The sequence below is a fragment of the Salarias fasciatus genome, chromosome 6, assembly GCF_902148845.1.
Source record: "Salarias fasciatus chromosome 6, fSalaFa1.1, whole genome shotgun sequence".
Classification (NCBI taxonomy): Eukaryota; Metazoa; Chordata; class Actinopteri; order Blenniiformes; family Blenniidae; genus Salarias; species Salarias fasciatus.
The window spans coordinates 27,158,585-27,226,102 of NC_043750.1; the positions used below are offsets into that span (position 1 = coordinate 27,158,585).

Below are 67,518 nucleotides of genomic sequence, written 5' to 3' on the forward strand. Positions count from 1 at the left end.
CAAAAAAGCTACTCAGAGAAATAATGCTTGCATTACTTTTAATTGTCTTGCTCAGTATTTAATGTGCATTAGTGTAGCTTTGGCACCGTATCTTAACCATCAGCATGGTTTGCATCAGTCTGACCAATTCATTCCATTCTACTGAAGTAAGATCAGTTCAGTTCAAAATAAATTCATAAAGTAAATAAATAACATGTTCTAATATCCACATTGCAGTTTTTTGTGTTCGTGGTTCTGTTTTATCCACCTTTCTTAATCAAATCTGCTTTGTGAAACAGACCCCAGAAATGCCATTCATCTTTAGCTGCTGGAAGTTCTTTTAGTTCTTCCACTTTAACTGTTATTGTATTTGTTGCATTTTTACTGCCCAATGAGGTTCAGCTAATTATTTGTTGTAATTTTTTTTTCTTGAAACAGACAAATAAACTTTATTAGTTATTGAAACAATGTTTTTATATCATTCACTCTTTTTACAGTGCATGTTTCCAACAACCGTAATGTAGATTCTGCATGTTTACAGTGACTGACTGATCCTGGCTGTGGCCGGATGGGCAACTGAAATACCAGCAGACTACTGTTAATCACATTGTGAAGAGACGTTCGAAAAGATATACAGCAAGACACACTTTTCCTACACAGAGCACAATGTGATTTATAATCATAGACAGAAACTAAAGCAAACATAGTCAAAGTCCAATATTCAAAATAATGAATTGTCCCACAATCCGCAGACAAACCTCGATTTAATCGTGTCACCAAAACTCTAAATCTTGTTAAAGTGCAAATTATCAATCAAGTGTGTTGAGATATGGAAATGTACAAGAGTGCTCTCCTACACGGTCGCATTTTGACAGATATGTTTTAAGGCATCAGAAATAAAGATCATTAGGTTTGATCAGTTGTTAAATAAGAAATTCAGACATGTTTACATACATTTACACATGGTTTCCTCAAGGCTGTTGAGACAGAATATATTGCTTAAAGCTAGGGTAGACGATGTTGTCCAAAAGCACTTCTTGTCATACTGAGTGAAATGCTCCTTGCCCCCTGAGAGAAGTAAATACATTATGTGGACGGAAAAAGGTGCGGAAAAAATCTGACCACTGTAGCGGCCACAGGAGTGTAAAAAATTCAACCAATCATAAGGCGTGGACCGCTCTTAAGGAACCAATCAAATCCCTTCGCCGTTCTACCAGCCCCCTGCGCGTACATTTCAATGGCGTGCACTGGCCCTGGTTCAGAGCGCGCTCGCGTTGCCCAGGCGCTCTTGGCGCTCGCGTGAAAAATAGAGCGAAGCGGAGCGGGCGCGCTGCGCTCCTATGCGCGTTGTGTGCAGGCAGTCAGAAAAGTTAATAACATTCTAGGCGATCACAAACTCTGTGTGAGTGGTGCTTCCACGCGTGCGCGCAGCACTTCAGCGTCCAGTGCGTTCGCTCCCAACGGGAGCTCCTCCAATGGGGTGGGAGCTGGGCGGAGCCTTGGGGACATGCAAGATTCGTGCTGCATGCTAGTTTTCCAAGATCGTCGACCCTAGCTTTAAGTGTCCAAGAATGTTTTTTTTTTTTTTTTTAATGGTAATGAAAGACTTGTAATGGTAATTATTTAAATCAATCAATTACAAGCTAATTAGACAAAGCTTTTAGACACTTTAAAGTAAAAACCAACCAAAACCAATCGTTACACTTTTGTTGAAAAGAATGGCTATGCGGTCAGTCTTTTAAGACACGTTTTTCATCATATTGCCTGCAAAACATATTTTTAAATGATTTACAAAGGAAAGCCACCAGAATAATGAACAAAAGACTGCATAATATGATGAGCATGAGCCATCCAACGGAGGCCGTTAAAGCTGGAGTAGTGGATGCAGTGGTTGCAGTTGGGGCAGGTGTAGTCATTGCCATCGCCTGTCCCACACATCGCCCCACATTCCCCACCCCGTCCACAGCTGCCACCTCCACACTCTGTGAGCAGCACGAAGAGCTGTATGTGACCACTGTGATGTTCTCGCCCCCAGGTCCCACCTCCATGCTAGTATTCAGAATACCATTCCCTTGGCGGAGGGACACGGTCACAATCCCGGTGCCGTTGATGCCATCAGTGAGTTTAGCGATGAACTCCCACTGGGTGGTGGCGCAGAGAGAGGAAGAGGCTGGGCAGATGCCAGTTATATTCACTATCTGACACACAGGACTGGATATGTCTGTCACCTGAAAAGTAAAGAAAATCATTTTACATATAACAAATGCAGCACATTTTGAACAAACATACTGTTTCTATTTTCAATGTGCCAAATTTTTCAAACAGGCCAGAAAACAATATGAGGAATCCAGGTCTTTTTACAGTTCATAGGATACTGCATAGGATATTTCCATAATATAAAGTCAAAACAAATGTAGAATGCAAAATACTGACCTGCAGATGTGACCATTACTTTTTGAAAGTGTCTCAATTGGAATAAGTTCTTATTGAATGACTGTAAAAGTTATATTATATGCTACTGATTAACAATGTGCAACATCCATCCATTCATCCATCCATCACTAACCATTGTTTCACAATGAAGCCTCCCTTTATTGTTACCTTCGGCATAACTCAAAAAGTTTTGGACGGATTTGGCTAAAAATTTCAGGAAACATCTGAAATGGGACTAGGATTCTGGGAGTGATTGGTGGGGGTTGGGGGGTGGGAGAGCGGGGGTGACTGAATTGAAGAAATAGATGCTTTCCAGAACGCTCGTGAAAATATGGCAGTAGCAGCTCAATGTTAAGCATGACAATTTAGTTGTCAAGCCACTAATAAAACACTTTTTTATATGCTGCACAGTGATTTAAATATTTGCATGCCATGCACTTTTTTTCTTCCTTATAGATCTGCTGTTGTTCTTGCTGTTGATGTAAAGCCCTTTTAACCTTTGTACTCCACAAAAGAGATTGCCTTCCCTTTCTTTATAATTAAGAAATATCAAAATGATTTATTAGAAATATGCCTATGACTTCCACTAAGTCTTTGAGAATCTGTTTTCAGCTTGATGGGAGGCTGAAGGGAATCCTGTGTTCTGAATGTCGGAAACTCGGAGCTCGAAAATAAAGTTATTGGGTTTTTTGAAGAAACTCCAAATCTCTCCCCTGGTGTTTTCCTCCCGATCTCTTCAAGCCTTAGCTGACCGTATCCTGGGTTCGGGGTGACCACTCTGTCCCTCACAGGACACTATGGAGCCGTTTTGCCAAACTAAACTGAATATTGTTACATGCATTTGGTGAGGGTGAGAGTCTGATGAAACATGACAAGTTCGGTGTTGATTGGCCCAGTTTTGTAGATCTTATAATGAGGGCTGTCATAAATAATGCGCTAATGGCTTTAATTGATTTATGTAATCAATCTCATTAAAATTTTTAACGCAGTTTAACGCATGTGCATCATGACAGGCCTCACCTCTCCCAGCGGGTGGTGGTAGAGCACCCGCATGGAATGCAAGCTGCCAGCAAACAAAGATGAGGAAGAAGCCTCACCTCTGAGACAGCAGACAGGAGGCAAAGGAGGCCTGGCGTCAACTCATTCATCAAAACAGAAGAAGAAAGCAATATGGAGGGAGATAAGCCGGCTGGCCCCATGGATTCTACTTGTTTGATTAAAAAAATGTTGAAGCAGTTTTCTGTTTTCCACACAAAAAGGAACACTGGCTAAGAATGCCCTGTTTGATTCCATAAGAAAAAAGTGTGGTATCTCTTAGTTTTACTCTTCTTGTGGTCCTACATTTGTTACAGACCTGAAAATGTAACTCATGCTGAAAGCCAACTTTAGAGGGACTGCAGAGGGAGCACTGCACACACACACAGACATTATGGTGTGCATGTTTTAGTTTTTTGAATATTTATTTTGTTTGGAGCCTTAAATAAAAAACATCACTCACGTGTTAAATATATATATATAATCATGTCCTGTCGTTTTTTTGTTAATGCAATACTGGAAAAAAAGGGCATATTTTAGACATAGTTGGAAATTGTGATTATTTGTGATTAATCATGATTAATTAATTTGTAACCTGTGATTAATCTGATTAAAAAATTTAATCATTTGACAGCCCTACTTATAATACTTTGCTCTGTGGCGAAGCTGGGATATATTCCACATAGGTTTTCATATATCAAAGGGGCCCGCTTGTTTGGCATGTTGCATTGTACACAAGAAAAGAGGACAGAAAAAGAGAAAAAAAGTGTGGTTAATAATAATAATAATAATAATAATAATAATAATAATAATAAACTAATCAATGTAGCCCATTACATGTGGACCATTATTGTTTACAACCACTTTTTATCGGTTTAATCCTATTCAAGACAACAAGACCCTTTGTGTGTTCAGAAACACTAACTGCATGTTGATGCAAGCCGGGTAGTAGTGGGGCCCCATTAGGTAGGTTCCAGACGTGTCATTGTAATGTATCCGGGGGTTTCAAGTTGTGCCTCTGATATCCGCCGTCTGTTGGTGCCCCCTACTAGCAACTAACCGGTGAGTACTTGGAAAGGGCCCCATGCAGGGGATTTTCGACAAGCTGTCGTTCCAGCGTCAAGTGTAGCGCCTTTAATTTTTTTTTCATTGAAACTGACTGATGTCAGCCGTTCCTCGGGGCCCCCTTCAGCTGGGGGCCCTAGACAGTAGCGGTGCCTCTGGCTGGAGAGAAGGCACTGCTGCGGTCGTTCTGCCTCAGATTTAAACAAACAAACAAACAAAAGTCCTCGGCAGTGTGGTGGTGGTACAGGATTTGACTCCAAGAGGGCCCGTGGGTTTTCATAACAGATCCTATATCATAAATATCAGACTTCCTGTTCATCCAACAAGGTGTCAAATTATACGAATCTGTACATCTGGGCAGGTTGATTTTTCATGAATTTTTGAAAATGTCTATGTGGCACTGTGGAGCCATTTTGCCCCGCCCATGTCTGAATCCAATGAAATATGTAAATGTTAACCAGGCCGGATTTTGTGCCAAATTTGGTGAATTTTAAAACATGATCAGCCCCCCAAAAGGCAATGTAGACATTGAAGTTTGCCACAGCCTCAGAGACACGCCCTGGAACATACACCAGCCATGTTCTCAGGCTGTCATCACAAAAGTCCTAATGTTTTTTTCTTGCCAACTCTGAGGCTGCTTGGATCAACGATCTTGGATTCATGACCTAAATTTTAAACAAGACATTTAATTTTGCCAATAGGTGGTGCTATCATAATCTAAACATATTTTAAAATGGATGCATTCAGAGCTGGACCTTCATGAATCCTAGTGGGTTTGGTGATGATTGGACAATGTACAGTGAAGTTACAGCTGTTTTGGTTTCGCTTCCCGTTTTTTGCAAAACCCCAAACTCTGTTGCCATGCTGAAACCACACCATTCCATGAAAACTCACAACTTTCGTTACTCTGAAAAGTCAATTCAACTCAAAACAGCGGTTTTCGTGTCCATCCAACCAAAAAAAGTTCCATTGGCATACCTAATCATCTCGACATGCTCTATTGGCCCACCACAATTCATGATTCTCGGTCAAACCGCTGATTTTTCACGATATTTTTAGCATGTCTCGGTGGCGCCGTGGAGCCTTTTTGCCCTGCTCATGTCGACATTAATAAAATTGGAATTTTTTTGCCAGGGTTGATTTTTCCACAAAATTTGGTGAGTTTTCATGGATCCAAAAGCCCTCAAAAATGCAGTTTTTAATTCACAGGAAAAAAATAATCCTTACAGATACGATAGGATTCTTCAGGGTGAGATGCTGAAAATTAACATGTTCCCATGAAAAATAGTTGATAGAAATGTCATGGATAGAGCCTATCCATGACATTTATATGGAAACACTTTTCATATTTTAAACTTTACAATTTTGAACAAACCTGTTTCACTTTCAAACATACTGTGTGCATATTTTTCTTACCGGCGTTACCACTGAAAACCTGAGCACAGCAAAGTTCATTTCGGTGGCAGCTGCATTTTCAACCTCGATGGTGACGGTCACGTCTGTTCCTGATTTGGCACTGGCCGGCACGGTTAGGGTCACCATGCCATTGGCCTCACCTCCACTGCCTAATGCAATGGTGACACTGTTCGGTGCTGTGGTGGCATAGCTGCGGTCATTGCTGACTTGCAATGGGAATTTCCCACTTATACTGGAGGACACAGTGAAAGGGATGGCGAGAGAGGAACCTGGCTCGATACTGCTGCTGTTAGCTTGAGCCTGCAAAAGTGGAGATGGATGGGAAAGAGGACAGGAGATGAAGTTCAGCAGATGTTTTTATCTATTGAAACAAAATGAGTGGAACACTGCGCAGCAGTCAGTGAACATGAATTAAAAAAAAATACCCACAGTAACAGAAATACTGGAAGTCTTAAGCTGAGTGGAGGCTTGTCTCAGGAATCTGTCAGATGTGGTCTTGGAAGTGGAGCTGCTGTCCTCACCTCGGAGGCGAACCACAAATTCTTTCGCAGGGACTTCTCTGAATCTTACCAGGTAGTCGTTGCCCCCTAACGACTGAGCAAAACAAAAAGAAGAAGAAAAAGAAGAATGCTGACTCATGTTTTCTTGTGATGAATGACATTGTTTTTGTGTTAATAGCAAATGGCACCAGTCGATAAGTGCATTATTGCCAAAACTGTGTGATCATTTCACCCCAGTGTATCCACTTCCTTCCCACGAGTATGACAGGGTAGCTTTCATGATTTCAAAGAAACTTGACTACCTTGAGATACTTATTTACTTATGAATAAATACATGAATAAAGAACTATACGAACAAATACATTTGTTTTTTGCAGCATTTCATAGCTCAACGTTCAAGTTTTCTTGAACACTGGAACATGAAATACAGGACATATAATAATAATAATTGAGCGGAGTGATTGCAACAACTACCGTGGCATCTCACTACGAAGCACAGTTGGCAAAGCCTTTGCCCGTGTCGTCCTCAACAAAATACAACTACTTGCCAAACGTGTGTATCCGGAGGCTCAGTTCAGATTCAGAGCAGCCAGGTCAACCATAGATATGGTTTTCTCTATGAGGCAGCTGCAAGAGAAGTGCACATGAGCTGAGACAACCCCTATATTTGGCCTTCATTGACCTGACCAAGGCTTTTGACTTGGTCAGCAGGGATGGACTGTTTGCCCTCCTCTAACGAACCGGATGCCCCCAAGCTTTTTAGCATGATCAAATCATTCCACCAGGACATGAACAGCGTTGCCCACTTTGAGGGATCATCCTTAGACCCTTTGCCAATCATGAATGGTGTGAAGCAGGGCTGTGCCCTGCTCCAACCCTTTTTGGCCTCTTTTTCTCTATGCTTCTGCACTACGCCTCTCGAGACTCTGAAGACAGCGTCTTCCTCAACACCAGGAACGACGGAGGCCTCTTAAACCTGGCACGCCTCAGAGCAAAGACCAAGGTGTGGAGCGTTCTCATCAGGGAGGTGCTCTTCGCTGATGATGCTGATCTTGTTGCCCACACTGAGGAAGCGCCCCAACGTCTCATCAACTGCTTTGTTGGTGCCTGCTCTCTGGTGCCTGAGTTTGGCCTCACCTTCAGCCTTAAAAAGACCAATGTCATGGGCCAGGATGTCAGTAGTGCTCCCAGTATTACCATTGGCGACCAGACCCTTGAGGTGGTAAACAAATTCACCGACCTCAGTTCGATCATTTCCAGCAACCTCTCCCTAGAGGGCGAACTGAACGCCCGTATCGGCAAGGCATTGATAGTGATGACCCGCCTGGCGAAGTGTGTTTGGGACAAGTCCATGCTAACCACCAACACCAAGATAAGAGTCTACCAGGCCTGTGTACTGAGCACTCTCCTATACGGCAGTGAAGCATAGATCCTCTACTACTGTCAGGAACGTTGGCTGAACACTTTCTACCAACATTGCCTTCGCAGACTACTGGGCATCACTTTACAGGACCGTGTCTCCAAAATCGTCCTGGGAAGAGCAGATGTGTCCAGTATGTTTGCCAATCTTGACCCAGAGACGCTTGCAATGGCTAGGCCACGTCACCTGAATGGACGACAGCTGCATCCCCAAAGGCTTACTGTACGGGGAGCTTGCTACTGGAAACAGGTCAAAGGGACGTCCAGCTGTCAGGTTCAAGAATGTTTGGAAGCGTGACCTCAAGGCTGGCGGCTTCAAACCCTTCGACCTGAAGTCAGCCGCCTCCGACTGCTCCGATTGGCAGACCACCACCCAGGATGTCATCAGAACAGCAGAGGAGAGAACAGACACCCGCTGGGGAGAGAAGAGACTCCACAGACAGCGGAGACCGTTGACATCCCGACCACACTGCGAAGAGTTCATCTGCAGTGATTGCGGCATGATCTGCAGATCCTGTATCGGCTTCCACAGTCACGCCCGACGCTGCTGCTCTCTGACCGAAGACCCACAGAACAAACCCCCCCCCCCCATTAATCTTTCGAGATCGATGGAGCCAACAAAAATTGATTCTATTTTGGGAAATCCAGGTTCAACAATATATCTATTATTTAACAGCATGCTATCATTAAACTACAATAGCTCACAAAAGGTTGAAGCTTACCATTCTTTCATCCAGGTTTTCATTGATTTCAACAGTTTCATTTACACTCAGTTGCACCATGTTAACGTCAAACTCATAAGAAAATAATCAAGCAGGTGCATAAACATTTGTCAAACTTGCTGTGTAACAACAGAGGTGTAGTTTCCAACATAAGAGCATCTTTTAGAATAATCCACCTTGATGTGTTGCTGCTGCATACCTGCACTGACCCGTGGATCTCTGACATACTTGAGCTGTCAAAGAGAGTCATATGTGTGATTGTTGCTGTGTCACTTCCCGTCACAGTGACCAGGAGAGTCACATTTCCTCCTGAAAGAGATGTTAAATTGATTGTGATGAAAACTTATGTTGGATACACAAATCTGTCATCATTTAATATGCTGCTTCTTTTAGTCTTTCAGCCCCTTTGAGGACAACGGAAGAATTATCTTTTTTCTTTTTTCATCTTTTTGTTTTCATCATGATTATAAACACATTGTTAGTTCCAACCAGGAGGACGTCCATCCAAAGAGTCCAGACCACCGTGGGCTCCCTCTCGTTCTTCCACAATGTCATAGACAAAATTCACTGAACTTTGACCTAATGTGCAGAAAAGATATTTTACTTTTAATTTAACAGAATAAAATTAAAATGCTCTCTTACTGACCAAAATCTTATGATACTACTGACCTGTGATTTTAACAATGTATGGACTTCTAGAGTTAACACTGATTTCCCACATCCCGGTGTCAGTAGTGCTGTTCAGGCTTATCCGGCGAAGGTTTCCCACAGTGGAGAAAGTTGCCAAAGGACCACTGGGCTGAGATGAATCCTGCGATACTCCTAAATGAATCACAAGATGGCCATGAAAATATAGAATAGAATAGAATAGAATAGAATAGAATAGAATAGAATAGAATAGAATAGAATAGAATGGAATAGAATAGAATAGAATTTTAATTGTCATGCATGGTGCAACGCAATTGGAGTGCAAACTCCCTTTGGTGCAAGAGCACAATAAAAACGTAACGAAAGTTCAAATAAAATAACAGCAAATAAAAACACAATAGCAGCATGAGTCAGTGCAGGTGCAGTTGAGATTCCAGAAATAAGATAAAACAGTTTATTGCACCTTGAGTGAATAGGTTATTGCACAAGAGGATTCCTTCAGTATTTCTCATTTGATCAGTGTGGTCAGTATGTGTGTGATTCAGATGAACTTGTTTCTTTAGTTTTGTTACTATTGGTTATGGAAATAACCTCTTTATCCTGGTTTTGTGCGACCTGTGCTGTTGACCCAATGCACAAAAAGGTCAGATAGAATAGTAAAAACAAAAACAGGTACGACACTGGAGAGCTAAGAGCTGCTGTCTCTTCTTTCAGGATGAACATGAATAGCTTTGACCGTACCTTATGAAATCCTTCTTTTACATATTCTGGTGTTTATTCATGCAAATCTTTGTACAGACTCAAACTCAATTTATTCTCCGTTGGTCCAGGCTGGTAAAAAAATATTCATAGCAAACTTAATGTATTACTGTATCACAGAAAGAATTTGAAAACGTGTGTTTCTCCCCAGGTTACTATTTGTCAAAGGTACAATTATTGGGGGGATTTGTTCATTTATTTAATAGATTTTTAAATTACCATACATGAATTCTATCTTAGGCTTGCTTTTGTTATTTCAGATGGGTTTGTCATTTTTTTTTATAATTATTTCTCAGGCCTGGGTTCTCTCTCTCTCTCTCTCTCTCTCTCTCTCTCTCTCTCCCTCTCGCTCTCTATCTCTCTCACACACTCTTTTGCTTTCCGTTTCTTGCAAATATCCGCAATTGGACTTCAAAAGAAGTTGAATAAATACAGAATGTGGAAGATGTATTTTGACTGAACCTGTTGAGCTGGTGAGTCTGAAGGTGAGAGATCTTTGCACTCCTGTTATGTAAATGATAATGTTTCTGACCGATGCATCAATAACAAAAGAGAAATTCATAGGACGTCCTGGATCAACTGCTGCTTGGAAAACTGTCACCTGGAAAAAAGAGAACAGCAATAACAAGGTAAAAAAAATGGTGAGGTCTGGGATTTAGATAATCATATTTGCATAAAACTGATTTGATGGTTTGTAAGCATGTGAGTCCAGTGATCTCCTAAAGATTTTCTTTGATGTCTCACCACAGCGTTGGCTGTTAGGTCTTCTATAACAGCAGTGGCCTGAGTAAGATCTAACTTGCTGACTTCGATGGTCTGACCCCCAGAGGCCCGGGCTAAGTCCCGGTATATCTCAGTCTCTGCCTGCGTCATGCTACGTGTCAATGGATTTTGACCATCACTTTGGCCTCGCCGCGTAGCAAGCACATCTGACAACATGAAAGTTACCTGAAATTACAAAGAGAGAGGATTAGTGAAGTTAGTTAATGCTTTTCACACACACACACACACACACACACGCGCAGTCTTGTATTTCTATCCTTGTGGGGACCGTCCATTGACTCCCATTCATGTCTAGCCCCTAACCCTAACCCTTACCCTAACCCTAACCCACACCACAACACAGCCTAACCCTAAAGAAATGTTTTTGCACTTTTACTTTTTTCAGTAACAACAACATGGTCAAGAAAACACTGTTTCTCCTACTTAGGACCGGAAAAAGGTCCCCACAAGGCACGCGTCGTTTCACGTTTTGCTATCCTTGTGGGGACATTTGGCCCCAACAAGGATAGAAATACGAGAACGCACACACACACACACACACACACACACACACACACACACACACACACACACACACACACAAACACACACACACACACTGTTATGTGGTTCTGTATTGGGGTATTCTTAATCAGTCTGTATTTCCATTGCGATTTACATAAAAAGAAAACAGAAAAAGTGTGTTACTCTCTCAAATATTCTTTTATTCTATTTATTCTTTAATAATTTTATTGATATAACAAGTTCATAGAGGACTTACCACAGACTTTGTACTCTCGATCAGTGCTGTAACGGTGTTTTTCAGATGGGCATCATTTGCAGAAGCATCAGTGAAGAGGAAAATGTCGGATGCTGGTGGAGCAGTAGCTAGAGCAAGCTTTCAGTCATAAGAGAGAGAAAGTGTTATTTTAAATGTTTCTTTAAGTATTCTGTTGAATGACATTTGAATATTCTCTCAACTGGATAAACAATAAAAACCATCAGTGGTACACACACACACACACACACACACACACACACACACACACACACACACACACACACACACACACACACACACACACACACACACACACACACACACGAGCCCGTGTGTGCAACTGTGTGTGTCAAATGTAGTGAGGGCATGACGTGCAGCGCCATGACCATCACCCTCAGCTTTCATGTCCTGGATAATTACCAGCTACATTTCCTAACAAACAACTGTAGGATGTTCTCTGTTGTATCTCTGTGCAGATGATACCAGTATTCTAGCTAAATATAGTAAGAAATCATATCATCAAGAGTAGCCTCATATCTCAATGCTACTCTTGAAAGAGCAAATTCATTTGGCACATTACAACAGCCAGGAAAATAAAAAAAACAAGCTCAGAGCTGTCCTGCTCAAGTAACTTGGTATAGTTATATTCCAGGGCAGGGCCGGCTCTAGGCATAGGCGAACTAGGCGGCCGCCTAGGGCGCCACGTCCCGAGGGGGGCGCCGCGGTCGTACAAGGGGCGCCACGACGCTCTGTGTTCCGTGTGCCCCGCTGTGCAGCGGTCCGACGCACTGCGCTCCTCGTCCTCGTCGCTGCCCGGCACTGATCGGTGTTGTTCGGCATCGCTCCTCAGCCACCCCCCCCCGCTCAACAAATGTCGGGACCACTCGAAAAACACGCTCCCAAGGGGCGCTCGTCTCGGGCTCGCCTAGGGCGCCTCTGAAGCCCGGGCCGGCCCTGTTCCAGGGCTTGCTTGAATAAAAGCATGCAGACATGATAACTTTATTTTTTAGATACTTCAGATTTGACGTGGACTTGGAGAAAAAAAAAGACTTGCGAACATCTCTGCAAGTGTTCAATATGGTGACGTCCTGCTCAAAGCTTCAAAACGCTGTAGGTAATGTTGCGTAATATGCCCATCTTTAAATATTTCGTCAATGACTCTAATGAACCAACTTTTGTTGTTGGCTGAGAAGAGCAGCTCTGAACACAGTCTGCAATCTGAGACGCATTTGATTTGTATACTTAAGCATGTAGTTTGCATTATAATCATAACACTCGTATGTGCTATATACTTTTTGAGTATGTATACGTTAGTGGACCATTTGGAAAACAAGAAAACACACAAAAATCACCTCAGCTTCTCTCCATTGCTGTGCCACTGCCTGTCGGGCAGATGCTATTCTGAGATCGATCTGAAAGTGATCCCAACAATATCCTTCATAGCTGTTGTTAATTTGTGATAAAATATTTGTGCATTTACTTTTACAGTGGGCTACATGTTCGTCGTTACTTTCGACTTGTTATGACTGGCTCCTTCAACAATCTCATCATGAGCTACAAGCAAAGCCAAGATTGCTTGATGTCATTTAAATTTAAAGTATAATGGGGTTTATTATGGGACAAAACAACATTGACGAGCTAATTAACCTTTTCGGCCAGTACTAACTGCTATGGTGAACGAAAAGATAATCAAACTAGAATTTGGCACTCAGAGAGCGCAGACCTCCGCCACAGCTCAAATCAGTCACCAACAACCATAAGAACACTATATATAATTGCACAACATTGTGATCGGGGGTGTGATTGGAGCGGAGCGCTGCACCGTGCGGTGCCTCTGTCTGTCACCCTGTCACCCTCTCTCCCTATGTGTGTGTGTGTATCTGAGAAGGAAAGCCGAAATGCAACATAATTTATGTGATTTTACTTCATTTTAATTTGAAAATTGACCGGATTCTCTCGTGTTTTCCGTTCCCGACTTCCTGTGAGGTGCAATCTGCTCTGTCCAGCTTTACAACTGGCGGTGCACGGCGCGCGCGGCTCGTGGAGAAAATAGAGAGGAGCGGAGCGGCCGCGGTCCACGGCTTGAGCGTTCCCCGCGTCACCTGTATGAACCGTCAGATAGGTTAACAGGGGCGCCGATCTTACAGTCGGTGCGCGGCGCTTCCCACTTCCGCGTCGGAAGCGGCGCATCCTGTGTGAACCAGGCGTTTGTCACCCCCTGTCGGCGGGCCTGCCCGACTATGTGAAAGAGTCCCTATCTCTCAATGATCAAAAATCCTTTAAAAAAATTCCTGGATCCAGACAGTGATCCGGATCATCACCAAAATTTAATCAATTCTAAGTTAGCCCAAGACCCACCTTTCCACAGAGTTTCATTGCAATCCGTCAATTACTTTTTCCGGGATCTTGCTAACAAACCAACCAACCAACCAACCAAACAACAAACCAACCAACAAACCAACATGATTACATAACCTCCTGGCGGAGGTAATTACAGACCAAAATAACACTGAATAGACAGGGGTAAAAACAAAACAAACAAAAAAAAAACACACAGTTGATCCATACCATGAAAAGTTTAACTGATAGACAAAGGCAAAGATATGATGAGAACGTAAAAACCCTCTATGGATGCAGAGCAGAGTTTCCCCCAGACACTTCCAATGTGATAAAAATACAAATTACCAAAATACGAGGTACTCTTTCACACTTATTTCATACGACATGTGCTACTCTTTATATAGCAGAGCAGTGCAGCGCGGTGCCTGCATGCTGTGTCGGGAACCGTGAGTAGGGTGCTGGATGGGCCCCCCCACCTTTAATTCTGCCCCCCCACCAACCCTGGGTGCAGAACAGCAGACCCGTTTGTCCCCCCACCTGTCGGCAGGCCTGATCACGTATACAATCATATAGTATTGTGACCCTAATTGGAAGCTTTGGTTCTTTCTTCAAATAGCAGTTTTTCTTAAAATAAGAGTGAAATGTATAACTTTCAGTACATTTAGTGGTTTCAAGTGATGAGAAACATGCTTATTTGCATGTAATTTACAAATTAAAATGATGTAAGTGAAATTTAGTTTTTACAATGAAATTTTGATTTTGTGATGCTGCAGCTGGTGAAAACATCCAGTCACAACATACACGACATAAGTCAAGAGCTGTGGATAAAAGTTGGTTCCATGATTTCAGCATAAAAGCTTAAAACGAGACACCACAGTCAGAGTTCAAAGGTCAGCATTTCTGAGCAGGAGCAAATTCAGATTTCCAAAATAGCATAATCTTACTTCCCTGATCAAGTCCTTTCCAATGATGTGTCATTTTTAGTCCTATGACACCTTCATAATTTTCACCATTCTGGATGCACCCATGTGCCAGGTGGAGATTTCAAGGAGAGGCCAACAATGACACTCAAGCATTCCAGGAAGTCAAATTGAAGAAAGTATCTACTGTCCATTCACAAAATTAGTTCCATTTTCCTTTTCTTGCTTTGGGTTAAACCCATTTTACATCTGATCTTTATGTTGCTTTTGAACTAAGTTCATAACAGGGTATTTTTTTTATTATTATTATTTCTTTTTTGAACTAAGACAGACTCAAGAATTCAAACTAACAGTGCACTCACATGTAGTCCAGACAGACTCTTTTCTCTGATGTCACCAGCTCCTCCACTTGCAGTGAGTCTGTTAATACTGGCTTTGAAGACATCTGGGTCAGTTGTACTACTCGCAGGTCCAAACTCTGGGTAGGGCATACGAAATAATGAAAGCTGCTTAATTTTTGCATTTCTCCATGAATACAGTACATTCTTCACACAGTATATTTAGCAATAATTTGATGTGGTACAGGGTTCTTAGTTACACACTTGGGTCATGGAAAGGTACCAGAATGTATAGAGATGGCTCCTCTGGTGTTCCTGTCCTGCTGTCAATAATCCGAAAAGTAACGTCCCGAACTGCAGCTATGTCATCTCTCATACTGCCAGTAGTGTCAATCACAAAACATAGCGCAGAGGATTGGGACACACCCATGAATCTGAAGGAACATGAGGGACAAAATGTTTGAAATGGTTATTTAAGATCTGAACACCTCACAGTTTGAATAATTGCAACAACATGAAAGTCTTGCTGGAAAATTCAAAGTAATGAAATCTCTGCATTTTTTTAGCAATGGCATGGAGTGACTGTACATTCAACCTGTATGCAGTCAGTTTCCATCTTCAACACTGCTGGATAACCCATTGTACACACTGCTTTATTTCATACCATCGACACTCAGTCGGTCATTATAGCTTCGTAATGTAAATCATTGTATGAGTGTAAAACATGACCGAACAATTTCAATACCGCAGAAAGTTCCTGTCTCCAACCGCTACTCTGATGTCTTCCAGTAGCTCCAATGTGGCATCAAGTGCCAGATCTGCTGCTTCCTGGTAAAGGAAACCATGGCTGGAGTCTTGTGTATCCTTATTAATACCTCCCACAGGATCCTTAAAACTTGTTTGATCTGAATAACCACCATGGCTGCATTTACCTTTGAAGAGAGACAAAATAAACCACATTGACAGTTTGACAAATTACAGCTCAGTCAGGTAAATGGCAATTGTTTAACTAAGAACACTGACATTATGGCAAAAAATACATCAAGGATAAATGACGTAACTGTTTTTAAATCTCAGGTCCATGACTTCTGTGGTTGGTTTGCTGTGAATATCTTTTTTTACATGATGACTGGAATGTAACATTAGAGCAATTGGTGTGACTCTGAAGTGATTTTTGCTAAATTTCCCAACAAAGAGCCAATAAAATGCATCGTGACACACTTATTATTCAGCTACCTAAACAACCAGTGTTTACCTTCAAAATAAATGACTAACCACAACATTAGCAAAATGACCCAAAACAAAAATATATACCTGCAGGTTTATCATTAGAGGGGCTTTCAAAGTAACCTGAAGTTATAAGCTGTTGTGTTATCACTTCAGGCAATATGTTGTTTTGACAGTTATCTCCTGTGCAGCTCCTGCAAGTTGGAACATTGACACCTAGAAGAAAAAAAACAAAAACAAACTCAGCACAGAAGTTTAAAGAAATTATAACCAAACTTAAAAACTTTCAGACATTGAAAGGTGGTATGACATTGATAAAATACTGTACCCAGACGAGCACGTCCAAAAGAACCTCATCTAACAGGATCACAAATAATTGCGTACTCAGTCCGGACAAACATCTGGGTCATCTCTGGGGTGGTACTCACCAGTGATCACCTTGTGGTTGGGTAACCCACATGCTGTGGTCATGTACTAGGCAAACAAGTTATGTAGTGGATTTTACAATGATATTCCACCTGTGAAACTGGGAGCACTGCATTGATCATGTAGTGTAAGAGAGCAGCATGCCATTTAGTATTGTGGGCATCTGTAGCCGAAACTGACTCTTGGGACATGGCATGTTACCTAACTGGAGGTAAAGAACCTTTGCTGGTTTGGGATTGAGAGGCACTGCTGAAGTAGATTTGAGCTCACAGTATTGGTTCAGAAGCTGAACTCGTTCATTGGCAATGACCAATCTTCTTTGTGGTATTATGCGGAGTGAGTTACTAGACTAGAATGAGGATACTCGCAATCTCCAGGTTGGCATATATACATGACAAGTTTGTCTTGGTGGACAAGAGGATCCCCGGAAATGTAATGTTACAGGGAGGAAAACTTGAACTGTTGTTTATGTTCATGCACCAGCAGTTCAGAATATTTACCCTTCTTGGAGCAGGCGAGTGAGGTTTTGGAAAAATCACAGCCAACAGACTCAAGACAAGAGTTCTGCTGGACAACCTCAGCACTCAAATTGGTAATGACTAACCCAGGTTTAATAAGTGTAGGAACATTTAAAAGAAAAACAGAGTAAAATTCTTATTTATTCTATAGGACCTATTTTTGTAGACTGCGCCTGGTCTAAGTGCGGTCTGGGCGACTGTCAGCAGACTGTCAGTGCAAGAAGTCAACGGGGCCTGTCCAGAACATTTTGCGATATTCGTGAACGGGCGCAGAGCAGCGCAGTCACTCCTCCATCCCGCCAACCGGATCAGGTGTCCCAAGAGAGAGGAGAGAAAATGGGTTGAACCCAGCTGAGCATAATTTGACTAATCAAATGAACACCTCTCCTCATTTTTAAATGCACTGTAGCACACTGCTAAATTAACATGATTAAATACATTTTATTTCCTGGCTGCTCTGCCACATCCCAGACTGTCTGAGGAGAATTAAGCTTATTTCTGCTTCTTTGTGTCACAATTCAGGTTCAGATGCACATAAATAATAAATGAAAAACTATCTGTCTTGTACCTTTAAAGATTTAAAGGTTGTATAGAGCAGGGGTCGGCAATTAGCGGCCCGCGGGCCAAATGTGGCCCGCCGAACCGTCCAATCCGGCCCGCGAGAGGATTTCAACACGCGCGCGCACAAATGCACGCATTACCCCGGGCCCTCGAGCGGACGCACGCACCCCTGTTGGAGTGTGATATCTGTCATTGTGTTGCAATAGACAATCTTTGAAAGATGTGTTGTTTAGTTGTGGTTTCTGGTTTGTCACTGAAAAATAAAGAGGAGTGGCACCTCGTCTGGTGAACATAGAGCGCAAGTGAGTGCGCTGCACCGAGCTCACCGTGTGCATTTATTCTTGAGTAACGGTGTGTTTCCACCGGGCGCGATGCGAGTTTTTCGGGCGACGAGATTACATACAAAGTCACTATAATGACGCGATTGTCGTTCAACCTTGGGCGGCGAGCAGCAAACGGCGAGCGTTTCCAGGGAAAAATCCGCGTGCCCGTTGACTTGCACAGCCACTTGCTGCTGCCCGCTACCCGCCGCTCCATTGCTCGTCGCTCGAGTTGAAATAATTGAACCTTTCAAGCGAATTGGCGCCAGGACAGCCTATCAGCTTGGAGGTCTTCACGGACGTGCTGACGGAGGGCAGCAGGGCTCCAACCACGCAGAACAGTTGGCATGATGCCAAGGCGAGTGGCGTGTACGATTTCACTTGTTCACCGCTTCTGGTGGAAACCGGAGCTTCAGCCTGAAGTAGCGCTGGAACCGGCCGTCCGGGCACAGCTCCTGCAGAAGACGCTGGAACTCACCAAGCTCAGACCGCCTCCGTAGGGCAGCATGCAGCCAGAAGAGATGCCGGCGCCTCGGCCGCAGCCGGAGCCGACTCCCCCATGCCAGATAAAGAGCAGCGATGGTGGCAGGCGGAATGGATCCATCTCAAGCTCAGTCTTTATTTATAAAAGCACTTCTCATATTCATAAAAACTTTCTGAACAGTAGAAACAGTCATAAAAACAAAAAAGAACAAAACCCGCACCATTGATCAGTATGCGCGCACGCGCGCGCACACACATACACATACACACAGACAGACAGACAGTCGTGTGCACACAGGACTGTGGGACGAACAGGAGAATCCTGCCCACTGCTGCTGTGCAGGAGACGGTGATGAGGAGGCTGTGATGTTTCTGCAGGATGTTTTGTGTTGCATATCTGTACCAGCGTGACGCGTTGCGCGAATGAATTCACACACCAGCGATAAAACTCGCGTGTCTAGCGCAGCGTGGTGTCATTTGTCGCGAGAATGCAGTTGGGTTAAACGCGTCCGTCCCCGTCCCCCCCGCTTTCCAGTCCGCGGAGTCCGAGCCGGAGACCCCTTGGCCCGCGATTGAAGTGCCCCCCAAAAAAGTGGCCCGCCGCCAAATCTAATTGTCGACCCCTGGTATAGTGGATTTTCCATGGAGAGAGAAATCCAGTGACAGCACTTTTCCACCCCCTCCTCCCATGTTCTCCAGGGAGGAACATCTCCTCCTTACGCAGAAAGTAGCATGTAGCAACTTAGCATCATAGTGCTAACACATCGCTACCAACTTTTGAACAACACAAAACACAGCGAATATGAGTAAAATCCTGCACTTGCGCCAAATCCTGTACCTGACCTGTCCCTGCTCTCGGGTGGATCAGAGGAGGACGGGGGAGGTTTGTGTGGAGTTGCATGACTGGAGCAGACGCTCGGAGCTCACAGCTGATCTGTGTGTGCGCTGCAGCAGGCGTAAACAAACCCACCCCTCCTCCTCTCACTCTCCGAACTTTTTCGTACAAGTTAAGATTAAAGCATACATTGTTTGTGGCAATTGTCTCAAGTCTACAGGTGAAAAGGTGTTGATAGCGGCAGCAGAGCCTAGCATGGGTGGAGCGGGGTGGAGCGCGTGGGGAGGGGGGTACAAAAAGGGCATAGGAGCATGACAGTTACGCTACAAATGTAGAGAGGTAGATTGACACGTTAGAAAACCAATAGATAACGAGGCTACCTCATTATTGTGTGGCTAAAGTAATCTTGGTTTTATAATGTCCAGAGTTGATTAATGTTTAATTTCTTTTTATTTTGATCACGATAAAAACAAGGCTGCTAGAGATTAATAACGCCATTTTTTAGCTTTAATTCATTTTTGTTAGTAATAAATATCTTGTATACAACCTTTAACTGGTTATTTGTCTCTACAGAAAAACCATGGCTGAGGACAGCGACTTTGACTGGAGCACCTTCCTATATGACACCATGCCACCAATGGGTGGGGAATCATTTTGGGCTAGGACATCAGGCACTGTCACCCAGCAGAAGCCTGCGCCACGGCACGTGACGGTCAGAGATCCACAATCAGGACCCAGCAGATTTCGCCCAAGGGAATCCACTGTCATATATTGAGCTCCGCCTCCACGCCGCTATCACCCTCCAATGACCAACTACCATCTGCCCCCCCAAGTTTTTTCATCAGTTCCCTTGACACTCTCCTCATGTCCCCTCCCATCATGCCAACACAATAATACACTCCAGTGCAGGCACAAGGGGCACCGATGACACACACAGGTCTTAGAGCCCCTGAGCAGCCCCGGGAGACACCTCTCTCCCCAACCTTTGCCCCAGTATCACCTGAGAGCAGCAACAGCAGTGACAGCGACAGTGACAGCAACAGTCACAACAATGCTGGCGCAGGATCCTGGTTTTTGAAAGCATATGTTTACGCTCTGAGGGACCTTGCCAAAATGAACTTGAAAGATGTTCAGGGGGTGTTGGAAAATGCACCTCGTAACCTGTGTGATTCAATACTTGCCGCCCGCAAAAAAATATAAATGACATCACAATAATCGACATTGGCATCACGAATGGCGTGTGGCCTTCCGCACCTTAATGTCAGAGAACCGTATCATGAAGCTCTAAACAGAGTCCCTTGAGACAACAGTGGAGCTATATTGACCCGCTCTTCAGCATTTCCGCTCCCTACAGGAAGCGGTTCCCGCTGCACCTAACAATACCCCCAAACCACACTGCGTCTTGTACCACTGCTTGTATCCCTCTACTTGGTAGTTACAGTCACATGGTTGATTAGTTGTTGATAATTAACCGTTAGTAGTATTATCACAATATTAATCATTTATTAGTGTGTGAACCACGTTATTAATCTTCTTGAGTAGGTCATTTAGTATATTCATACGTGTGTGCAGTAACCACATAGCCTTTTTGAAAGGTGCAAGATGAGCCGCAGTCTGATACTGCTGTTACATGCTTACAGACCAATGCTAATATTTGCTGTGCACAAATGACTGTTACCGTATTGGGCCGAATATAAGACAATGTTTTTTTCCAGAAATTGCATCCTCAAAAGTGGGGTCGTGTTATAATCGCAGACTTACGGTAGATGGTCAATATGCATCTGCGCCACTAGATGGAGCCAAAGTATCACTGACCAGAGAGCGAGTAGAGTGACGAAATGAGATCAAATGACCTGACAAAAAATGGCGGATCATCTGGAAAAAAGGGGCCCGAAACCTGGACAACTGAGCAAACAACAGAGGCGAAGGTATGATACCAACTTTAAACTGATGGTGATCAACGCAGCAGAGTCATCAAACAACTGCCAAGCCGCCAGGAGATATGGTGTAGCAGAGCGCCTCGTTCGATATTGGAGAGCACAGAAAAAAACGCCTACAGAAAGCTAACGCTATGAGAAAAGCTTTCCGTGGTCCCAAAAGAGATGCTTCAGAGAGACTGATAGAAGGGTGAGTGAATACATCACTGAAAAACGGAAAGACGGAATGCCCATCACCAGAGCCGTGGTTCAGCTGAAGGCACTGGAAAGTTATTTACATCATTTATGCAGTTTTGACCCCTTGAGGCTTCTTATTTGTTGCTTATTGTTTGTTATTTTGAGAAAGAGAATATATTTTTTATTCAATACTGTAGTAATATTTTATCATTTTATATCTCATGAAATGTTATCTCAGTTGTGAGTTTTTGAGTTTATAATAATTGTATAATAAAAAGTTGTTTTATGAGTGACCTTACTGTCTTCAGCATTTTTTTTTTTTTCACAAAATTATCTTTGAAAAATAGGGGTCGTGTTATAATCGGAGTCGTCTTATATTCAGGCCAATACGGTAGTTTTAGTCAAGTGTAGTATGAGACTTGTTTGTCTCAATGGGGAAAATGTTGAATAATTATATGGTATTCTTCATATTATGTTTATCTAGTATTCATTATAATATGTTTAGTATTTTTCATATTATTCATGTCTCTGTTTAGGTATAGTGTGTTTGTATAAACAGATGTGGAAAAGCTGTATTATGTGTGACAAAAAGTCAAGTATTAGTCTGCCTGTCTCTTCATTTTTTTTCCTGCATGCCTCTTTTCTTTTTTTCAAAAGCAAGGGCCACCTGCCTGCATCTCTGCCTCTCTTTTTGTTTTTTCACAAACGAGACCCACTTGGCAAGCAGTGTAAAACATATGTAATGTTAGAAAGTACCTGGCACGCGTGTGAGATGTATGGAGAGTTTGAAGGTCCTGATAAGGAGGACTGGGATGGGGTCAAGGACCTGGCACCATTAAGAAAAAAGGAAAAAGGGAACCAACAGGTTCGCAGCTGTGCCAAGAAGTATACAGTGTGACACATAGTCAAGTAGAAAAAAATGAGATGCAGCTGTGCCTCCAGAAATGGTATGAAAGGGGCAGGAATGAGGGTGTGTCTTTGCGCCAGTCTCCTCTGGTCAAGATTTAGAAATAAAGTTGCATTCTGACTCCGACTCCATGTCTGTTTTTCCAAGGAGAACCAAGAGTGGATATAATTGAAGATATTCTGGAAAATATGTTTGTGGGTTTTTTGCATCGCAACTGGCCTGCGATACTTTTTTTAAAAAAATCCACAACATTGGTATCAGCAAGACCATTTAATCTAGCATACATATTTTGTCAGGGCATGAAGGGAACACTCTGAGTACCATCTGATGTGAGGCTCAGTTCGGTTTGTCTCAATTGATAATTTCCCTCACTTTGAAGAGAAAGCACACAATTTTAGCAAATTTCATGACCATAAACAATATTGAAATGTTTGTCGATGATTGGGTTATTCAGAAATTAAATTCCAGTCACGTCATGATACAAATATTGTTTAGTTTTTTATAATCGTTGTACTTTTCTTGATGATGACTTCATGTACATGTTTCACAAAAGTTATGTCTGTGCACTGCAAAAACTGCAAAAATTCAAATACTTACCAAGTTCAAAAGTCTTGTTTTCAGTCAAATTGTCTCATCTCACTTGATTTAAGATATATTTAAGATACAGAGACTTATTTCCTGGTTTAATATTCTTATATCAAGATCTTGTTTTAAGTAAAATTCACTTGCTGCATGGACAGATAATTTCACTGGTTTTAAGAGTAATTTCCTTTAATTTAGTGTTGATATCTTGTATTTAGGTTATCCTTTTTTGCAGTGTGCGTGTGTGCTTGCTTTCCAGGCAAGAGAATCTTACCTGCCAAGTTTTCCAGAGGTTGATCTTGTTTGATGAGTGTGCTATAAGGAGTGGTTTTTCCAAGCTCCACCCAGTTACTGTGACTGTAGAAATCCTGCATGAACATAAGTCATTTGCCAAATTATTACTGCTTCTATTCTCCATAATGATAACAGCATATCGTTAGCCTGACCTGAAGGGTGTGACAGATTTCACCAAGAATTTTCCGTCCAGTCCAAAAATTTCCAATGATCGCATTAGTCTTCACATTTACCAGACCTCAACAACAAAAAGCATAAAATTAATTTAATAGAATTGGCTTAGATGGTGTCTTGCCTTTTGTAATTCTATCACAAATGTTCTCGTCCTTGCAACATGTAAACAGTACCTTTTGTGATGATATTCCGACCTTCCTGGAAGGCTTCATTGTCAAAATGACGTGCTGCTGTGGAGGCATAGTGGATATCCACCTTTGTATTATGTCTGTGAATGGTCTTAATGGCAGTTTGGAAGTCGTCAGAAGAGAGAGGAGAAGTGGAGCTTGGATCACTGGAACAAGCCCTTAGGACGGCGTTCACTGACAAGTTGTCATCAATCTAAAAACAAAAGACATGTGTTAATAGAAAAAGGACAAAGGATAACTCAATAGTCTGTACACAAACTATTATTGCAGGTGAAGACCATATTTTGTCCTGTACCTTGTTATTTTCATTTCATTCCAGTTTGTAGGAGAAAGTTGTAGACACTTCAGCAGAATGTGACTACAATCTTTTGAGTGTATTATTATTATTATTATTATTATTATTATTATTATTATTATTATTATTATTATTATCATTATTATTATTATATTGTATTAGCTTATTCCTACTGTGATCCAAATGACCAAAAAAGAAAGTTGCAGAATATGGTCGGTCATCTAAGGGTTAAAATGAAGACAAATATTTAAGACCTACAAATGCATGAGAGTTAATACAATGTACAAATCATGGGGTGTGTATTATGTCATTTGGCATGTTTACATGGGCCACAAAAAACTCCTCTTTATAATTGGCTTGTAAGGTGGAGCGGATTCTAAATGTGTTAAATAAACACCTGAGTGGATCCGCTTCACTCAGATTATACTTTGGATCCGATTGTACGAGGTCGTCTACAAAGATCGATAACCCGCTTGTGCCTCGTATAAATCACGACTGACAGCGCAGCAGATTGTACAGGCGAATTATTCGTTCTGCGCATATGTTCCCTCATACGTACTGACATAATGATGTGCGCAGTAAACAGGAAGCAGGAATTGGGAAAGTCAAACACATATAGAGAAAATGCATGGTGGTTCAGACAACTTTTTAAGAAAAAAACACAGGAGAGGCGAGATGGCCACAAATTGCTCAACAGCCAGTTGTTCAAAGAGAAGAATACCAATGGGCAGGCTGAGCAGAAGCCAGCCGCCAGCATATAACTTGGCACAACACCGGGATGCCTGCCAGAAGAGCAGAGCAGAGCCCCACAGGGCGGAGGCTGGCCGGTGTTGTGCCGAGTTATGGGCCGGAACTCCGGCCAGCTCTTAGAGCACTCACTTTTTGGACAGCATATCATGGAGATGTTTGACCATTATTTGAGCAGATATCCAGCAGATATAAAACAAACTCCTGGCACTGAAGGCTGCTGACTGCAAAGCTAACGATCAGAACCTGAAAATTCTGTGAGAGACCTTGTGCGCATGTCACAGATACGTTGCCCATTTGGCAGGACACTGTATAATCTGCTTCAGTCGGGGCCCTTGTATACGAGGCTTAAACGTGGAGCATTTTTGTATTTAATATGATTGTTTCCAATCTGATTAAAGAAACACCCATGTAAACTGGGCCATTGAGGTATTTGTCCTCCAGTAAAAGATCTTTAGTAATATGCATTGAGGCAGTAGCTACTAATATGTTCTAGGTAACCGTGGCCATGTCTACATGGGTCCAAAAATCCTCCGTGTAATTGGATTGCAAGGTGAAGCAAATTGTAAATGTGCCATATAAATACCTGAGTAGATCCGCTTCACTCAGAGCGGATTATATTTTGGATCTGACTGTATAATGTAGTCCACGCCGATCTATAATTAGCTCTGTGTCTCATATAAACAGTGCTTGACAGCAGAGCGGATTAAACAGGGGATTATTCGTTCATTGCATGCATTTTCTCATACATAATGACGTGATCACATGCACAGTTAACCGGAAGCAGGAAATTCAAAAACAAGCAGAACTCGACGGTGGTTGAGAAACACTTTTTTAATAACAACCCAGAGCGAGCCAACACTGGAGAGGTGAGATGGCCGCAAATTTCGCAACAGCGAGTTGCTCAAAGAGCTCCACGGTAGACCAGCTTACCACCTGGCCGGTGTTTTGGATTAACTGGTTCCAATGTTAACGAGTAACAAATTTCTATGAAAATATGCTGGTAACAGCAGATGTTAAAATAACACTCACAAAAGGCACTAAACTTATACATTTACTGTAACTGTAGATAACCAAGGGTACTTATCTATCTATCTATCTATCTATCTATCTATCTATCTATCTATCAGGGACAGTGCATATTGATCAACACTTCTTTTCCAATAAGTGTGTAAATATGCCAGAATTAGCCATAGGCTGATTTACATCTGTAATCCCTGAGCAGGTTGTTAAAAATGGAAAATAAAAACCATTCATATAAAAACATATAATCCACAATAGAGTACAATACAATAAAATACAATACAGAAGACTTTAGGGACGTTTGGGTAAAACTAGTGACAGAATTTGGCTTGTACTTATCCATGATTACATGTTTGGTTTGTTTTGAGCCATCTCTTGAGGTTAGATTTAAAGGTCAAATAGTTAGCGGTCTGTCTTATTTCGATAGGGAGACTGTTAGAGTGATTTGAGCCTCGAACAGGGCTCACATCAGAACAACTACAAGTTTCCGTCGGGTTTTTACCATCTGTTGGTCACAAGTTAACATGGAAATCGGTTCATTCGAAACATTGGCAGGTGGAACGGAGCCCCCGTGCACACACTGTGATGTGCTGCTCGGTGGGGCAGTACTCCGGCCAGGGGAGTGCTCGCTCTTTGAGCAGAGTATCATGGAGATGTTGGAACATTATTTGAGCAGATAACCAGCAGATAAAAACACATTGCTCGGCACTGAAGACCGCTGGCTGCAAAGCTAAAGACCTGAAAATTCTGTGAGAGACTTTTGGACGCCTTATAATCCGCTTCACCGAGGGCCCTTGTAAACGAGGATTGATCATGGATTGCTTTGCATGTTGTTCATGTATACAAATGTATTTAACATGATTAATTTCCATTTGATTTAAAAATAAAAAAAAAACATTTAAACTGGGTCAGTCACAGTGAGGAGAACAACAAGGGAGAGTACGAAGCTGGCTCAAAGTGAATGCAACTATTATTTCTTATAGTAGAACAGTAATGAGTTGCTTCAGTTATTAACACAAGTAGAAGCATTAAAACAACATCTGTGTATTGAAATTGAATGCTTGATGGTTTCTGATCCCACATTGTTATGTTGCAACATGCAGTTACCCTAAAAAGCTTAAATGGAGTTGGAACATAATTGTCTGGAAAGCAATGCTGATAAAAGGTTGTTAAGGTCTTACGGTAAGTGTGAAATCCCCTCTCGTCGCAATACCAAGGTCTTGGCAGACTTCGAGTATCTTTCTGAGGATTGCCGTCTCTGTGATGCTTCGATGTGTGACTGATGTCCCATAATTTGGATTAAAACTGTGACTGAGGCCTGGCAGTAACAGCACCACCAGCAACGTGACCACTTGTCTTAGCATCATGATGGAGTGCCTAGCAGCAGGAAAAACAGAAATAAAACAAGTATTTACGAATGTTATCATTTAAATGATATTCTCTTGAGCAAGGACAAGGACAACATTGTTGTTGCTGAAAAACTATAGGATTTGACATTGCAACAAGGAATTTGTCATTCAGCACGGCCCTTTGCACTGACTGCCTGTACCTCAGCAATGAGAGCTACACAGACCGATAGAGTCATACCGGCTTGATTGTTGCCCGGGTTATCAAGGGTGGAACCAGGGCACCCTGATGTGAAGTTAGCTACTGGAACAAAAAAACTAGTTTGGACAAGATTAGATAACATGGCATTGGTGGAGTGCCACTATCATAGCAAACCCAGCAAAAGGGGATATATGCAGAGAGTGTGAGATGAATGGTTGGTCAGAAACCCCACTGAAACCGAGTAAGAAACAAATACTCGCTTGTTCAAATATCCAAAGAAGGAAACTACTGTACTGTCGCAATTGGTAAATTAACTGGTAAATAACAAATGAAAAAACTCAGAAAAGAAAGTCAATGAGAAAATAAGTAATAGTACACTTTGTAAAAGAAATGATTTCTTTCCAATTGAAACTTTTGTATACGTGACTGATCCTGTGAACTTTTGTGATCAGAGTTTTCTCTTCTCTTTCTGTACACAGAACTGGCCCCAAGCCTTTGCAATACATAGCTATATACATATATGTATAAACTCTAACCCTAATATGAAATCCGGTAAATGTGAGAATCGTTCGAATGGCAGTGAACATCGATGTAATCAATTCAAATAACATGAATCCCAAATGTGAGATATGTATGCATTAATATTGATTATATTACAGATGCAGTGCATTGCTGTTGAAAGACAGATGTGTACAAGTCAAAGTTACAGCACAATCAAATTTATTGTGGCACTTATATTACTTGAAACACTGTTCAATTAATAAAATTGCATGTGTAAAAGTGACAAAAATTCAAATAAATCTTTGCAAAAAACAATTCTGCACCTCACCTCTGTATGCTGGAGTTTGTGTCTTTGGCTCAGTCTCATTCAGATAGTAAAAGTCTTTTTTTTTTTTAATTTGTAGTCTTCAGTGTGCACCTGATGTCTCATGAGTAACTGCAACTGAAAGGCTTGGGTGTTTTTAAACTGACTTGCAGGGGCGGAGTGTGCTGGAGCAGCTGACCCTTCACTCAGTGATGCCCTTAAGTGCCCTTCTGATAAGTGTTTTTTCACTCCAGGCACATGCATGGTGTGTTTGTGTGTGTTTGTGTGTGTGTGTGTGTTTGTTTCCTGAGCCAGTGGTTATGTTATTTCACGAAAACTATACAAAGTACATACATGGTCACATAAGTTTGGAATATTATAGTACGAATACAACAATATCAGTAATATCAATCAGTCAAACTTTCTCTGTAAAGCACTTCTCATATTCATAAAAACAACACAAAGTGCTGAACAGTAAAAACAGTCATAAAAACAAAAAAGAATAAAAACTGCACCAGCAATCAGTATGCACCACAAACACACACACACACACACACACACACACACACACACACACGCGCAGTCTCGTATTTCTATCCTTGTGGGGACCGTCCATTGACTCCCATTCATGTCTAGCCCCTAACCCTGACCCTAACCCTAATCCTAACCCGAACCATCAAAAATAAATGCCTAACCCTAACCTATGCCCTAAACCTAACCTAAACCCAATTGTAACCCTAAATCAAAAACCAAGTCTTAGCCCTCAAAAAGGCCAAAAAAGGCCTTTTGAAAAGTGAGGACCAGCAAAAATGTCCTCACTTTGCAAAAATGTCCTCACTCTGTTGGTGAAATACGAATTTTGGTCCTTACTTTTGGGTATGTGCAAGAACACACACACACACACACACACACACACACATACACACACACACACACACACACACACACACACACACACACACACACACACACACACCTCAGCAGGATTGCTGTTATTTTATCAATATAACACGTAAATCAAGGACTTAAAAATCAATATTAACTTGACAACCATTTATTATCTTATATGCTCAGAATAGTAAATTGTATCTTGGATAATGTCTAATTATTTAAAAATTAAGTGTACAAATCCACACTGAGTAAAGAATATCTATTTTATAGTTTAATGAAAGACTCTTATTATTGTTTTATAGTGGTGTTGGTTTTTGACCGTCCTTCACCGGATACCACTCCCATTTCACACAAATGTTGACAGTGTGCCAAGTCATTTCAGAGAAACTATTAACACTGATAATCATTGCTGGAGATTAAACTCAACTCAGCTGAATTCAGGTACTTTGAAAAGAACCGCTGCAATAAAGTCCGGTACACAAGTAGCCATCAAATCCTTAAAGATAAATGTGCAAGCAATAAAACAATAAAAATAAAATGAAACAATGAAAATGATGAGCAATGTGTTTTTATCTGCTGGATATCTGTTCAAAAAATGTTCCAACATCTCCATGATACGCTGCTCAAAAGCGAGCGCTCCCACAGCCGGAGTACTGCTGCGCCGAGTGGTACATTCCGGTGTCGTCCACCAGGGCTCCGCTCCGCCTGCCGATGTTTCAAATTAACTGGTGTCCCTGTAACTTGTGACAAACAGATGTTGAAAAATTGTCTGAAACTTGTAGCCGTTCTAGCGAACGTCGGTTATCTACAGTTACATTAAATTTATAAATTTAGAGTCTTTTATGAGTCTTATTTTAACATCTGTTGTTACCAGCATGTGTTTACATAGAAGTCTGTCACTCGTTAACAAGGGAACCAGTTAATCCATAACACTAGCCAGGCAGTCTGCCGGTAGTCTGCCATGGAGCTCTTTGAACAACTCGCTGTTGCGTGATTTGCGACTGTCTCACCTCTCTAGTGTTTGTTCTCTCTGGATTTTTATTTAAAAACTGTTTTTCAAGTTCTTCTGCTTGTTTTTTACTTTCCTGCTTCACATTTACTGCGTATGTCACACGTCACTACGTACCTATTCTTTCTCAGTTACTTCCACGCAAACTGGATCGTGTGATCTTCTTCACTCAGCAGTCAGTCCATGGAGAAGAGGTTAAAGGTGCATTAAGGAGTTTAAAACATTAAAAGTACTTAATTTCCACCATAAATATGTTACAAATATTCAGTGATTTGTACAATGTGCCCTGACATATTCATTGCAAGTCCTGCTAACAGTGCGAAATTGTCACTTGAATAGTTGCAGTGCCGGTCTGGCTGTTGTTTCACATGAAACGTGCAAACTCATTAATGCACCTTTAAGCAAGTCATTCTAAGAACCTTGGTCAATGGTATGAATTCTAAAAAGTGTTTATGTCATGAATTTCACCGCATACATCAAAAAGAAAAATTAGTTTGAATCCATAAAGATGTAATCAAGTCTTAACTCGGTCTGTAAATCAGTGTGAATGTTTGAATGTTCTCACTGGAATAGCTATCACAACTCAGGGTGTGTGTGTGTGTGTGTGTGTGTGTGTGTGTGTGTGTGTGTGTGTGTGTGTGTGTGTGTGTGTGTGTGTGTTTTCTTGCTTGGTGTCTCCAAACCAAAAGAAAAACCAAAGAAAATCAATATTAAATTGACAAATCATGTGTTATCTTATATTGTCAGAACAGTAAATTGTATCTTGGATAGTCTGATCAGTTCAAATTAAATGTACAAACCCTCACTGAATAAAGAATATCTATTTTGTAGTTTAATGAAATACACTTAATAGTGTTTTTTAGTGATGTTGGTTTTCGACCATCCTTCACCGGATACGACTCCCATTTCCCACAAATGTTCAGTGCCAAGTCATTTCAGAGAAACTATGAACACTGATAATCAGTACTGGAGATTAAACCCAACTCAGCTGAATTTATAACGTACTATGAAAAGAACCGCTGCTGCAACAAAGTCCTGTACATAATTAGCCATAAAAACCTAAAAGATAAATGTGCAAGCAATAAAACAATAAAAATACAATGAAACAATAAAAAAACGGTATGTCTGTTGTGTGTCTTCTGGAGAAGTATAAACTGCATGAAAACAGGGATTTTTCTTAGTAAAGACCTCTCTAAATTGCTGTGAAATTTCAAGTTAACAACTGTAAGCTCGCAGGTAACATAGAAAACTACTAGAAATTGTGGGGGATTGATGTGGAAGGCTTATCAGTGTATCACATACTCTAAATCTCAAATACTGTTTGTTTGTTTGTTTTTATTTCATTCAGTAGTAAAAGAAAAAGGTTCCATGTAAATACAGTCGCCAACCAAGAATGAAAGGGAGCAGAAAGAAGACAAGTCTTATTATATCTGCCCCTTATCCCCAGAAATCAATTACAAAAAAAGTAAAATTAAGAAAAAAAAAAAAAAACCATGAAAATACATACAGTACATAAGTATATATACATACAAACATACACAAAAGTACACACACGCAAATGCACACGCACACACACACACACACACACACACACACACACACACACACACACACACACACACACACACACACACACCTTTAATAAAATAAAATAAAATGGCCGACACAGACAGTGACATAACATTAATTCTTTGATTACAATTAACTTAGTGCTTTTCACAACAACAACAAGAAAAGTCAATCAAATATAAGTAGAATATTTCATTATATTTCTTTAACATACTGGCTTTAACTAATATTTTAAATGTGGTGCTTGACTTAGATTATTTGATTTCTTTCTCCAGATTGTTCCATAGACTGATACCTTTTACAGATACACAACGTTCCATCATTTTTGTTCTAAACCTTGGTTTTGTAAAGATCTCTGTTCCTTTTAAGTTATACTTACTTTCTCTTTTTCCAAACCTATTCTGAATGTTAACTGGCAGTGTTTTTGTGTGAGCTTTCAGCATAATTTGTAGAATACTGTAATCGACTAGTTCTTGGAATTTCAGCAATTTTAATTGAAGGAATAATGGATTGGTTGGATCTCTATATCGTTTTCTACTGATTATTCTTATGGCTCTTTTCTGTAATATGAAAACTGATTGAATATAAGTTTTGCAGGCTGTGCATGAGCACAGTCACCTTTTCTTTTATGTGACTTAACTGTACAGTGGATGTGTTCACCACACAATTTCCCACAATGCACTTGACAGGAAGAAACGAGGAGTCATCAGAAGGGCCTTTTCCCTTTTGACTCCAAACTTCTACTGACTTCCCAAAACTCTTGCAATGATGTATCTGCATTTGGTATAAAAGTAATGTCTGAAAACTCCTTCCACAGTGGAGAGTTAGAAAACCATCTTTGGTTTTGCATGTTGAGAGGAGGAGACGGAGAATTGACCACAATGCTTCTGAGACAGAAGCATCATTTGTGTGTAACCTGTGTTTCGAGTTTGACTGCAAAGCAGTGTTTGTTTTTATGTTTGTGCAAGCGCTTTTGGCTTTATTGTATTTCCATTCACAACTGCTCTATCGTGTTGGGGAGCAGAGGACAAGGAGAACTTGGAAGTCAGAAGTCCTACACCAACCTTTCTCCCACCTTGAGCAATGGGTACCAACCAATGCCATGAAAATGAAAAAGAGTTCAGCAGGACGAATGACCTGAGAATTTGAGAATGTGGCAGTCACCACTGATGTCCCTTTTGGAGTTAGTATATCCCACATAAGTCTTTTCTCATTCATTCTGTCGCTCATGATTCTAGGTCCATCTCTTGCAGGAGCAAAGAGAAGTGAAAAGAAAAAGTTGGATGCCATTGGAGGGCAAGATTTCATTTATACGAATAAACAAACAATAAAGAAAATAAATTAATACATTTAGAAGGAAAAAACAAAGAAAATCAATATTAAATTGACAAATCATGTATTATCTTATATTGTCAGAATAGTAAATTGTATCTTGGATAGTCTGATTAGTTCAAATTAAGTGTAAAAATCCTCACTGAATAAAGAATATCTATTCTGTAGTTTAATGAAATACACTTAATAGTGTTTTTTAGTGATGTTGATTTTCGATCGTCCTTCACCGGATACCACTCCCATTTCTCACAAATGTTCAGTGCCAAGTCATTTCAGAGAAACTATGAACACTGATAATCAGTACTGGAGATTAAACCCAACTCAGCTGAATTTATAACGTACTATGAAAAGAACCGCTGCTGCAACAAAGTCCTGTACATAATTAGCCATAAAAACCTAAAAGATAAATGTGCAAGCAATAAAACAATAAAAATACAATGAAACAATAAAAAAACGGTATGTCTGTTGTGTGTCTTCTGGAGAAGTATAAACTGCATGAAAACAGGGATTTTTCTTAGAAAAGACCTCTCTAAATTGCTGTGAAATTTCAAGCTAACAACTGTAAGCTCGCAGGCAGAAAAGAAAACTACCAAAAATTGTGGGGGATTGATGTGGAAGGCTTATCAGTGTATCACAGATACTTTAAACACTGTAAAGACTCTGAATCTCAAATACTGTGCAGCGTGGCATGAGCACAGTCACCTTTTCTTTTATGTGACTTAACTGTACAGTGGATGTGTTCACCACACAATTTCCCACAATGCACTTGACAGGAAGAAACGAGGAGTCATCAGAAGGGCCTTTTCCCTTTTGACTCCAAACTTCTACTGACTTCCCATAAACATGCCTGTCTGGGTGGGTATGTGGCTGAAAACTCTTGCAATGACGTATCTGCATTTGGTATAAAAGTAATGTCTGAAAACTCCTTCTACAGTGGAGAGTTACGGCCCGAACGCACTGGACGCGGATGCGCCGCGCACGGCGCTTCTGATCGCCTCCCATGTTAACCTATCTGACTGGCCGCACCGAACGCGCAGTGGAGCGCCGCGCGCGCCGCGGCTCGCGCTCTGCAGCGCGCCCGCTCCGCTTCGTTCTATTTTTCACGCGAGCCGCGAGCGCAGGGAGCGCCATATGTCAAGCTAGATCAAGCAGATCAGACCAGACAGGAAGTCGGAAACAGAAAAGGCAAGAGAATCCGGTCAATTTTCAAAATATAACAAATTAAATGACGATTAGTTACGGGCGGTGTTGCTCGTCCGTCTATAATTTGTCACTTGGGTCTAATCACAAGACAGATGGACACACAAACAGACATACGCATGTACGCACCCAAACACACACACACACACACACACACACACACACAGTGACAGACATTCACGTGATGCAGAAAAAAAGAGGACAGGAGGAGAAAAAGTCTCTCCACAGGTCACCAAAACACACACATCCATACTGGCAGAGCGAGACAGAGGGAACAGGGAACAAACGTGAAAACTGAGAGCTGACGGAGCAAGCCGAGTGCAGCCGATGTGTGACCAGCGCGGAGAGCGCAGGCGCCTCCAGTGCGAACAGCCAAGCGCCGGCGTGGAGACGCGCGCGGCGCGCGTGGCGCCTCCGCTACGCTTCCGTGTCCAGTGCGTTCCCGGCGTTAGAAAACCATCTTTGGTTTGAGAGCGACCTCCTGATTTGGACAGCTTGATTTTTTTGTGCACCAGCATGGACAACCGCATCAGAGAACGCCATCGGGTGCGAGCGAGCCGCGTCCCGGCTTCCATAGTTTCTGCGTCGAATCAGCCAGCGGGAACGGGGGCGTCGGTCTTGGCTCCGGAGCCAGAGCCCATGCAGATCGGCTGGGTCCAGCTCTCCTCGCAGGAGAAGAGGAGGCAGCGCCGGGCCACGAACGCCTGTCTCTACTGCGGCGGCTCTGGACATTATGTCGCCGAGTGCCCCAAGTGGCCGCTAAAAGATCAGGCTCTCCTGTAGATGCGGGGCTGCGGGTGAGCCGAACTTCCATCAAGACCCCTCAACGATTTCAGGTAACTGGCACTCTCTGTTATCTCACCCAGTCTGTTCCTGTTGCTGCCCTGGTGGATTCAGGTGCAGAGGAAAGTTTCATGGACATCCAGCTAGTTCGCCAGCTGGACATTCCCTGTGTTCCGCTGGAGTCTGAGCTAGCTGTGAGGTCGCTAAATGGGCTCCATCTGGCTCAGGTCAGCCACAAGACCTGTCCGGTGCTCTCTGGAAATCATCATGCGACTCTGACGTTCCACCTCATTGACCACTCGCAGCCCCCGCTGGTGCTGGGTTTCCCATGGCTGCGTAAACACAACCCCCGCATTGACTGGATTAAGGAGGAGATTGATTCCTGGAGCCCATTTTGTTTAAGTAACTGTTTACGTTCTGCACTCACTCCACATGTCTCTCTGCAGTCCTCCCCGCCAGAACCTGTAGATCTGTCAGCAGTCCCTGAGGCGTACCATGACCTGGTCCAAGTGTTCAGTAAGAGCAAGGCCCTCTCTCTGCCGCCACACCGACCTTACGACTGTCCCATCGATCTGCTTCCAGGAGCCGCATTGCCCCGCAGCCGGCTGTACAATTTGACCTGGCCTGAGCGCGCCGCTATGGAGACCTACATTCAGGAGTCCCTGGCGGCTGGAACCATTCGTCCCTCTTCTTCTCTGGTGGCGGCGGGGTTTTTCTTCGTCGGCAAGAAGGACGGCTCTCTGAGACCCTGCATTGATTTCAGAGGTCTAAATGACATCACCGTAAAGAACCGCTACCCGCTGCCCTTCCTCCCTCTGCACGGCGCCACGGTGTTCACGAAACTGGATCTCCGCAACACCTATCACCTGGTCCGCATTCGTGAGGGGGATGAGTGGAAGACTGCGTTCAACACTGCGCCGGGCCATTTTGAGTACTTGGTTATGCCATTTGGACTTACTAACGCTCCTGCGGTTTTTCAGAACCCCATGAATGATGTGCTCCGAGACTTCATTGATTGCTTCGTTTTTGTGTACCTTGACGATGTCCTGATCTACTCCCGCAGTACTGAGGAACACATCCAGCATGTCCGTCTGGTCCTTGAGAGACTCCTGAAGAACCACCTGTATGTGAAGGCCGAGAAGTGTGAGTTCCATCAATCCACTGTGTCCTTCTTGGGTTTCATCATCTCACAGGGAGAGACTCGCATGGATCCAGCTAAGCTGGCGGCGGTACAGGAGTGGCCTCAGCCGGAGAATCAGAAGCAGCTTCAACGGTTCCTGGGTTTTGCCAACTTCTACCGCCGGTTCATCAGGAACTACAGTAAGGTGGCCGCACCCCTCACTGCTCTCACGTCCACCACTCGTCCGTTTGTTTGGTCCCCAGAGGCCGCGAAGGCCTTCCAAGAACTCAAGGTTCGATTCACTACAGCTCCCATACTAATTCAGCCTGATCCCAGTCTCCAGTTTGTGGTGGAGGTAGACGCCTCGGAAACCGGAGTGGGAGCCGTTCTGTCCCAACGCCCTACCTCGGACAACAAGCTGCACCCCTGTGCCTTTTTTTCTCGCCGCCTCTCACCAGCAGAACGCAATTATGACATCGGCAACCGAGAGCTTCTGGCGGTCAAGCTGGCGTTGGAGGAGTGGAGGCACTGGCTGGAGGGAGCTGAGCAGCCATTCATAGTGTGGACTGATCACAAGAACCTTGAGTATGTGCGTTCTGCTAAACGTCTGAACTCCTGCCAGGCCCGTTGGACTCTGTTTTTTGGGCGTTTCAACTTCACCTTGACCTACCGCCCGGGGTCGCGTAACATCAAGCCAGATGCTCTGTCACGCCAGTTTGCCACCGAGGACTCCCCATCAGAACCGGGTTCCATCTTCCCCAGTCCTGCACTGTCGGATCTCTCACATGGGAGGTGGAATCCCTAGTGCAACAAGCTCAATAGCACGAGCCAGGTCCAGGTAACGGCCCCTCTAACTGCCTGTTTGTGCCCAGCTCTGTCCGCTCTCAGGTCCTGCAGTGGGGACACTCTTCCCAGCTTTTCTGCCACCCTGGAGTCACCCGCACGTTGGGAGTTCTACGACAGAGGTTTTGGTGGCCATCGATGGACAAGGACACGCGGGAGTTTGTGGCGGCCTGCGTTGTCTGCGCCCGGAATAAGACATCCACTCGGCCCTGTTCTGGCCTCCTTCAACCCTTGCCAGTGCCCAGTCGGCCGTGGTCCCATATTGCACTGGACTTCGTCACTGGCCTGCCTCCCTCCAACGGTAAAACCACGATCCGCTCTATTGTGGACAGGTTTTCCAAGGCTGCCCACTTTGTCGCCCTCTGTAAGCTGCCATCGGCCAAGGAGACAGCAGACCTGCTCGTCACTGAAGTGTTCCGCGTTCATGGCATCCCTGCGGATATCGTGTCCGACCGGGTACCACAGTTCACCTCGGAGGTTTGGAGGGCATTTTGTTTGGCGTTGGGAGCCAAGGTGAGCCTGTCTTCTGGTTTCCATCCCCAGTCTAATGGTCAGACGGAGCGTCTAAATCAGGAGATGGAGGCCCTGCTCCGGTGTGTTTGTGCAGAGGATCCTGCGGCCTGAAGCACTCACCTTCCTTGGGTGGAATACGCGCATAACTCGCTGGTTAGCTCCTCCTCGGGCTTGTCCCCGTTTCAGTGCTCCCTGGGGTACCAGCCCCCTCTGTTCCCGTCCCAGGAAAAGGAGTTGGCGGTTCCTTCTGTTCAAGCTGCGATGAGATGTGAATGGGTCTGGAAGAGGGCGCGGACCGCCCTGCTCAGGTCTTCCCATAGAATGGAGCAGCAGGCCAACCGCAAGCGGACTGCCGCTCCCACCTATTCCCCTGGACAGAAGGTCTGGTTGAGGGCCAAGGACCTGCCCCTCCGGGTTGAATCCCAGAAGCTGGCCCCTCGCTTTGTGGGACCGTTCGAAGTGGAGAGGATCATCAATCCCTGCGCGGTGCGTCTCCAGCTTCCCTCCTCCATGCGCATCCACCCCACTTTCCACATCTCTCAGGTCAAGCCTGTGGCCGAGAGTGACCTGGTCCCCCCTGTCCGTGCCCCGCCTCCGCCCAGGATGTTGGATGGCGGCCTGGTTTATATGGTGCGGCGGCTTCTGGATGTGCGCCGCCGGGGTCGAGGGGTCCAGTACCTGGTGGACTGGGAGGGTTACGGACCTGAGGAGCGTTCCTGGGTCCCCTGGGGCCTTATTATGGACCCCAGTCTCGTCCGGAGTTTCATCGCCGCCATCCTGGGCGATCGGTGCGTGTGCCTGGAGGCACACGTAGGAGGGGGGGTACTGTCATGGCCAGCCCCCCGGCCTCCTCGTAGGGAGGCTGTTTGTTTTTTCAGGTGGGCGGCACTGGAGCGGGTTTTCGGAGGCGTGGTTCCAGCTCATCAGCCAGATGAGGGTCAGCTGCTCTCGTCCTTATTTAAGTGGCGTCCTTGGCTGGAATCGGCGCTGGATCTTAACCTCTGCTACAGTGTGTTAGACGTGCCTGCTTCGACCTGCTCTCGTGATCTGTGAATTCACCTTTTTTTTCCTCTGCTCTCAATCTGGGGATCTGCTCTGCCTGCCGCTCCTGCCGCCCGCCTGCTCCTAGTATCTCTGGACTCGGATCCTACCTTGGACTGGAAATTGCTGAGAGTCATCCCGGACCCAGCTTGGTCCGGCTCAGCTTCTGGACTCGCCTTTGTTCTAATAAATCCGTTTTTTCACCCGCCATCTGTTCTCCCATGTCGTCTGTGCCTGAGCCTCCAACCCCACCAGTAACACATTTATTTGAAGAAGAGGGAGAATGTTTTAATCTCATCAAGAAACATTTCAAACATTTAAACTCAATATATCAGTATGTTTCATAGGTTTTATTTCTCAATATTTTTATTTATTTTGGTTCATGTGTGAGTGAAGATGAAAAGACAAGAGATGACCCACATTTAACATTCAAAAAAAGCATGACAAGACATGAGAACAGCTCTGAAATATTGTATTTAAAGAGTAACAGAGACAGAAGAGAGGAAGGAGTGAAAGAGAAAGTGAGGGGGGAAATGAACAGGAAATCATAAAAAATATGCAGAGAAAGCAAGAGAGAAGAGACAGGAGGATTGAAGACAGGACTTGAGGACAGTATTGAAGAACAGAGCAGTAAAGGACAGCAGAGGTGCCAGCCAGGATCACAGGTAGCCTGCAGTAAGGAAATAAGGTATTTTATTTCTTTAGTTTATGATCAGTCTGAATAACTTTTTTATTATATTTTATTTTTTCTGTCAGTGTACATGGGGTATAAAACAATGACTTCAAGGCTGCTAGTGGTAAGACATTTTGCATCATTAAAGGGTCTGATTTTTAAGAGCCTTTCTCAGCTTTGAATTGGTGGTAAGTTGATGTAAAAAAAAAAAATAATAATGATAATAATAACAATAATAATAAAAATAAACAAATAAAATAAAGATAGTTTACGGCAAAAAATGCTGTAAAAAATAAATCGGCATCTGCACCCTCAGGGCTAAGCCCCTGACCTCCTAGAGTCCCAGATCTGCCCCTGTGCCCTGTATTAGAAATGTTTAACATTTTGCATGTGTGACCTTGTTTTTTTTTTCAAAATATTTTTATTGAACATTTTTTAAATTCTGACACACAACTGTAGTATCAAAAAGGCAAGAAGGTCAAAACACAGTGAATTTTGTATGTCAAAAAAAAGAAAATAGAAAATAGAAATAATAAATGAACACATAAAAAATCCAGAACAAAACAAAACAGAAAAAAGGCAAAATCGAAAAAGAAAAAGGGAAAAAAAAAAACAATATCCCTAACAGAAGCCACCCTAAACAGACCCTCTCTCACACACATTCATCCATCGTATCTTACCAACATTATGTTGAAGTAAGTAATTATATTACATTCAGGTTTAATTCATCCAGATCAAAGAGAATATCTATAAGTGATATATGTTTTAAAAATGGATCCCATGTGCTATGAAAAGATTTAATAGAACCATTAAGAGAAAATCTCAACTTCTCCAGTTTTAGGTGGTAAGGTACTTCTTTGACCCATCGGATATGTGAAGGGGGGCTGGGGAGCTTCCAACCAAACAAGATGAGTCTTCGGGCCAGTAGAGTGCTAAATGCTAGTGCACGTTTTAAGGCTTTAGACAGATTTATGTTAGGTGCGGAACTATACGCTTTACTCAGTACTTCAAAAATGTAACTCTGGTATTGATCCAATTTGGGGCACAGCCAAAACATATGAGCATGATTTGCTGGAGACAACTTGCATCTGTTACAGACATCGTTGACAGAGTTATAAATCTTTGCTAATCTCGCTTTTGTGGGCCCGAAATACAATTTTGCACTGAATGAGCCTATGACGGGCACAAATAAAACATAAACAAGAGAAAGGGCCAAGTTCCACTGTGCTTCTGTAAATGTAAGATTGAGACTGTCTTCCCACAATTTTTTGACTGCAGTTAGCGGAGAGGAGGCAGTGAGACATATTTCCTTATACAGAGCTGAGATAGAACCTTTACTAACAGGATCTATGCCCAGGATGGAATCTAGGACTGTTTCGAGAGGACGATTTGGAAAGTGGGGGAACTGTTTTTTAATGAAGTCTGTGATTTGAAAATACCGGAAAAGATGATGCTTCGGACGATCGTAAGTGGATGAAAGCTGTTCAAATGAGGAGAATATACCGTTCTTGTACAAATCATTTAGACATTTTATACCTTTGTTATGCCAGCTTCGGAATCCCGGGTCAGTAGATGATTCAAAATAACAATTTCTAAATATACAGTTTAGGCCAGAAGGGCTTAAGAATCCATATTCCTTTCTGAATTGTTTCCAGATTTTAAGTGAAGTTGACACAACTGGAAAATCTTTAAAACATGTCATTGAAAAAGGCAGTTGACCGCACAAAGTTGAATGAAGGGGATAAAAAGAAGATTTGTTTTCAAGGCACACCCAACTAGGTACAGATTCATCTTGGTCACACATCCAGAAGAGGAACTTTTGCACGTTGGCTGCCCAGTAGTAGTATCTAAAATTTGGCAAGGCAAACCCACCTCTGTCCTTTGGAGATTGTAGAACTGATTTGCGAATTCTGGGTGGTTTTCCAGCCCAAAGAAAAGTTGTAATAGCGTTGTCTAATTTGACAAAAAAAGATTTACTAAGAAGAATGGGAAGATGTTGAAAAAGGTATAGAAAGCACAGAAGGAAAACCATCTAAATCAAATTTATTCTACCCACTAATGAAAGAGGTAAAACTGACCAACGACCAAAATCCCTCTCAGTCCTCTCCATCAAGGGGGCAACATTTGTGCGAAACAGAGCTTGAAGTGAAGATGAGATTTGAATGCCAAGGTATCGAAACCCATCTGTTGACCACTTAAAAGGCACAATGGAATTAGGGATTGATTTAGCCTTATCATTGAGAGGTAGCAATTCACTTTTCCTGTAGTTTAGTTTCCAGAAATACTTCCAAAGTTGTTTAAAATAGTAAATATAGTTGGAAAAGAATTTATAGGGTCAGAAACGAAAAGTAGGAGGTCGTCCGTGTACAGGGAGACTTCATGGGTAATGCCAGCACGAGTGATTCCTTTAAAGCAGAACTTTGCAACTTTTTTACCTCAAAAAATGTGTTTCAGAATCCCTGTGGGGGTAAACAAAGACTTGTCACGGTGATTCGCTGGTCCCTTCACTCTCCCCGCGGTGTGGGTCCTGAAAACAGCGCTTGCAATTTCAGAGGAGCGGACCCGACTGCTTTACGGCACTCATACGGGATTACAAGTATAAAAGCTGTTGGAGTACGATATCTGTCATTGTGTTGCAATAGAAGATCTTTGCATGATGTGTTGATTGGCTCTAATTTCCGTTTGGTAACTGAAAAATAAAGAGGAGTGGCACCTCCTCTCGTAGAAGTGAGCACGAGGAAAGCATCTCCGAGTGTTTCTTTTCCAATAAGTTTGAGCGTGCGAGGCAGGCATGTCTGCTACAGAGGGAGCAACCGGAGGAGGCAGCGCGAGGAACTGCTGCTGAAGAAGATTTAACAAAAGCGTGTAAAACAAACATGAAACCCTCGCTAGCGTTAGCAACGCCATGGATGGTGCTCATGGATGGTAGAACCAAAAAGACAGAAAAAAACTTTGTCTAACGAGCGGAAAAAAAGGACACAGGACTGGGAAGCTCTCTGCACGGGGGGTGGGGGTGGGGGGGGGGGGGGGGGGGGGGGGGGGGGGGGTGATGCTGAGGACGTTTACGACAGTGAGCTTTCACAGGAGACCATTAGGGGGAGCGCTAAAGCAAATCTTACAAAGTTCTGCTTTAACGTCTGAGCGCAACTTAATTGCTAGAGGTTCGATCGCCAGGATGAACAACAAAGGTGACAACGGACAGCCCTGTCTGGTTCCACAGGATAAGGAGAATGGAGGGGATGAGACTTTGTTGGTTTGGACGGAAGCCTGGGGTGAGGAATATAAAAGCTTGACCCAGTCAACAAATGGTCCAAGTCCAAATCTGCCCAAGGTGTTGTACAAATAGCTCCATTCTACCCTGTCAAAGGCCTTCTCAGCATCAAGAGAGACCACAACCTCAGGGGATACAGAACCAAGGGATGTGATTATGTCAAGAAGGCGTCTAGTATTAGAAGATGATTGTCATCCAGCCATAAAGCTGGTGTGATCCAGTCCATGTGTGACCTTGTTAATAAATACATTCAAATGAATTTTCTTGATTTCTTTCTAATAGCCTTTGTAAATATTATCTGTGATAGAAACTTAATACAATTACTCCCAAAGTAAAATACAAATTTTTTTGTTAATAAAATAACAGCAAAACGAACTATTTAACAAGCATTCTGGGTTATCCTTACCTCCAAGGTAGGTCTCGTAGAATCTCAAAGATAACGCCCCTTAGTCTCGCTCCTTTCCTCAACTTGTTTAGGAATGGGACAACACTTAACTTCATGGGAGCGCGCATTTTGAGGCATGAGGAGTAAGATTGAGGATTAAGCAGAGAACTGGGATTCACCCTTACACTGCACACGAAGTCTCCGCTCCTCCTCCTCCTCCACCTACTGCCTCCATCAACCCAGGACTAAACTCTCCACTATGGGAGACAGGGCCTTCCAGGCAGTGGCCCCTCGGCTGTGGAATTCTCTCCTCAATTGATTGATTGATTGATTGATTGATTGATTGGCTTTATTTCGAAAACATGCATCCCATTATGAATATACAAGAGTACAAAAAAAACACAAGATTCGAAAAGGAGTTGGAAGAAGTAAAAACTTACATGAATCCTACCCCTTTGTCCACTACAGGATCATCAGCATGAATCAGACAAAAAAAAAAAAAAAAAAATCACAACATTTCAGAATTATTCACCAATTCTCTCAATTCCTAATAACTAGAGAATAATTGGTTGGCATCACTCAACATTTTCTCAACATAAATACTTTCATTCATTTCTATAGTTGCTGAACACAAGATCTTTATATATTCTTTGAAACACACTCAAATTAGCGCTTTTCTTTAGATCCTCAGTTACCCACGATGCACACTGGATGCGGTCCGGCTATGGAACGGCTCCGGTCCGGACACCGCAGCTAATCCGTAGTCATTAAAATGCTATAAAGTGAAATTACTCCAAAATGGCTCAAAACCACTCTGTGACCGGAGCAGCTCTGTGTTGCCAGATTGGGCGGGTTTCTGCCAAATCAAGCTTCTTTTTTGAACACGTCGGACAGGTCGATGAAATGATTATGTGTTCATGACATGTTTGTCATTATAAAAATGCAGTTTTAACGTGCATTTTCAACCAAGATGGCGGTTTGGGCTCTTTCTTTTGAGTAAAATGGGTTTCAAATTGTTTAAGGGGGATAACGACCGATCTGGCAACCTTCTTCAGCGCAGGCGGTGTGAATCACAGTGCTGCAGTATGGGTGGCCGTTTGTGCCATACATCGCCTGGTAGAAAACGCCGTTCAGAACGGCGCTTTTAACGCCGAGCGCCGCCAGGCGCTTTTATTTTGAAACGCCTTCCGACGTCTCAAACGCCGAGCGCCGCCAGGCGCTTTTAAAGCGCCACTAGGCGCTTTAAAACTGAGTGAGGAACTTTTTTCCATATATGTTTTATTGTCCACATGACGTTTGATATATTAAATGTATTAAAATATATTTTTTCCCTTCTAATCAATTTTTCAAAACTGAAATGTTTAAAAATAAATCTGAGATTCTCTATGTCTATGTTTGTCTGTTACAACATTACATTCTCAGTACAATTCAATTTTTGAAATAATATCTGAATGCATGATTAGAAGAATTATTTGAATATTCATTTGGCAGTAACTGTCAGGGATGCTGAACTACAAATCTTCACACTGGTTATGTGGCTCCCGCTTGATTTATTATGACATGTTTTATTTTGTTACTGATTATATTTTTAATAATAAATCAGAACATAAAACAACAGTTTAACTGGTACAAAGGCACAGATAATTATTTCACTTATAAACATGTTATTTCTGGCTGCAGGGACATTTTATCTCAATGATGCAGTCATTGGACACCATGACATCTGGGGAGCCACCAAGCAGGTTGCTGTCAGAGAGGAACACTGCTTTTCCTGGATCGTCACACCAGTGGGCTTCATGTAATCCTCTTCCGAAGTCACAAGCCTGGGGTCAAAAAGATAATTTTTGCACAATGTGTATGTGTGATTACAATTTGTTATTAATAAATAGAGGGAGAGAAGGAAAGAAATATAGGCTCAACCCTTCAAGATTTCTTTGTTTACACAAGACCCCTTCGTGTTTTTTTTTTTTTTTTCTATCACAGTTAGATCACATTTTGAAAATGTGATCTAACTGTTTCAAAGGTAAAAAAACAATTCCCTGTGGGAACATTTACAATCCTTTTGTCCTGTTCTGACTATTCGCAAACTTTAGCTGCTCTGAAAACATGTCATAAGTAATTTTTTGAACATTTTCCACCCCCTAAGTCTCCTCATTGAGCTCACCCCTGATCAAAAGTATTTATTTTTTTATTTTTAAACATTTCAGTTTTGAAAAATTGATTAGAAGGGAAAAAATATATTTTAATACATTTAATATATCAAACGTCATGTGGACAATAAAACATATATGGAAAAAAGTTCCTCACTCAGTTTTAAAGCGCCTAGTGGCGCTTTAAAAGCGCCTGGCGGCGCTCGGCGTTTGAGACGCCGGAAGGCGTTTCAAAATAAAAGCGCCTGGCGGCGCTCGGCGTTAAAAGCGCCGTTCTGAACGGCGTTTTCTACCAGGCGGTGTATGGCACAAACGGCCACCCATACTGCAGTAGCTATACCAGACCGGAGCCACCGCATCCAGTGTGCATGAGGGGTTAGTTTATTCCATATATTCACACCACAAATTGAAAGACAAAAGCTCTTTCTTGTAGTACGTTGAAACTACTTTTTGAAGTTTGAATCCCCTCTCAGATTCTACCCTCCTTGCCTATTTGAAAACAAAACTTGTTACCAGGTAATGTGTTTTTTTCGTGCCTTAAACATAAGTATTGCCGTTTTAAATTTGACCAGATCTGGGAATTTTAATTCCTTGGATTCCAAGAACAGTCTGTTGGTATGTTCAAGGTATCCAGCTTTGTGCACTATTCTTATTGCCTTTTTGTGAAGTACCACAAGTGACTGTAAATTGCTGGGATATGTATTTTGCCCCATACCTCCACACAGTAGCTGAGGTATGGCATTACTGATGAAGAGTACAAAATATATCGTGCCTTGTAATTTAAAAAGGGTTTAGTTTTGTTCAGTAATCCAACACTCTTTGCCAGTTTTATTTTTAAATTCTTTATTCGTGGCTTCCAGTTCAACTGTTCATCAAGTATTACACCTAAAAATTTAGTCTCAGTTACTCGTTCAATTTTGTTATTACCTATAAGCATCCGTTCCTCCGTTTTTGTCTTATTGTTTCCAAATAAAATATATTTAGTTTTTTCCATATTTATTTTCATATTTATTCCGAAACCCTGAGGGCTCCACTAAGTGTGGATACCTTCAAAAAAGGCCTCAAGACATTTCTATTTAAAAAGGCCGACAAGATCCACCTTGTTTTCATGATTGTGACTTTGAAGTTTTAAAATGTTATTTTTGTTTTTGTTTTGCTTTGTATTTGTACCTTTGACAATTGTTTTTAATCTCACCCTGTAGCACTTTGAGATTTCTTTTGAAATGTAAAAGCACATTACAAATTTATTATTATTCATACATTCATTCTTTATTTCATTTCTTCATTCTTTCTACTCTGAACCTCTGAACCAGGTTTTTGTGAGTTTCTGCGTAAATGTGTACGTGACTCTATGTGAGTCCTCCGACAGAACTGACACAACCCATCGTGAATTTAAAGGTTTGATTAGTGCCCCACTGTTCACCCCGTCACTGGAGAGCCTTTTCAGCCTGCTCTCCAGACAGCACATGTGCAGTCAAACTTCTCAGCAACACGTCCGCCCGGTCCCTGCCATAATGTCCAATAGCTCAGCCGCCCCCACCTGGAGCAGCTGATCCTTTTAAACCCCGCCTACTACTGGAAGACAGGGAGAGAGAGAATCACTGATTATTGATCACAGGTGTTCCTACTTACCTGCCTCCCACCGCTTCACTGAGGTCTGCTTCACGACCTCTCCTCCACAGCTGAGCTCCAACCACACCCCACCACCACAAATTGAAGCATACGATAAACCTCCAGAGCAGAAGTCTTTCAGGACAGATCTTGTGATCATTTTGTCGGTTTCATTTAGAAGTTCCCAAACAACGGCCCAGGGGCCATATCCAGCCCATCTAACCAATTGGATTGGCCCACTTCATGATCCCAAACAATCTCAATAATCCCTTGTGATCAAGTGTAATACAAAGTAAAACATGAATAATAATGAAAATGTGAGGGCAGTATTATGCTTATCGAGCATACAGTCTGCTGGAAGTAATAGGACTGAGAGGCTGATGTCACACCGCAGTGCATCATGGGATTGGTGGACTTCTGCGACACTGTGTACATCTGCAGGCTATGCTGTATTGTCCAGTTTTGCACTTTTTTCCTCTTCTAACTACTTAGAAACATGAGTCGAACGTGTGATGTTAAACAGTCGTTCACATAGGAAAGAAAACACTACGATTTGTCACATTTCCAGTGTGGAAACAAAGATAGTCTATACAAGATGGGTGGGGTCGCACACCAGGGGGAGGTGTGGACAGATTCAGCTTTGCTCAGTGACAGTTTTGTGCTAAAACGAAAAGTGCGCTGATAGCTCGACAGCTGGAACCACGTCTGTTCTCTGTGCAGGCCGAGCACGCCCAGTCTAATTTGTCTGACAGGCGCAGTGCGCACACCACACCAAAAAAATCACAAGCAGGTTTTCAGAGTGTTAGTGTGTTCTTTGTTGCATGTTTTTGTGCTACCCAAAATAGCCTTACACCATGGATGCCACTTTGATATGATGGAGGACGATATGATGGACTTAAGACGGGGAGAGGCTGAACTGCATAACAGCAGGTAACGCAGCAGAGCGCACGGGAGAGAACAGCACCGGGCTGCACAGCTCTGTCCTTAAATGAGAGTATTAGCCTCTTGCTTATACATGTTTTGGCTACAATTTACTCAGTCCCATTAAAGATACACAAAATCACCCATGAAACAGATACATTTAATTTAAACATTTTCCTTCCTCCTCCTCCTCTTGCACTTGGACTGCTGGTTTTGAGGTGGGAGCCTGAGGAGAGCCGTCCTCTGCTGGTCTGGTCACTCAAGGGCCACCTGCCAGGGTTTTGCGTCATCAGGATTTACATGCCAAAATGATCATGATTCAATCAGGTGAAACTAGTGAATTTCACAAGCAAACTGTGAAAATGCGCCATTTCAGCACAAGTGTTTCTGATTTCATTGCCATTACACAGTTTACTCATGTTGTGTTCTGTCCACACCGCTCATCTTTTTTATGCTGGGTTTAAATATAGGTTACTACAGTTTCCTCCTGGGAGAAGTTTTGACTGCCTGCAGCTGCTGTCTTAGTCCATGGTGATGGCGATTGGAAATTGCATAGCGCGTCTGCCTGCGGTGCATTGAAAGGTGGTGAGAGGTGTTCATTTAAACACCTTACATGATTACAGTTGGCTGTGTTAAACCCAGTCACACCTTCTCTCCTCCCTCTTTGCCACTTGCGCCGGTGGGAGGGACAGAGGCGTGGATGCGCCGCTCTGCGCCAGACTGCGCTGTTTACAAAAATTGCAAAATGTTCTGGACACACCCTGTTCACAGGGCGTGAGCACGGGGCAGAGCAGACGTGCCTGGTCTACTAAAACAGAGCCCTGTTATTCTATTCATTGCATTTTTTGTGTCATATTTTTTTTCTTATCTTGAAACATGTCACGGAACGGGAGTATTGCACATTTTCACTTGCATGTTTTTTATTTTGTATTGCCCTTTTTGGATTGTCGTGTGCTTTTGTTTGTGGTGCTTTTAATTTGAAATGGGACGGTGCGTGCTTTACTTCCTGTTGTGAATGACCTGACCCCCACAGCTCCACAGCTGAGGCTAGTTATGGCTAAATGAACTGGGGGCGGATGCCCAGGTGCGGGGGCGTTAATATCAGCGGCAGAGGGAGCAGGAGGAGAGTTGAGCACGGCAGGAGGAGAAGGCAGCCACCTCGGTGCAGTTGGAGCTGAAGAGACGGGACCTGGGACGACGGCGCGGTGCGACGGCGGGCTACGGCCGTGGAGCAGTAGTGGGACCAGAGTGCAAGGCTCATCACGGCAGGCGGGCAGAGTTTCTCTGCCCCTGCGTGTAAGTACCGCACCTGTTGTACTCTGGCGACGTGACGTAGACCACTGCTGCTGAGCCAGCTCGGTCGGCCGCGAACGAGTGAGTGCCCCCAGGTTCCTGTCTCCCACAGCTGCAGCGCTGAAGGAGGGTCCGGACCGGTCGCCTAGCCCACGGGGGAATCGGACGGCGGCGGAGCCTCGGACAGCGACCCGGACGGCGGCGGAGCCTCGGACAGCGACCCGGACGGCGGCGGAGCCTCGGACAGCGACCCGGACGGCAGCGGAGCCTCGGACAGCGGGGGAGCTGTGCTGCGGTGGAGTTGAGCCAGCTGACACGGCAGGCTAGCGGCGAACCTCTCCTCGGTTTTTACTAGCGGACCTTTTAGTATTTTATTTTATTGCTGGCATCATCTTAAGTCTTGTGCTACTTTGTTTATTTTTATCCTTTTATTTGATTTATTGTAATAAATCTTTTAACCAGCCATTCATTTCAGCCTGTTGGTTTTACACTGCTTGCCTTGTTTTTAGAGTGTTTTTAGTATTTTGGTGAGTTCCCAGTCTCCAATAAAACTGGGTGGCGTTGTCATCCGAGTTTAATTCTTCATCTCGCCACAAATTTTGGCATTGTCGGCAGGACACAAGCACGAGCAGTGTAAGATCCAAAGGCTGTTTTAGTTTTGTTTTTAACTAAGCATGATGATGATGATGCCAGTATATCCCGGTGCGCCTTGGCTGCCGAAGTTTAATGGGCCAAACAGTGACATTAAGTATGGGGACTGGAAAGAGCAAATGTGTGGCATGTTAAATGCACAAAATCTCACGGAGCCCAGGAAAATTGAATTTTTAATGGGAGCGTTAGCTGGGGAGGCCAAACTGCAAATCAGTATTTTAGACATTGGAGAACGCGATACAAGTGCAAAGATCTTGACTCGTCTTGACACCTTGTATGGCGACAACATCCCCATTGCGGTGCTCAGGTCACATTTTTTCTGCTGCAATCAGAAACCAAGTGAGTCTGTTAAATCCTTTACTCTCCGCTTAAGGGAAATGTATTGCAGACTGCAGCGACACAGCCCAGACGATGCACCCTCCGAGAACATCCTGAAGGACCAGATGCTCTTGGGGCTCAGGGAAGGGCCCCTGTCACAAACCCTCCGGACATATGTGCGCCGAAACCCTGAATTGGATTTTGCTGCTGTGCATCATGAAGCTCTACTTCTGGAGGAGGAGCAACGTGGACAGGACATCAACGCAACGTACACCGCGGCCATTGGGGGGTCTCAAGAAGGTACACCACCTACACCTAGCTGGAGAGAGGCTCTGAGGGAAGAGATAATGAATGATGTTAAAGACCAAATGAAAGGCTTCACCCAGGAAATAATAAAAGAAATCAAACCGCTGTTGCAATACTCTGGACTAGAACACGCCCCCATGCAGTACCGACGCAGAACTCGACAAAGATTCCAAAATGATGCCAATGAGTGGACTAGAGATGGGAAGCCTATATGTAGGCAGTGTAGACAGCCCGGTCATGTGGCAAGGTTCTGTCAGAACGCCAGTGCCACCAGCAATACACCTTTAAACTAATCACCCCTGCTGCTGAGGCCCAAGCAGTAGGGACGGCCTCTGAGGCTAACCACCAGGGGGCCAACACCCAGTTTGTGGGCAAGTGCCCAACCATTGAAGTCTGTGTTGGTGGAACCAGAATGACTGGGCTGTTAGACACCGGATCACAGGTAACGCTAATCCAACAGAAAGTAATGGAGCAACATTTTTCTCAGGTTGAGAAAGGCACAGCCCCCTTGGTGTTAACGCTTAAAGCCGCCAATGGCCTCAGTATACCCTACTGTGGTTATGCCATAATGGACTTTGAAGTAGAAGGTGTAAAAATTCCGGGAAAAGGTGTTGTTATTGTCAAGGATGATTGCTCTACCCACCCACTGCTCATTGGGATGAATGTGATTGGTGCATGTTGGGATGCTGTTTTTAAACAGGGAAAGCCAGCTCTCTCCCCTCAGAAATGGAAGCCATGGCGGGAAGCGTTTGCGGTGTGCCGGAGGACCATCGTAACCACACCAGAAGATGGGTTCTTGGGCTTTGTCCGCCTTGCAAGTCGACAACAGGTTCAGGTACCACCAAGGACTGAGATGATTGTGTGGGGCCGCACTTGCGTGGGGCCAAGCAGCCCTGACTTACCAGCGGTATTGGAGGCTATGCCTGGAACAGAAGCATGGGGAGTAGCAAGGACCTTAACGGTCGTGCGAAGTGGGAGGGTCCCTGTTCGTATTTGCAACCCCCATGTATACCCAGTCACCATAGATCGCTACCAGAAGCTGGGCCAGTTGTACCGCGTGGAAGATGTGGATGTCCAGGGGTCCCAAGACCTGAGCTTGACTTTGGGCCCGGATGGTGTCGTGGAGGTGGGAATGGTGGACACCCAGAGCCCCCACCACAAAGAGCGTACTGAAGAAGTGAGTAAGCCTGCTGACTGTCATCATTTAACACCACAGCAGCAGCTGGAGCTCAGAGCTCTGCTACAGCGGTGGGAGAAGGTTTTTGCTGCGGATGAAGAGGATTTTGGACGCACCGACTTGGTGCAACATCGCATTCACACTGGGGATGCTCCTCCCATCAAAGAGAGGTATCGACCCTTGCCCCCATCTATGTACAAAGAGATAAAGACCCTGCTTGCAGATATGCTCGACAAAGGGGTTGTCCGTGAGAGCTGCAGTCCTTGGGCCGCACCAATTGTCCTCGTCAGGAAGAAGGATGGCAGCTGGAGATTCTGCGTGGACTACAGGAAACTTATTCGGTCACACACAAAGATGCATTCCCACTTCCACGGATCGAAGAGACACTGACTAGTCTGACCAGAGCAGAATGGTTTTCCACATTAGACCTTGCTAGTGGGTACTGGCAAGTTGAGATGGACCCCGGAGACCGTGAAAAGACAGCTTTCACCACACCTATTGGACTATTTGAGTTTGAGCGGATGCCTTTTGGGCTCTGCAATGCACCTGCTACTTTCCAGCGGTTGATGCAGCAGTGTTTAAGCGGTCAAATAACCGAGTCTCTCTTGGTGTACCTTGATGATGTGATCATTTATTCACCTGACTTCTCCTCCCATTTACAGCATCTGGAGGAGGTGTTCCAAAGATTTTGGCAGCATGGACTTAAGCTCAGGATGGATAAGTGCAAACTGTTTCAACACGAGGTGAAGTTTCTGGGCCATGTGGTTGACAAGGCTGGGGTAAGACCAGACCCAGACAAAATTTGTGCCGTGTTAGATTGGCCTGCACCTGCCACTGTACACGAGGTCCGAGCCTTTCTTGGCTTAGCAGGTTATTATAGGCGATTTGTACCAAACTTTGCTAAAATTGCCCGGCCACTGAATAGCCTGTTGAGTGGCGTGCCCGTTAAGAAAAACTCACAGATTCGGATCCAGTGGTCCCCAGAATGTCAGGCTGCTTTTGAACGATTAAAATCAGCCTTGACCCAACCACCTGTCTTGGCCTATGCAGACTTCACTAAACCTTTTGTTGTTTACACAGACGCCAGCAACCAAGGCCTTGGTGCTGTTTTGGCACAAGTGCAGGACAACCAGGAGCGTGTAATCGCATACGCCAGTCGGAGCTTACACCCAACAGAGAGAAATGATGCAAACTACAGCTCATTTAAATTGGAACTCCTAGCGTTGAAGTGGGCCGTGACAGAAAAATTTAAGGACTATCTCATGGGGGCAAAGGTTATTGTCTACACTGACAATAATCCTGTTGCCCATCTACAAACAGCTCATCTGGGTGCCGTCGAGCAGCGCTGGGTTGCCCAACTTGCGTCTTTTGACTACCAAGTGAAATACCGTGCTGGGAAAGAAAATGTGAATGCTGATGCCCTCTCCAGGTTTCCTGCCAGCTCCTCCACTGATAAAGGCTGCGAAGTTGCTCAGCTGACGGTGACTTCTGAGGTGAGCCCAGCTGCTCAAGAAGTCAGGTTATGCCTGGATGAGGATTGGAAGACCCTTCAAGAGGCGGATCTCGACGTCAAAGCAGTAACAAGGTATGTGGCTGAAAAGTCGAGGCCTGATGGTCCTACAAGACGGGCTTTACCTTTGAAGTCGCAAAAGCTTCTACAACAGTGGGAGAAGCTGCACCTTGTGGATGGGGTGTTGTGTCGGAGGGTCAAAGACCCCAAAACTTTCGAGACGTGTGTGCAGGTGGTGTGCCCAGTTGCCAAGCGACAGGAGGTCTGGAGGAAGTATCATGAGGCAGCCGCCCATGCAGGAGCTGAAAGGACCCTCTCCAGGATACGGCAGTTTTTCTACTGGCCTGGGATGAATATGGAGGTGCGTCAGTTCCAACAAGGGTGTGTCGCTTGCAGTTTGCAGAACAGGACCCAGCCTAGGGCCCCACTGCATCCCTTCATCACCAGCTACCCATTAGAGGTAATAGGCATGGATTACTTGACCTTGGGCAGAGCAACAGATAGGTGTCAGAATATATTAGTTTTGACAGATCATTTCACCCGTTACGCTTGGGCAGTTCCCACGAAGGATCAGACAGCAGAGACTACTGTCCATGCCATGTGGTCCCATGTGATTCAGGTTTTTGGTTGCCCTGCGAGATTTCACTCGGACCAAGGGGCGAACTTTGAGTCATCTGTTGTCCAACAGTTATGTCAGCTCTATGGCATTAGCAAGAGCAGGACCACTCCATACCATCCTGCTGGTAATGGTAGCGTAGAAAGGATGAATCAGACTTTGCTCAATATGCTGCGCTCTCTTGAGGCGGAAAAGCAGCATAAGTGGCCTGAGTACCTCCCTGAACTCTTAGCAGCCTACAACAACACTGTCCATAGTTCGACTGGCTATACACCCTCGTTTTTAATGTTTGGCCGGCACTTGAGGCAACCAGTTGATGTCAGTCTGGGTGTGGACCAACAACCACAGACTTATGACCTACAAGGCTGGGTTAGAGACCACCATCAAAAGCTCTCCTTCGCCTATAAGTTAGCCAGACAGAACATTGACAAGGTGGCAGGTCACAATAAGCAAACTTATGACCGGCAAGCCAAGGCCATGCCACTGGCCCCAGGCGAACGAGTGTGGGTGAGAGACAGGAACCGTAAGGGTCAGGGTAAGCTTCACCCGGGTTGGGACCCAGAGCCCCATGTAGTGCTGGAACAAGTCGGCGATACCAGGGTTGTCTACAAGATCAGACCTGAGAAAGGGGGCATTGAGAAGACTGTGCACAGGAATTCGCTGAAACTTTGTGTTGGATCCCCACACGAGGACCTGGAAAAGACTACGGATGATCCTTCCGAGAGTGGTACACAGAGCCGGACCCCATACTATTGTTCTTTTTATGATCCACCTGCTGAGCCACCAGAACATCCTGTAAACCTGCCTGAGTTACCACAGAGCCCTCGACGTTCCGTCCGAGTGAACTTTGGACAGCCTCCAACCCGGTTCCGGCCGGATGAAGACTGAGGTGACAGGGACTGCCACCCTTAAAGCAAGGGGGGATGTCACGGAACGGGAGTATTGCACATTTTCACTTGCATGTTTTTTATTTTGTATTGCCCTTTTTGGATTGTCGTGTGCTTTTGTTTGTGGTGCTTTTAATTTGAAATGGGACGGTGCGTGCTTTACTTCCTGTTGTGAATGACCTGACCCCCACAGCTCCACAGCTGAGGCTAGTTATGGCTAAATAAACAGACCAAACTTTATTTGTTATTGAAGCAAAGTTTTTATTTCATTTACCCTTTTTATAATGCATGTTTTTAACAACCGCATGCAACCATTTTGCAACTTAACAGAGCAAGTTAACACACAATTGCAAGTCATTTGGACATAACTCCATGTGTTGCCCTCACTGTAGTATATTTGCCCTTTCCAGCTTTTCATAAAGATATTTTTTAAAAGAAGTTTTTTTTTTTTTTTTTTTTTAATTAAAGCAAAGCAGATAAATCTCAGTAGTTACACTATTGTGGAAAATATTGGCTACACAGTAAATCCGTCAAGTGTTTAATGATTTTCCCTCCAAAATTAAGGTATTTTTAAATGATCATGAAGCAGTCACCCGAGAAACTTAATATATATTCCACTCCCGTATTATAACTGATGAAAGGATGGAGGTGATGTCTGAATTCATTTGTGTTTCCAAATGAAGGAAACCATAATACTGACAACAAGACTGTATATATTGAGCTTGCGCCCTCCAGTGGAGTCGGTTACAGCTGGAGTTGTGGTTGCAGCTGGAGAAGTGGGTACAGTGGTCATATTGGGTGTAGTTGTTGGTGTAGTTGTTGTAGTGTTGGGGGCAGGTGTCGTCATCACCCTCGCCTGTCCCACACATCGCCCCACATTCCCCACCCCGTCCACAGCTGCCACCTCCACACTCTGTGAGCAGCATGAAGAGCTGTATGTGATCACTGTGACGTTCTCGCCCCCAGGTCCCACCTCCATGCTGGTATTCAGAGTACCATTCCCTTGGCGGAGGGACATGGTCACAATACCAGTGCCGTTGATGCCATCAGTGAGATTAGCGATGAACTCCCACTGGGTGATGGCGCAGAGAGAGGAAGCAGCAGGGCAGATACCAGTTGTATTGACTACTTGGCACACAGGACTGGATATATCTGTTGCCTGGAAAGTAAAGAAAAGCAGAACAAAGGTTCAAACATAATTTCACATTCAATAAATGTAGTGCATGTTGAACGAATATCGTGTTTCTAGTTTTAAAATGCCAAATATTTAAAACAAGTCAGAAAACAAGGAATCCAGGTCTTTTTACGATTCATAGGATATTATAATAATTACGTAAAAACAACTTTAAAATACACAATACTGAACAACAGATGTCACTATTTCTTCTTAAAAAAATTTGGGATAAGAATCATTTCTCCTTGTATGACTGTAAATGTTCTGTCATATGTTAATCATACGATTAGCAATGTGCTAACAATGTGCACCATCCATCCATCCATCCAGGGTGGGCCCTGGGCATGAGTGACATATTTGGTCACCAAATTGCTGTCCTCCAATGTTTTTTTATTTTTATTTTTTTTTCCTTGACAGGCTGTCATGCGCTCTCTTGGCACATGACACGTTCATTTTTTAAGGTGGTACGCTTCATCATTCTTCAATTACAGTGACGGGCAAGTTTAAAGTTCCCCCAAGCGGCATCCATTAAACAGCGCTGGTTGGTTTAATTTCATGTCATTCTTTTATACTGTTAATCAGTGACTGGTGGAATCTCTACTAAGGCCCGCCTCCTTGTGGAGACTTTTCCAGAGCTCCAAGCTATTTATCAGCTCTTTTAATGCAGATTATTTATAGAAAATGAAGCAAATATTATTAGAATATTGTCATTTAGTATTACAGCTTACTCTCATTTAACAGCATTGTGGGCATATTTTCAAAAGTTTTTACAAATATCATGTGGACAATAATTTTATGTTAAAGCTTCAATCTTGTGAAGGAAATGGTGTTTTCGAGAACACAGGTAAAAAATGGCAGCAACAGTAAAAATAACATTACGATTTAGTTACACATTATAAAAACTTGATAAAAGTTTACTTTGAAGTGCAAATGCAAATGTTGGCCACTACACGATAAAGGCTTAAACATTAGACCTTTTAGTTATCTACTTGATAAACACTTCTTTTTCATATGCTACACAGGGATTTTAAATGCACATACTTTTATTGCATATACTTTTTATTCTTTGATACATATGTTGCTGTTCTTGTTGGTTGATGCCTTTCAACTATTCTGCAGCTGAAATGTACTCCACAAATAAAGTTGCCTTCCCTGTCTTTATAATTAAGAAATATCAAAATGATTTATTAGAAATACAAACCTTCGACTTTCATTAAGTCTTCTTGTGCTCAGTTGGTTTAATAATTGAAAAAACAAAAACGATGAATCAGAACTCTGGACCAACTTTGTAAATGTTGACTTCAATAACTGGTTTCCAATGAAAAATATTGATTTGTCTAATTTTAGAGCCTATACATGACATTTATACTGAAACACTTTTCATCTTTTAGACTTTGTAGTTTTGAACTTATCTGTTTTGTTCCAATTCCAAACATACTGCATTTTCTCACCTGGGTTACCACTGAAAACCTGAGCACAGCAAAGTTCATTTCGGTGGCAGCTGCATTTTCGACCTCGATGGTGACGGTCACGTCAGTCCCTGATGCGGCGCTGGTCGGCACGGTTAGGGTCACCGTGCCGTTGGCCTCACCTCCGCCGCCTGATGCAATGGTGACACTGTTGGGTGCAGTGGTGTCATAGCTGCGGTCATTGCTTACTTGCAATGAGAATGTCCCGCTTTCACTGGAGGACACAGTGAAAGGGAAAGAGAGAGAGGAACCCGGCTCGATGTTGCTGCTGTTAGCTTGAGCCTACAAAGGTCAAGATAGAAGTGGAAAAGGAGAGGAGATTAAATTCACCAAGTGTTTCATCAGACAACATAAAATGGGAGAAACACACTTCAACAGTCAAACAACATTAATTCAAAAAAATATACCCACAGTAACAGAAAGGCTGGAAGTCTTAAGCTGAGTGGTGCTTTGTCTCTGGAATCTGTCAGATGCGGTCTTGGAGGTGGAGCCGCCGTCCTCACATACAAGGCGAACCACAAAGTCCCCTGCAGGGACTTCTCTGAATCTTACCAAGTAGTCGTTGCTTCCCAATGACTAAGGAAAACAAAAATGAAAACGAATACTGGCTTACAATGAGACTTTCTTCTGATGAATGGCACCCATTAACAAGGGGGGTCAAATAATGAAAGTGGTTATTAAAGTTTGACAGAATAGTTTTCATGATTTTTTAAGAAACTCAGTCCTGCCTGGAGATACTTGAATAATACTTTATAGTTACTCATACAATGCTTTATCATGTTAATAGGCATGTCCTGATCCGATCACATGATTGGAAATTGGGGCTGATCACATGGCTTCTTGGAATTGGCCGTTACATCCCGATCAAGGATCGGGTGGTGGCTGGTCAAGAGAGGACGCACAGATACCACCCCCAGTGAGTCAGAAACAGAAAAAAAAGAGCAAAAATGAATTCTAATACTAAATAATAGTATACTAAAACATATGTGCTTCATTTTCTATCAGTAATCGTCAGTAAAAGAGCACATAAACAGATTGTAGCAAAGTCACTCCTGAGATGTGGGTCTTGGTACCTATTCCATTAATCACTGATCAACAATGCACATAAGTGATTGACATGAAATATAACTAATGTTATAACTAAAAAACATTTAATGGCTGCAGCTTGGGGTAAATTTAAGGAGGTGCATTGTTGTCCGGTTTATCAACACACTCAAATTGAAGCGTTGAAGCACGATGAAGGGACTTTAAAAATTTACCACCAACAGCAACGCTATGAGAGCAGAGCACAAGGTGTCGGCAGTGTGGAAATATTTTAAAGTCGACGACAGCAACGTTGCTGTTGCAAACTGCAAGCTTTGGAAATGTGAGATTTCTAGAGGTGGAAAGAAGAGTGCAGCCAACCCTCCGTGGCTGATATTGCAACTCAGCATCTCTGAGCCCTCTGCAGCTGTGTGAACAGTGAGAGGCTTTACATTCGTCATAAGAAAAGAAATAGGCTGAAAACTGACAAGGTACAGATATTGGATTTCATTAAGAAAAACAAATTTCCTTCTGTGAAGCCAGATAAGGAGAGTAAGGCTGAGGAGTGCAGTTGCTGATAAAACACTTTACAATATAGCGAAATGGCACTTTTATTGGTTTGTTGACCTGCCTGTCAGGCATTAAGAAGCCATAGATTTAAGCCGCTGTGCACCGGTATATCCTTCCATGGAGCATTGCGCATGCGCAGGTATGTGTGTATCAAAACATTATTTTAACGGATTGAAACGAAAACACGCCTTTTAAAATGTTTTATAACCATTTGAATTTACTTCAAGTGCTTATATGCCATCCCCTGCACCACTGTAAGGAGTATTTTGTCCACTTTTGTCAGTCTGGCTCTGACTCCTATTCACCTCCAGCAACTGAGCTAAGCTAACAGTGATGCTAACAGCTGGGAACCAGCCACTGGACGCGGAGACGCAAAAAAGGTATTTATGAACTTGTCTCACTTTGTCAATGATAGGGAAAGGGTGTGGGTCCAAAATCTTTGGAGTATTCCTTTAAAGAATTTAAAGAATTTATCTTATTTGTTATTGCTTAAATGTTATTACTTGATTGTTCAAGCTGAACAAGCTGATGAAAATAAAGTGAACAAAAAAAATGACACCTTGTATCTGTTTCTTTGATCTTTCAGTATGATAGATGTGTCTGATCTGGATTTGGTATTAGCCAATGCTCAAAATCAAGACTCAAAAATACTTGGCTGTCCAAGACGTGGACACCGCCTTGTGCAGTGGCAGCCCACGACTGATGGTGGAGGGAACTTCGCTGCTTGATAATAAATGCAAATAGTATCCACGTTCCAGTGGGATAAGCACTGCTTGGAGAGAGCAGAGCCTCTATCAGGGCCTCCATAATGGTTAAAAGCTGTTTGGGCTGTATAAATGCCCATGTTAGCATCAATATAGCATCCCGGGGCTCTTACTGGGCACAAGACTTCTGTTGTGTCTTGAGGAATGCTCAATTGACGGCCATAGCGCTTAAGCTTTACAGGCTGGACAGGATGTAAACCCGACAGCATCTATGGGAAAAGGTCAACGTCTGGCCCAAGAGTGACACCCCTAACATCTGGATGTCACGTCAGGATGATGGGCTGATAGACAAAGCGTGTACCTCACCCACACATTTTGCTGAGGTGATTGCCAATAAAAATGCAGTCTGGCATGGCACCCATATTGCCAAGGGGTCACAGGAAGAGGCTGACACAAGCCAAAGCCTCCTTGAGAAAGTCGACACCGGGTCATGACTCTCAACTGTGCCATTGCAACTTCATCAAGTCTGCTGATATAGCTCCCACATACACCTTCAGGGTACATGGAGGCTGACATCCATCTAAACTCTGACATTCACAATGGTTAACCTGACGGGGTCCACACAGTTGCTCAGCAGCAATTCAGGCCTCTCAGTAGCTTAGAGCTTGAGTGGAGTCGGTGAGGATTGGCATGCCAAACCTGACCTCCGTGCTAGGACAACAGATCTCTCCAGTTAGGAAGGCACCACTGTTCGCTGCAAGAGAGTCTGGACAGCACAGGAAACCATGCCCGAGCTCCCAAAAAGGGGCAGCCTCTGGAAGAATTCTCTGGGGTGTCCATCAGATCGGAATGAGCAGTGGAAAGGCGTGATAGAGCCCCTCTGGTCAAAAGTGTGCAAGTGCGTCTTGGCCCAGAGGTTGGTGGTTGCCTTCAGGGAAAACCAAGTGGACAGTGTGTCAGTTCCTCTGATTTGAGCACCACCCTGGGAAAAAAAAGACCCCAAACTGTGTGCACCACCCCTGGGTGGAGGCACCACTCTCGTGGTGGAGGACTCCAATGGGAAAGGGTTCAGTCCAATACATGGCCTGCAGGCTGGGTAGTAGTGCAACGTCGCCTCACTGACTTTGGACCATAGGCTGACCAACAGTGTCACTCACCAGACAGGGTTGGTGCCAAAAAGCCAGAGGAAGGGTGTGCCAACATGGCTTTCACCAACACAGCTAAAGCTAATACCAACCGTGCAGCCAACAGCTACAGTCAACCTAAACAAGCTGAGGGAAGGGAACATTCCATGCTTTCAGAACTGCCTTCTGGCAGTCAGTGGGGATGAACTAGAACTTCAAGCAAACAACAAGCAGCTGCATGAACATTCATCAAAATTGCTGCATATCAACATAGGTGTAGTTTCCAACATGACATGAGCATATTTTTGTTTCACTGACTTCAATGTGTGGCTGTTGCATACCTGCACCGACCCATTGATCTCTGACATACTTGAGCTGTCAAAGAGAGTCACATTTGTGACTGTTGCTGAGTCACTTCCCGTCAAAGTGACCAGGAGAGTCACATTTCCTCCTGAAAGTGAAGATATAAGAGATACTGAATTTATTGTGATGAAAATGTATGTTGAATACAAAACGCTTGTTATGATTTCAATTTGCTGCTTCTTCTAGTCTTTCAGCTCCACTGAGAAAAATGGAAGAATTTTCTTTTGTTTGTTTTGATCATGATGATTAACATTATCAGTTCCAACCAGTTGGAGGACGTCCATCCAAAAACTTCAGACCACCGTGGGCTCCCGCTCGTTCTTCCACAATGTCATAGACAAAGTTCACCGAACTTTGACCTAATGTGCAGAAAAGAAATTTTAGTTTAGCAAATTAAAAAGAAAGATTCTTCTACTAACTGAAATCTTAGGATACTACTAACCTGTGATCTTAACAATGTATGGACTACTAGAGTTAACACTGATTTCCCACATTCCGGTGTCATTAGTGCTGTTTAGGCTTATCTGGCGAAGGTTTCCCACAGTGGAGAAGGTTGCCAACGGACCACTGGGCTCAGATGAATTCTGTGATACTCCTAAATGAATCACAGAAAAGGTGATGAAAATAAAATGCTCTGACCATACCTTATGAAACCCTTCTTTTACTTATTCAGGTATTTATCCATGCAGATCTTTTTACAAGACACATGCTAAATTTATGCTCAATTTAATCTCCACTGAAGGCTGGTAAAAAATATTCATAGCAAACTTTAAATGGCCACACGGTGGTGCAGTGGTTCGCGCTCATGCCTCACGGCAAGAATGTTCTGGGTTCAAATACTGGCCGGGGCTCTGTCCTTTCTGTGTGGAGTTTGCATGTGCTCCCAGTGTGTGCGTGGGTTCTCTCCGGGTGCTCCGGCTTCCTCCCGCGGTCCAAAAACATGCATGTAAGGTTAATTGGTCACCCTAAATTGCCCCTGGGTATGAACGTGCGCGTGAATGATTGTATGTCAGTATATATGTCAGCCCTGCGACAGACTGGCGACCTATCCAGGGTGTACCCCGCCTTCGCCCACAGCAGCTGGGATCGGCTCCAGCCACCGTGCAACAACGAAAGAGAGAAGTGGTAGATAATGAATGAATGATGGAACTTTAAATGCTGGCAATTTCCTTAGAAAAAGTTTTTCCTTAGTTTGAGTGAAACAAAATGTAGATACACGATAAAATTATCCACATTTAATGCATATCCTGCAATATCTACTATTTTATCACAAAAGAAATCAGAGAATTTATCCTAAAAAAAAAAGAGAAAAACTGGAAATTTCATTTTCTAGATTGTTCTTATTCTTCCCTCTTGCAATTCTCTTTCTGGAAGACTTCAACCATCTGCAGCACAGTGGCACTTCATCCCTATTGCACCTTCCATAGCCAAAAGCCTGAGTATTATTTTCTATTTCATCCCTACTGACCGCCAGAAGTGGTGCTGTAAGCACTGGAATGTTCCCTTCGTGCATGCGTAGTTCGAGTATGTATACCAACAAACGTCACTCGTGACTCCCCGGATGACCCCGGAACCATACAGATACTGGTTCCCTGCCCCGGATTCGGCTCCTATCTTCTTCTCGCGTTACTTCAAGGCTTGAAGAGTTGGGACGTGCCCTTTTTCGGCATACTTTTGCGCGGTTGCTGGGAGCCTTGTGACCCTGTTGGTCGGAGCTGCGGACGCCCTCCAAAGGCTGCAACCAAGCTAACCTCTTCCATCTACGCCGTGGCGACGAGCAGGCGCCGTGTCTCCTCGGTGAGGAGGATCTGTGCAATCGCCGTCACGGTAAGGTCGCTGTTTCCGTCTTTGTGGACATAGAGGATTTGGAGGACTAGCCGGAGAGCTCTCCTCTGCCGCACGCACACCGCTGCTGCTCCGTGAGCACATGGGACTGTGCTGCAGGCGTGGGGATGCTGCACCAATCGCCACGTCATGGCTGTGTTGCCTGTTGCAGCATGTGTTGCCTGCTTGTCAGGATGCCGGCTCTCTCGCCGGGCTGTTTCTGACGGGTAGTGCCTCTGTCGGCAGTGGGAGCGGGTGCTGCGAGGGGGCTGCTTCCCTCTACCGGGTGTGATCGGCTTGGTGGTTAGCTTCCCCTGTGTAATTCGATTCTGTTGTGCGGGCCGTGCAGGCGGCGTATGCCCCTTTCCCTCGGCTGCTGCACTGTTGTTTTTTTGACCCACTGCATGCGCTCGAGCTGCGCCGCAGCTAAGCCGGGCAGGGCAGCCTGGTGGCTATTCCCCCCTCTGGCCGGGGGGTTGTGTGCTCATGCCTGGTGTCGCGGTGGGTTGTGCAGGTGGCGTACGCCCTCTTCCCACAACCCATCATCTTGTGGCATGGCCTCGGGTGGAGGACTGGCCGAGTGCCTGGTGATGGACAGCTCCCACCGTTGTGTGGCCTGTGGGGCCCCCCTGCAGGGGGATGATGGCCACAACCTCTGTCTGTGGTGCCTAGGCCCTGTTCACCTCGGGAAGGCGCTCTCGGACCACCCCTGTAAGAACTGCAGCTTCATGCCTTATGCCCAGTGAGCTGCTCATCTGGCACAGGTGTCTGCAGCAGCTGGGGTAGGCCAGGAGTCCTCCTCGCCGGCGCCGCTGCCTGTCGCTCAGCCACGGCAGTCTAAACATCACGGGGAGGCCTCAACTGAGACCCGACCGCCGGGGAAGAGAACGAAGTCCGAGCAGAAGCTCGCCACGGAGGTGGTTCAGCTGCACCGGGAGCTGGAGAAGATGAGGACTCGCCTGCATGAGCATGCGCCTGCTTCGCCTGCGGAGGAGGGGGCAGGGATACCGTCCACCCCCCACCCCCCACCCCCCCACCCCCCCAATGAGGATGTGATGTCCTTGGCAGCGTCCGCCTCGCACTTTTGTGAGGTGGCCCGTGACCGGGACTTTGTGGTTTCGGGTCAGGAATCTACCTGATCGTCTCAGAGTTCTACGGGCGAGACGGGGATGACTCCATGCGGTCCATTCTGGGAGCGGCTCTGGAGTGTCTTCAGCTACAGATTCCACCACCGACCCGGCCTGCCACAGTGAGGGCCTTCTTTAGATGCAGGCGTCCTCCCTCCGCGTTCGTGGTTCCTCCCTCTGAGGCCTTCCTGAGGGAGCTGCACTCGTGCTGAAGGGATAGCACCGCCCCCTCCAGAATGTCTGCGGATGGTCGAGCCTTGGCGGCCATGCACGACACAGCGGCGGCCGGCTTGGAGTGGATGCCCGATGTTGAGCTGGCCATGGCGGCTCTCATCGTGTCGGCGGAGGAGTCCCTCTGGGCTGAGGTATGGTGCCCCAGTCCTCAGTGCCAGAACACAGATGACCTCCTTACAATGGCCTAAAATGCTGGTGTGTGTGCCAGGGGATGGGGAATTCCCTGCCTCACCTCATGCTGGCGCTCTCGACCTCTCTGCAGGGAAGCGTCGTGGACGCTGCCGCTGTTGGCTTCTCTGATGTGGTGCTGCAAGCCTTTGCCCTCATAACACGGGACCTGGGACGGATGATGTCGTTGCTGGTTTTGGCAGAACGCCAGGTGTGGCTGGCACAATCCCCCTTGTCAGAGGCCTCTCGTCGGGCTCTCCAGGGGTTGGCGGTGGAACCCAGACAGCTCTTTGGCTCAGCCACCACGGAGGTGTTGGACAGGTCGGCCTGGGCGCGTGAGACCCAGCGATAGTTGGTCAGCATCGGTAGGGACCGTGCCCCCCACGGGGCTTCGGGGGTCCCTCCATCCATTCCCATTTTCGTCCGCCTCCGGGACCCTACCCCGCTGCGGACTACACATTCGGACGGACGTCGCAGGGGGCAGCAGGGGCCTTTCGTCCGCCCCCCCCCCCCCCCCCCCACCCCCCGACAGGCATTTCGGCACACCCGGCGTACGGGCCCCAGTGGTCGCCCCTCCGACGCCCTTAGGAGCCGGAGGTCCAGGGACTGATGCCTGGGGCCAGTCGTCGGAACTTTTTCTCGTCAGCAGTTTCGCCTCTGGGCGGCCACGGCCACAGATCCCTGGGTAGTGTCCGTCCTGACCCAGGGGTACAGGCTGCAGTTCCGATGTTGGCCCCCAACCTTTCGTCAGGTCACCATGACCTTCATCAGGGACCCGGCGCAGGTGCTTGCTTTGGACCAGGAGCTGTCCTCCCTCCTGGCCAAAGGGGCAATCGAGGCTGTGGACCCCCTGGTGGACCCAGGGGGGTTCTATTCGCCGTATTTCCTTGCGCCCAAGAAGACTGGGGGTTGTCGCCCCATATTGGATCTGAGATGCCTCAACCGCTGCTTACGGGCTCTGCCGTTTCACATGTTGACGCTGAAGGAGGTCCTGCGGTCCATCTCTCAGGGGGACTGGTTCACGTCAGTCAATCTCCAAGATGCCTATTTTCATGCCCCCATTGCACATCAGCACTGGCGGTTCCTTCGGTTCGCCTTCAGGGGCTGCCACTGGCAGTTTCGGGTGCTTCCCTTTGGGCTTTCCCTCTCACCGTGGGTCTTTACCCGGGTCGTGAAGGCGGCCCTCCACAGGCTGTCCCGCAGCGGCCCGTGGCGCCTTCCCTGCAGGAGGGATCTGCTGTCCCAGCACAGCGGCCGCATCTGGAATCCCTGCCCTCACCATCTCTGCCTTTGTGCTTGGCTTCTGAGGGGGCTGAGCCGCTGTTGAGTGGCTGTTCAGGGCCGGTCCGGCGCACCGTTCTCAATGCTAGGGTGCCGTCTACCCGGTTGCTGTATGCCAGCAAGTGGCAGTTATTTGCGCAGTGGTGCAACGGCCACGGGGCGGACCCGGTGCTTTGCCGGCTTCTGGTTGGTTCTGGACTTTCTGTAGTCCCTCTTGGACAGGGGTCGCTCCCCGTCCACTCTGCGGGTGTATGTGGCAGCGATTTCTGCTGCCCATGCGCCAGTCGCAGGCGGCACGGTTGGGGGCCACACTCTGGTGTCTTTGCAGCTTCGGCCCCCTAGAATCCTACGGGCACAAGCCTGGGAGCTGCATCTGGTGCTGGACTCTTTGTGCCTGCCTCCCTTTGAGCCTTTGGCGATAGTGGAGCTGCAGTGGGTGCCCCGCAAGAAGGCGTTTCTGCTGGCTATTGCTACAGTGAAGCGTGTAGGGGAGCTGCACATGCTGTCTATCCACCCGACATGCCTCTGGTGGCACCCGGATGGGGTGGGTGTCATGCTTTGGCCGAACGCCACCTTCCTACCTAAGGTGTTGTCACGGCAAGCCGGCCAACCCATTTGGCTCGCTCGATACGACCCCCCGTCGGTCGACCTGGGGGGCCGGGCAGAACTCCTCTGCCCAGTCAGGGCCCTGCGATGCTATATGGCAGCTACAGCGGATTTGCGGGCGTCAGGCCAGTTGTTTGTCTGCTATGGTGGCTGTCATAAGGGCTCTGCGCTGTCCAAACAGCGCCTGTCCCACTGGGTACTGGACACGATACCTCACGCTTATCAGGCTGCAGGCTGGCCTGTGTCCCAGGGGGTGCGCTGCCACCAGGGTGGTGTCTACATCGTGGGTCACCCTGAAGGGGGTGCCCCTGGAGGAGCTGTGTACTGCCGCATCCTGGACGACGCCTGGCACCTTGTCCAGGTTTAACAGCATGGATGTTGTTCCTCCGCATCCACTGCGAGTGGTGCTGGGTCTCAATAGGTGGGTGCCTGGCTTCCTCGTGACTGAGTTGGCATTCGTAATTCCAGTGCTTTCAGCACCGCATCTGGCCTTCAGTAGGGATGAAATAGAACAAGAGTTACGTATGTAACTACGGTTCTATGAATCCCGGATGACCGCCAGAGTGCTCTGTCACTCGGAATCCTCATGGTACGCGAGAAGATTCAGTAGGAGCCAAATCCGGGTCAGGGAACCGGTATTTATACGGTTCCGGGGTCACCCGGGGAGTCACGAGTGACGTTTGTTGGTATACATACATGAACTACACATGCGCGAAGGGAACATTCCAGTGCTTTCAGCACCGCCTCCGGCGGTCATCCGGGATTCATAGAACCGTAGTTACATACGTAACTCTCGTTTTATGTACTGTCTTCCTGGTCTGTTCTGTGGCTCTTTTGTGAAGCACTTTGGGTACCTTTTGGTTTTTGTAAAGAGCTCTATAAATACAATTTCACTGATTGATTACATATTAATCCCACATGTTCCTCAGAAATTCACATTTTAACGAGTGGAAGTCAAGTTATATTTCCACATTTAACCGAACACACAACAGAGAAGAAACAAAGAAAATAAACTTCTGCAAGTGGACTTCAAAAAGGTTAGTTAAAAAATACGTAGTGTGGAAGATGTATTTGGACTGAACCTGTTGAGCTGGTGAGTCTGAAGGTGAGAGATGCCTGCACTCCTGTTATGTAAATGATAATGTTAGTGATTGATGCATCAATAGCAAAAGGGAAATTGTCACGACGTCCTGGATCAACTGTTGCTTGGAAAACTGTCACCTGAAAAAAAAAAAATGAACAAAATCAACCAGGAGAAGCGGATGATGAGGCCTGGGATTTAGGTAATCGTATTTGCATAAACATGATTTGATGGTTTGCAAGCATGTGAGTCCAGGGATCTCCTAAAGATCTTCCTTGATGTCTCACCACAGCGTTGGCTGATAGGTCTTCTATAACAGCAGTGGCCTGAGTAAGATCTAACTTGCTGACCTCGATGGTCTGACCCCCAGAGGCCTGGGCTAAGTCCCGGTATAGCTCGGTCTGTGCCTGGGTCAGGCTACGTGTCAATGGATTTTGACCATCACTTTGGCGGCGGCGGCGACGCCGAGCAGGAAACACATCTGTCAACATGAAAGTTACCTGAAATTACAAAGAGAGATGATTAGTGATTTTTTT

General features: G+C 44.6%; 2 protein-coding genes and 1 long non-coding RNA gene across 3 annotated transcripts in view; all 3 read right to left on the reverse strand.

The window, feature by feature from the left end:
- Nucleotides 1-529: 529 nt before the first annotated feature.
- Nucleotides 530-28,286, reverse strand: LOC115389792 (von Willebrand factor A domain-containing protein 7-like). Its single transcript, XM_030093368.1, has 20 exons — nucleotides 28,189-28,286; nucleotides 26,993-27,188; nucleotides 23,732-23,939; nucleotides 23,537-23,622; nucleotides 23,365-23,458; nucleotides 16,432-16,560; nucleotides 15,863-16,049; nucleotides 15,382-15,551; nucleotides 15,142-15,257; nucleotides 11,520-11,636; nucleotides 10,721-10,924; nucleotides 10,439-10,577; nucleotides 9,239-9,391; nucleotides 9,059-9,148; nucleotides 8,769-8,878; nucleotides 8,035-8,262; nucleotides 7,405-7,641; nucleotides 6,358-6,522; nucleotides 5,929-6,228; nucleotides 530-2,207 (listed from the first exon to the last, which is right to left on the reverse strand). Exons 2-20 carry the CDS (start codon nucleotides 27,176-27,178, stop codon nucleotides 1,710-1,712), a joined length of 3,417 nt encoding a protein of 1,138 aa, XP_029949228.1. The 5' UTR covers nucleotides 27,179-27,188; nucleotides 28,189-28,286; the 3' UTR covers nucleotides 530-1,709.
- A 29,117-nt stretch (nucleotides 28,287-57,403) lies between these two features.
- LOC115390255 (uncharacterized) lies at nucleotides 57,404-60,969 on the reverse strand. The gene is made up of 3 exons (XR_003931657.1): nucleotides 60,928-60,969; nucleotides 60,640-60,749; nucleotides 57,404-57,453 (listed from the first exon to the last, which is right to left on the reverse strand). It is a non-coding gene; the product is annotated as an uncharacterized LOC115390255 (long non-coding RNA).
- Nucleotides 60,970-61,098: 129 nt separating this feature from the next.
- LOC115389793 (von Willebrand factor A domain-containing protein 7-like) overlaps nucleotides 61,099-67,518 on the reverse strand; it is a 32,710-nt gene continuing 26,290 nt past the window's right edge. Inside the window, exons 9-11 of the mRNA XM_030093369.1 lie at nucleotides 67,270-67,482; nucleotides 66,984-67,122; nucleotides 61,099-61,256 (exon numbers count right to left, since the gene is read on the reverse strand). Of these exons, the coding sequence (XP_029949229.1) occupies nucleotides 61,099-61,256; nucleotides 66,984-67,122; nucleotides 67,270-67,482 (510 nt within the window). The remainder of the gene's footprint in view (nucleotides 61,257-66,983; nucleotides 67,123-67,269; nucleotides 67,483-67,518) is intronic.

Bases quoted from the DNA above. Each gene is read 5' to 3' on its own strand.
- LOC115389792 (XM_030093368.1), bottom strand. From the start codon at position 27,178: ATGATGCTAAGACAAGTGGTCACGTTGCTGGTGGTGCTGTTACTGCCA. The intron at 15,552-15,862 runs GTATTGAAATTG...ATGTTCCTTCAG, and splicing joins GGAGACAGGAACTTTCTGCG to ATTCATGGGTGTGTCCCAAT. The intron at 9,149-9,238 runs GTCAGTAGTATC...TCTGCACATTAG, and splicing joins ATACATTGTTAAAATCACAG to GTCAAAGTTCAGTGAATTTT.